General features: G+C 36.8%; 1 pseudogene; it reads left to right on the plus strand.

Annotated features, from left to right (window-relative positions):
• Positions 1 to 23008: 23008 nt before the first annotated feature.
• On the plus strand, positions 23009 to 52337 carry LOC118931438 (succinyl-CoA:3-ketoacid coenzyme A transferase 1, mitochondrial-like; annotated as a pseudogene).
• The last annotated feature ends 19752 nt before the right edge of the window (positions 52338 to 72089 follow it).

Consider the following 72089-nt stretch of genomic DNA (forward strand, 5'->3'; position numbering starts at 1 on the left):
GAAATAAGCCAGTCATAGAATGACATATACCATATGAGTTCATTTATTTGTGGAATATAACAACAAAGAAAAACAGAAGGAACAAAACAGCAGTAGACTCATAGACATTGAGAAGTGACTAGTGGCTACCAAAGGAGAGAGGTTGGAGCAGGGGGTTGGGGTATGTGAGGGGGATAAAGAAAAAAAAATCATTGAATTGTATACCTTAAATGCATGAATTGTATGGGATGTGAATTCTCTCTCAAAAAAGTTGTTATTAGAAGGATAAAGATCAACTATACAAAAACTAATCATGGGATACATAAAATGCAGATTATGACAGCTTATATACAAACTGTGGAGGAGGAATAAATTAAAAATAGTATGTTTAGAAGGTGTTCACAATTGAGTGACCATCAACTTAATATAAACAACTATATATTGAGGACACTTTCTATGAACCTATGGTAACAACAAACCTAAAGTGTAAAATGGGTATCCAAAAGAATTTTAAAAGGAATCCAAGTATAACGCTAAAACCATCAAACAAGTAAAGATTACTACAAAAGAGGAATTCCACTCCTAGGAATTTACCCTAAGAATGCAGCACTCAAATTTGAAAAAGACAGATGCACCCCTATGTTTATTGCAGCACTATTTACAATAACCAAGAATTGGAAGCAACTTAAGTGTCCATCAGTAGATGAATGCATAAAGAAGAGGTGGTACATATGCACAATGGAATATTATTCAGCCATAAAAGTAAACAAATCCTACCATTTGCAACAACATGGATGGAGCTAGAGGGTATTATGCTCAGTGAAATAAGCCAGGCGGAGAAAGAAAAATACCAAATGGTTTCACTCATCTGTGGAGTATAAGAACAAAGGAAAAACTGAAGGAACAAAACAGCAGCGGAATCACAGAACCCAAGAATGGACTAACAGGTATAAAGGGAAAGGGACTGGGGAGGATGGGTGGGTAGGGAGGGATAAGGGGGGGAAGAAGAAAGGGGGTTTTATGATTAGCATGTATAATGTGGGGGTGGGAGAAAAGGGAGGGCTGTGCCACACAGAGAAGACAAGTAGTGATTCTATAACATTTTGCTATGCTGATGGACAGTGACTGTAATGGGGTTTGTGGGGGGGACTTGGTGTAGGGGAGAGCCTAGTAAACATAATATTCTTCATGTAATTGTAGATTAATGATAACAAAAAAAGAGAAAGTAAAGGGGGATTACTCCCTGATAGGATAAAACTAACTGCAAATCAACGATTAATGCATGCTTTACATATCCTTAATTTTGATCTTTTAAAGGGTGTTAGATGACCAGCTATGGAAGTACATTTTTCTGATAATATTCCTTTCTCTTACAAAAAAAAAGCAGTTCCTGTGTGGTGATCTCCAATAGGTTCTTCACAATGGTATAAAGGTCATATCAAAGTGTGGGCAAAGGGTTTGTCTGTGTTTATACAGAGGATCAAAGCCGAATTTGGCTACCCAGAAAACGAATTAAGATATGATATAAAGAAGAACTTCCAACATCAACATCCTCTGGAAGAGTCATTCCAGAAGATGATCATTAAAAAACTTCAACAAAGATCCTGGCGCTGTTGCAGTTGTAGCTGCATTCATCCCACTGGTTCCTGGACTTGCCATTGGAATAAAGAAGGAGATATCTAAGCTGGCCTGTGCATACAGTAAAACAACAAATTTGACTGGGTCTATACTGTTGGAACTCAACCAAGAATTAGGAGAAGTGCTAATTGCAGTGCTTCAAAATCATGCGACTATGGACTATCTACTGTTAAAAGAACATATGGGATGTGAACAGTTCCCAGGAATGTGTTGTTTTAATTTGTCTGATTTTTCTCAAACTATTCAAATTCAGTTAGACAATATCCATCATATCATTGATAAGTTTTCACAAATGCCTAGGGTACCTAACTGGTTTTCTTGGTTTCACTGGATATGGCTGGTAATTGTTGGTCTGCTTTTGTTATGTAGCTGTTTCCTGTTATGTTAATGTGTGTACGCAATTTAATTAGTAGTTTGTTAAAACCTATACATGCTTATGTTACTCTACAAGAAGATATGTCAAAGAAATAATCAATCTTCCCATGTTTTCTTCCATCTGCTACTTCTATAGCTTTTCTTCTTCCTTCCTAATTACATCCCTTTAGTAGAATTCGTGCCTCATATCGAAAATTACCGAGTATCATAATTCTTCCAAGTGGCAAAGATACCTCAAGACAAATGCTGGGCATAGAAGCCACAGGGCATAAATCTGCAAAGAAGTAAAAAGCTAACCTTTTCAAACAATATTGCTTCTCTCTCACTTACCAACTTTACACTTCCCTGTATGGCCCTGGAAGATGACTGGTTAGCCAGAGACGGGTAAGATTCCTCAAGGGAGGAACAACCTAAGACAGGCACAGTCACAGGGGGGCCATCAGGTGAGAAATTGGGGATCAACAGAGGTGAGGCTTAGAACCTCACCCCTCTCCCTGTTTTGAGAGAAATCTTCTGCATCCGTGGATGTTTTGTTGCCCTTGTCTAGCTTGGATTAATATTCAGTCGATAGGCACAGATCTGATCATCTACATTTGCCCTCTTACAGCACTAAATTATGTTTTCTACCTTTACCTTGCATCTACCTACCACTTCAGCATTTTATTAAAATAATAATAATAATAATAAGGGAGAAATGTGGGATTCACATATAAATCAAGTATAAAAATCAAACAAATAATCATATCTGACTTGATTGTTTATAGTTCATGATGCGTGATCAAAACTGAAAGTTTCTGTGATATGACTGCCCTTGCACTGTTCACCATGTAAGAACTGATTCACTATGTAAGAACTTGTTCACCATGTAAGAACTTGTTCATTATACTTCAGAAGAATGGAGACTGTTGAGAATTAGGCTTGGGGTTGATTAACAATTGTGCATTGAGTCCCCTATACAGAATTTTATTGTTGTTAACCATTTGATCAATAAGTATGAGAGATTCCCTCTCAAAATAAATGAATAAATAAATAAATAAATAAATAAAGTGGGACTATATCAAACTGAAAAGCTTCTGTACAGCAAAGGTCACCATCAAGAAAACAAAAAGGCAAAATACAGTATGGAAGAATATATCTATAAATGGAGTTTTATCCAATACATGTTACAATACAATACAATAAGGAGTTAATATCCAAAACATGTAGGAAACCCATACAACTCAAAATCAAAAACAAATAACCTAATTAAAAAATGGTCAGAGGACCTGAAGAGGTATTTTTCCAAAGATGACATACAGATGGCCAATAGGCACAAGAAAAGATAGCCCACATCACTAATTATCAGGGGAATGCAAATCAAAACCATTATGAGATATCGCCTCATATGAGTCAATGGCCAATATCCAAAAGATGAGATATTACAAGTGTTGGTGAGTATAAGGAGAAAAATAACTTTCCTACACTGTTGGTGGGAATATAAATTTGTGCATCCACTGTAGAAAGCAAAGTTGAGGTTCCTCAAAAAACTAAAAGTACAAGTACTATATAACCCAGCAATTTGTCTTCTGGAATTTTCCCAAAGAAAACAAAATCTCTGATTTGTAAAGATAAATGTACTCCTATACTGATTATTCCATTATTTACAATATCCAAGAAATGGAAGTAACCCAGGTGTCTGTCAATAGATAGAGGTATGAAGCAGATGTGATACATATATACAATGGAATATTACACAGCTATAAAAAAGGACATCTTGTCATCTGTGACAACATGGATGGAGCTAGAGGATATTATGCTAAGTGAAATAAGTCAGGCAGAGAAATACAAATGAGATATGATTACACTTATATGTGGAATCTAAAGAAAACAAAGGAAAAGAAGACAAAAGGAAAAATACACCCATAAATATGTACAACAGACTGTTAGTTACCATAGGGAGCAGTGCGGGGTCATGGATGAAATAGGTAAAGGGGATTAAGAGGTATAAACTGTAAATGTTATAATAAGTTAGTCATAGGAATGGAAGTACAACATGGAAAATATAAGCAATAATACTGTAACATCTTGTTATGTTAATAGGGGACTATGCCTCATATGGAAAGCATTTAGTAATGTATATAATTTTAGCCACTATGTTGTAAATCTGAAACTAATATAATACTGTATATCAACTTTATTCCAATTAATAATACAGAAAATAAAGAAATGTAAAGTGATAGAAAAAGATGCTGCTAGAAACTATAAAAACACAATGAACTGCTATACTTTAAGCCAGAGAATGATAAGAGACAAAGAAGTCCATTATATGATGACAAATGGGTTAATTCAAGAAGATAAAACAATCATACATCTATATACATCCAACATCAACATATTTAGATATATTAAACAAGTATGAACAGATCTGAACTGAGAAACAGGCAAAAATGCAAAATGGAACTTACACACCGCATTTCAGCTACTGATGGATCATTTCTGCAGTAAATTATCAAGGAAACTTTGGACATGAACCAAACATTAGACCAAAAGAACTTAACAGACATGTATAGAACACTTCATCCAATAGCAGCAAAATATGCATTCTTCTCAAATGCACAAGGAACATTCTCCAGGATAGATTATATCATAGGATACAAACACATCAAATTTAAGAAAATTGAAATCATACCAAGTATCTTTTCTAATCACAGTGGTGTGAAATCAGAAATCAACAAGAAGAAAGCTAGAAAATCTACAATGTGGAAACTAAAGCACAGACTGGTGAACAACCAATGGGTAAATGAAGAAACTATAAAGGAAATTTTTTAAAATCTCAAAACAAATGAATATAAAGCAAAGCCAATGGGACACTGTAAAAGCTGTTCCCAAAGGGAAGTTTATAGTGACAGTCTATATATTAATGAAATAGAACTACCTCAAATCCCTTTACTTTACATCTTAAGGAATTACAAAAAGAACCAAGCCCAAAGTTAAAAGGAGGGAAAAAAACAAAAATTAGAGTTGAAATGAATGAAATAGAGACCAGAAAAACAAATAGAAAAATTTAATAAAACTAAGAGCTGGTTTTTCTAAAATATAAACATAACTGACAAACCATTAGTTAGACAAACTAGGAGAAAAAGAGAGAAGACTCGAATAAAATAAGAAATGAAAGAGGAGATATTTGAACTAATACTATGGAAATACATAGGATCTTATAAGAAAAAAGTATACCAACAAATTCAATAACCTAGAAGTGGGTAAATACCTAGAAATATACAAACTGCCCAGACTGAAGCAAGAAGAAACAGACATTCTGAACAGACCAGTAACATGTGAGGAGATTTAAGTAATAATCAAACGCCTCCAAACAGAGAAAACTCCAAGGAACCAGATAGCTTCACATGCAAATCCTATCAACCATTTAAATAAGAATTAATGCCAATGTTTCTCAAGCTCTACAAAAAAAAATTCAATCATCATTTCCAAACTCATTTTATGAAGCTAGCGTTACCCTGATACCAAAGCCAAATGAAGACACTACAAGAAAACTACAGACTAATATCTCTGATAAATAATGATGCAAAAATCTCAAGAAAGTATTAACCAATGAAATTCAGTAGTACATTAAAAGAATTATACATTATGATCAAGTGGAATTTACCCTTAATGAAAGAATGGTTCAATATATGCAAATCATAAATGTGATACACCACATTAATAGAAAGATAAAAATCATATGATCATTTCAATAAATGCAGTAAAAGTATTTAGAAAAATGTGAAATCCTTTCATGATTTTAAAAAACCTTAAAATTTGGAATAGAAGGAACATACCTCAACGCAAAAGAGCCACATTTGACAAATCCACCATTAACATCATATACAATGGTGTAAGATTGAAAGCTTTTCCTCTAATATCAGGAACATAAAAAGTGTGCCCATTCTCACCACTCACTAGCTAGAGCAATTAAGCAAAAGAAAGAAAGAAGGATGCAAATCAGAAAGGAAGTAAAATTGTCATTATTTGCAGATGATATGATCTTATATATAGAAAACTCTAAAGACTGAACCAAAAATCTGTTGGAAGTAATAAATAAATTCACTAAAGTTGCAGGATAAAATAGACAGAAATACATGGTGTTTCTATAAACTAACAGCAAAACATCTGACCAAGAAATAAATGATCTTATTCACAATAGTATCAGAAACAATAAAATACTTAGGAATAAATTTGACCAAGGAAGTGTAAAATCTGTACAATGAAAACTACAAAACATTGATGAAGGAAGTTGAAGATACAAACAAATGGAAAGCTATCCCATGTTTACGGATCAGAATAAATATTGCTAAAATCATATTACCCAAATCCATCTACAGTTTCAATGCAATCCCAGTCAAAATTTCAATATTTTTCACAGAAGTAGAAAAGTCTAAAATTTGTATGTAACCAAAAAAAAACCAAATAGCCAATGCAATCCTGAGAAAGAAAAACAAAGCTGAAGACAATATACATCCTGACTTTGGACTATATTACAAAGCTATAGTAAATAAAAAAGTATGGCACTGGCATAAAACTAGAAACATACACCAATGGAACAAAATAGCCCAGAAATAAATCGTCACTTACATGGTGAACTAATACTTGAAAAGGGAACCAAGAACACTCAATGGGGAAATAGATGTTCAACAAATGGTACTAGGAACCTGGATAAGTATATGCAGAAAATGAAACTGGGCCCATATCTTATACTACTATCAAAAATTAACACAAAATTAAAGGATTAAACAAAAGACTTCTTACTGTAAACCTAGTAGAAGAAAACAGAAGGAAAAATCTCCTTGACATTGGTCTGGGCAGTGATTTTTTTGGATATGACACCAAAAGCACTAGAAACAAAAGTAAAAATCTATGTGTGGAACAAAATCAAACTTAGAAGCTTCTGCACAGCAAAAAAAAAGAACAACAATCAACAACATGAAAAAGCAACCTAAAGAATGGGAGACAATATTTGTAACCATATATTGGATGAGGGGTTAATATCCAGAATATATAAAGAACTCATACAACTCAATAAAAAATTCTGATTAAAAAATGGGCAGACTAAATAGAAATTTTTCCAAAGAAGACATCGAAATGTGCAATAGGTACATGAAGAAATGCTAACATCATGAACAGTAGAGGAAGTGTAAATCAATACCACAAGGAGGTATCATTTCATACCCATTAGAATGACTATCATTAGAAGATAGGTAAGAGGGGGTTCTGGGAAGATGGAGGAATAGAGAGATCCTGAATCCATCTTCTCCCACCTGCACACTGAATCTACACCTATACAGAGTACTTCACCCTGGAGAAGAACAGGGACTGAAGTGGACACCTTATATATAAGGAGGGACAGAAAGATAAAAAATTTTTAAAGCCCCAAACATCAAGAGAGACAGAGACATGGGAACTATGGGAACACCAAACTCAGAACAGCCACCTGCAGATAGGAGGGACTGGGATATCACTGGGAGAGCCAGGAATGGACTTCTTGCCCTGTGAGGCAGGAAAAAAGCCTTGTGGTTTAATGTGCAGACCATAAGTGAAAGATCCTAAGTTTCAGAACTAAGCATCCACCACTTGGCAAGGAAATAGCTGGAGGCAATCCAGGATCAGAGGAGCCAACCAACACCATTGTTTATGCTACTTCCACATATCTTGTAACAGCTAAGAGCAGGATCTGGGTGCAATCCAGTAGCCCTGTTTTGTTGCCTGCTGTTATTCACCAGCCAAACTCTCATCAGCATGACTGGAAAGTTCACCAGTTCACAGGGAGGGTGCATGAATCTGTGGGCTGTTGCCACTGAGGCAACTCCCAAGAGCAATTGGGGAATCCAATTGTGTCAGGGAACCAAATGTGTCAGGCCTGACCCCAGGTCACGAATGGGACCTGGTAGGCACTGATGTGGGAATTCCGCAGAGCAGTTTAGAGTGTACAGGGGCAACAGGGAAACATGTATGCTTGGTACCTGAACCCAATCACCAGTTGGACCAGTGGGTACCAACACACAAATTCCTTAGAGCAGCCCAGAGCACACAGGGGCCATGGGTAAATTGTGTGCACATGGTGCCTGAGTCCAACTCCCAGAGGGACAGGTGAACATGGATGTGGAAATTCCTGGGAGTAGTCCAGAGCATTCAGGGGTTGAGAGGGAAAATGTACAAATCCTGAATCCAAGCCACCAACAGGAACCCAACAAATGAATTCCACAGAGTGGTCTCAAGCACCTCAGAGCATACACAGGCAAATAAGTGAGAAGACACAAGGAATTCAGCTTGTGCCAATCCAGGAGATACCTGGGGTGCATCCCTGACCTCCTGCTGGCCCACCTCCCACTAACACAGAACCCACAGATGTCCACTGAGGTACCCCTTCAGAGGGCACCTAAGACTACACCCAAAGAACCATGTCCTCGGAGCTCAAGCACCAGGAAAACCCCATCTCACACTTACTCAGACTCCAGCCTGCCAAAATCACAAGACACATGCAGTCTTCAAGGGGGACTCTCCTAAATAAGGCCAGTCTTTCAAGACTGGGAGACTGAGCCCTTTCAACTTATAGAACCAAGCACAGAAAGACTATAAAATGAGGAGACAGAGGAATAAGCACCAAATAACAGAACAAGAAAAAAAAACAGAAAAATAAGCTAAGTGAAACAGAGTTAACCAATCTACCTGATAAAGAGTTTAAAGCCAATGGTTATAAAGATACTTGCTGGACTTGAGAAAACAATAGCAGAACTCAAGGTAGACCTCAACAAAGTGATAGAAAGACTAAACACCAATCAGATTAAAAGTTCAATACATGAAATGAAAAGTATTCACTGGAGGGAATGGACAGCAGTCTAAAGATAACAGAAGAATGGATCAGTGACTTGGAAGATAATAATAATAGAAATCAGTCTAGCTAAACAGCAGAAGGAAGAAAAAATTAAAAGAAATGAGGGTAGGGTAAGAGAGTTCTGGAACATCAAACATCCAAACCTCGAATTACAGGAGTCCCAGGAGTTGAGAGAGAGAAAGGAGTAGAATGTTTACTTGAAGAGATAACAGCTGAAAACTTCCCTAAACTGAGGAAGGAAACAGTTTACTAGGTCCAGCAAGTACAGAGAGCTCCAGACATGATGAACCCAAGGAGGTCCACAAGACACATTGTAATCAAAATTTGAAAATCAAAGACAAAAAGAGAATCTTTAAAGTAGCAATAGAAAAGCAATGAATTGCATATAAGGGAAACCTCATAAGGTCATGAGCTCATTTTCTGCAGGAACTCTACAATCCACAATGGAATAACATGATATATTCAAAATGCTGAATGGAAAAATGTTCTAACCAAGAATACTCTATCCAGCAAAGTCAGGACTGAAGAAAAGATAAATAGATTCACAGATAAACATTAGTTAAAAGAGTTCAACACTACTAAATCAGACTTACAAGAAATGTTAAAGGAATTTCATTAAGAGGAAAAGAAAAGATCTTAAATAGAAGCAAGAAATTTAAGAAAGAGAAATTCTCCACTGGTAATGCAAACATAACAGCAGTAGTAGATGAATACTTGAAAACTAGTATGCAGGTCAAAAAAAGATAAAATTAACAAAAGAAATTATTTTTTATTGCAGTATTGTTGATCTACATTCTTATATTAATTTCAAGTGTGCAACACTGTGGTTCAACAGTCACCCATATTATTAAATACCCCCACACACACTAGTACAGCGACTATCTGTCAACATAAGATGTTACAGAATTATTGACTATCTTCCCCATGCTTTTCTACTATCCCCATGATCATCATACCTTATGACTGAGAATTTTTTGAGCCTTTTTACCCCACTACCCCTCCCCATACACCCACCACAAACACTCACCAATGGTAACCATCAGTCACTTCTCAATGTCTATGAGTCTAACTGCTGTTTCATTCCTTCTGTTTTGCTTTGTGTTTATATGCCACAGATAAGTGAAATCGTATGGTGTTTGTCTTTCTCTGCCTGGATTATTTCACTGAGCATGATGCCTTCTAGATCCATCCATGTTGTTGTAAATGCACGATTTCTTTTTTCATGGCTGAATAATATACCACTGTGTTTATGTACCACCTCCACATCCATTTATCTACTGATAGACACTGAGGATGTTTCCATATATTGGCTATTGTAAAAAATGCAAAAGTAACCACAGGGGTGCATATATCTTTTTGAATCAGGGATTTTGTTTTCATCAGGTCAATTCCTTGAAGTGGAATTACAGGCTTCAATGGTATTATTGTTTTTAGTTGTTGAGGAACCTCCATACTGCTATCTATAGTGGCTGCACCAATTGACATTCCCACCAACAATATAGGAGGTTTCCCATTTCTCCACATCCTTGCCAACACTTTTATTGCTTGTCTTTGGGATAGTGGCCATTTTGCTGGTATGAGGTGATATCTCATTGTGGTTTTGATTTGAATTTTCCTTGATCATTAGTGACATGGAACATCTTTTCATGTGCTTATTGGCCACCTATATTTTATCTTTGGAGAAATGTCTATTCAGGTCCTCTACCCATTTTTAAACTGGGTTATTTGTTCTTTTGCTGTTGAGGCATATGAACTCTTTATATATTTTGGATGTTAACCCATTATAAGATAATTCATTTACGAATATATTCTCCCATACTATAGGTTGTCTACTTGTTCTGCTGATAGCATTCTTTGCTGAACAGAACATTTTAGTTTGATGTAGACCCATTTGTTCATTTTTTATTTTTCTTCCTTGCCTGAAGAGATGTGTCCAGGGAAAAGTTGCTCATACTTATGTTCAAAGGAATTTTGCCTAGGTATTCTTCTAAGAGTTTTGTGGTTTCATGTCTTACATTCAGGTCTTTGATGTATTTCAAGTTTACTTTTGTGTATGGAGTCAGGCAGTAATCCCATTTCATTATCTTGCATGTGGTAGTCCAGTTGTCACAAAACCACTTATTGAAGACACTGTCTTTTTCCAATTTCTGGCACCTTTATCATATATTAATTGACCATATATGCAAAGGTATATATCTGGGCTCTCCATTCTGTTCCATTGAACTTTTGGTCTGTTCTTGTGCCAGAACAATACTGTTTTGATCACTGTTGCTTTGTAGTATAGCTTGGAGGCCCAGAGCATAATCCCCCCAGTTTTATCCTTCTTTCTCAGGATTGCTCTGGCTATTTTGGGTCTTTTGTAATTTCACATAAACTTTAGAAATATTTGTTCTAGTTAATTGAAAAATGCCGTTGGATTTTGATAGGGAATGCATTGAATGTGTAAATTGCTTTGGGCAGGATAGCCATTTGCAAAATATTAATTCTATCAGTGAGCATGGGATAGACTTCAACTTATTCATGTGTTTTGTAATTTCTCTCATGAGTGTCTTATAGTTTTCAAAGTATAGGTCTTTCACCTCATTGGTTAGGTTTATTCCTAGATATTTTATTCTTTTTGAATGGAATTATAAATGGAATTGTTTTCCTGATTTCTCTTTCTGCTAGTTCATGGTTAGTACATAGGAATGCAACAGATTTCTGTGTATTAATTTTGTATCCTGCAACTTTGTCCAATCCAGTATTACTTCTAATAGTTTTTTGGTGGAAACTTTAGGGTTTTCTATGTATAATATCAAGTCACCTGAAGATAGTGACTGTTTAACTTCTTCTTTATGAATTTTGATGCCATTTATTGGTTTTGTCTGATTGCCATGGCTAAGACCTACAGTACTATGTTGAATAAAAGTGGTGAGAATGGACATCCTAGTATTGTTCCTGGTCTTAGAGGAAAAACTTTCATCTATACTTGATTGAGTAGATGTAAACTGTCAGTTTGTTGTATATGGTATTTATTATATTGAGGTACATAGTCTCTATGCTAATTTTATTGAGAGTTTTTATCATGAATGTACATTGAATTTTGTCAAATACCTTCTCAGAACCTATTGAGATGATCATATGATTTTTATCTTTCTTTTCTTAATGTGGTGTATGATATTGATTGATTTATGAATATTGGACCTTCCTTGCATCCCTGAAATAAATTCCACATGGTCATGATTGATGACCCTTTTGATGTACTTTTTAATTTGGTTTCTGAATGTTTTGTTGAGGATTTTCACATCTGTGTTCATCAAGGATATTGGTCTATAATTTATTTTTTCAATGTCTTTGCCTGGTTTTGGTATTAGAGTGTTGCTGGCCTCATAGAATGAGTTTGAAAGCATTCCCTCCTCTTCCGCTTTTTGGAATACTTTAAGAAGGATGAGTACTAGCTCTTCTTTAAATGTTTTGTAGAATTCAGCTGTGAAACCATTTGGACCTGAGATTTTGTATTTTGGGAGTTTTTTGATTACCAACTCAATTATTTTGCTGGTGATTGATCTATTCAGATTTTCTGTTTCTTCCTGGGTCAGTCTTGGAAGGTTGCATTCTTCTAGGAATTTATCCATTTTTACTAGGTTGTCCAATTATTAGCATATAATTATTCAAAGTATTCTCTTATAATTCTCTGTATTTCTGTGATATCTGTTGCAACTATTCCATCTTCATTTCTGATTTTGTTTGTTTCTGTGCTACCTCTTATTTTCCTGATACCTTTGTTAAGGGGTTGATCTATTTTCTTCATTTTCTCAAAGAGGCAACTATTGTTTTCATTGATATTTTCTATTCTCTTAATCTTCTCTTTATTATTTATTTCTATTCCAATCTTTATTATGACCCACCTTCTACTAACTTTGGATTTCACTTGTTTTTCTTTTCTCTAGTTTCTTTAATCGTGAGTTTAGACTGTTTATTTGGGATTATTCATGTTGAGTTGTTATTTCCATTTGTCTCCATGTATTGCTTGGTTTCTGTTTTAATTTGATGAATTGATCCATTGATTATTTAGAACTGTGTTGTTTAGCCTCCTTGTATTGTAGGCTTTTATGTTTTCTTTGTGAATTCATTTCAAGTTTCATGCCACTGCCATCTGTGAAGCTGCTTGATACAATTTCAATCTTTTTTAATGTATTGAGGCTCTTTTTGTGGCCTAGTACATGATATATTCTGGAGAATGTTCCATGTACACTTGAGAAAAGTATGCATCCTGCCACTTTTGGGTGAGTGTTCTGTAGATGTCAGTTAAGTCCATTTGATCTAATGTATTGCTGAGTGCTTCTGTTTCCTTATTTATTTTCTGTCTGTATGATCTGTCTATTGATGTGAGTGGTGTGTTAAAGTCTCCTAAGATGAATGTGTTGCAATCTATTACCCCCATTTAATTCTGTTAGCAATTTTTTCACATATTTAAGTGTTCCTTTGTTGAGTGCATAGGTATTTATAATGTTTGTATCCTGTTATTGGACTGACCCCTTTATCATTATGTAATGTCCTTTTACTCTCTTGTTCCTTTCTTTGTATTGAAATATGTTTTGCCTGATTTAAGTACTGCTACTCCTGCTTTTTTCACCCTACCACTTGCATGAAATATCTTCTTCTATCCCCTCACTTTCAGTCTGTGTAAATGAGTTTGAAATGAGTCTCCTGTAGGCAGCATTTAGATGGGTCCTATTTCTTAATCCATTCTATCCTCTCTCTTTTAATTGGTGCATTCATTCCACTTACATTTAAGATAATTATTGATAGGTATATACATATTAACTGCTTTATGTTAATTTTTATAACTCCTCTGTGTTCCTTTCTTCCTCTCTCATACTCTTCTGTTGTTATTTAATGTTTTTCTTTAGTGTTGTAGTTGGATTCCTCTTTACAAATTTTTTGAATATCTATTTAAGGCTTTAGGTTTGTGGTTACCAAAGTTTCAAGGATAGCTTTCTTACTATATAATAGTCTATATTATATTGTTCATTCTTCTATTTCAAACACAATCTAAAAGTACTTTTTTCTTCCTCCTCCTCTACACTATATGTATTAGATGTCATAATATGCACTTTTTATGTATCATTTGATTGATTTTGTGTATAGTTGGTGTTGCTACTTTTAATTTCATACTTTCTTGGTAATTAATTGTTCTACTACATTTGCTGTGGGTTTATTTTCCCTGGTGAAAGCTATTTAGCCTTAGGAACATTTCCATCTATAGCAGCCCCTCTAACATATCCTGTAAGGCTGGTTTAGTTGTTATAAATTCTTTGAGCCCTTGTTCATCTGGAAATAGTTTAATACCTGCTTTAATAAATGATAATCTTGGTGGATAGGGGATTTTTCACTGAAGGTCCTTCTGTTTCAGTACAATAAGTATTCCATGCCACTCCCTTCTGGCCTGTAAAGTTACTGCTGAGAAGTCTGCTGAGAGCCTGATGGTGTTTCCCTTATATGCAATCTCTTTTCTCTCTCTGGATGCTTTCAATACTCTCTCCTTATCCTTAATCTTTGCCATTGTAATTATTACACATCTTGGTGTTGTCTTCCTGGGGTTTCTTCTGTTAGGTTCTCTCTGTGCTTCCATTGCCTAAATGTCTATTCCTTCCCCAGATTTGGGGAGTTTTCAAAAATTATTTCCTCATCGAGACTTTCTGTCCATTTGTCTCTCTTTTCAATTTCTGATACCCCTATTATGTGAATAATTTTTCAACTGGATTAGTCACACATATCTCTTATCATTATTTCATGCCTAGAAATCTTTTTCTCTATGTCCCTCAGCTTTTGTGTTCCTGTTCTCTAATTTCCATCTCACTGATTGTCTCCCCTACTTGAAACAATCTATTATTCATTCCCACCATTGTATGTTTTACTTCAGTTACTCTACTTTTCAGCTATTGTATCTTTTTGTTAAAGTCCTCTCTGAGATATTTAATACATTTCTGCAGATCAGTGAGCATATTTATGACTTATACTTTGAAATATTTATCAAGAGGATTGGTTATCTCCATTTCATTTAGCCTCTTTCTGGTGTCTTATCCTGTAGATTTACTTGGAACATATTCCTCTGTTTCCTCATTTTGTCAGGTTTTCTTTGTTTCTTCCTTTGTGTTAGATGTATCTGCTTTACTTCCTTGCCTAGAGAGTAATGGCTTAGTGAAGAAGGCATTCTGTGATGCCAAGAACTCAGGACACTTTCTTCTCTACTTCCTGGTTCTCCTTTGATGTGGAGCCCCAGTTGCAATTGGTGACAATCTCTGAGGTTGCCTTTCTTTCTGTCTGTCAGCAGTGGTTTATCTCTGTCTGCTGATGTTTACCTCAGTTTGCCTCAGCTGGCCCTTTGTGATCAGGACAGAGTCATCTGCTGAGATCACTGTGGACACAGCTGCCCTCTGCCACCCTGCAGCAGTGGCAGGGCTCCAAAGTTAGTGGGTGGGTGGGGTCATTGTGTATGTCTGGTCCAAGGCAGGATATGTAGCACCAGGTTTGGATACCCAAGGGGAGGAAGGAGCTCACTGATCTGGCTACTGAAATCACCCATGGTGTTGGGCTAAAACAGATCTGAGAAAGTTGAGGGAGCCTCCCTCTGCCTGCCAGGCAGCAAAGGCTAATGCTGCTGCTGGGCCAAGTGGATTGGCTTGCTGTTGGTGCACAGGGAAGTTCCTCATGGCTGAGTTTCCCATAAGAGAATGGAGCTCCTGGGGCTCCCAAGAGTTCTAAACCTGTAGTGCCCAGAGAGGGTTTGGGAGGTATCATCCACCTGACCTTTCTCCTGAGGAAAGAACTACATCCAACCTTCAACCGTCTGGCTTACCTGCCACAGCTGGCAAGTCTTTCAAACTGCTGCCTCTGCTTTGGGTCTCAGGTCTGGTAGAGCATGCCCATCCTCATCAAGCAGCTGGAGTGTCAGCCTCCCAGAATGGTCAAACTGTCCTTGGTTTCCAGCCCTTCTAGTCACCAGAACCTAATGCAATGCTAACTTGTGTTTATGGAGCAGATCTCCAGGGCTAGGTGATAGAGTTCCTGAGTATCTATACACTTCCTGCTCTGTTTCTCTTCCTATCACCTGTGGGCTGGGATGGAAGAAGGGCTTGGGTCCCATTTGATCATGGCTCTGCCACTTCACCATTTTCTGTGTGATATTTTCTTCTTTCCTAGATGTAGGTGGTCTGTTCTGCAGTCTTCAGATTATTTTAAGGCTTAGTTGTATTTGCTGTAGTTGCTTCCTTGGTGTCTTTGTGGCAGGAGGTACCCAGCTTACTCTGCCATCTTTTACACCCCTCAGCAAAAACAATTATATTTAAAAGATAGTTAAGGGGATCACTTAATAAAAAGGCATAATAGAAGGTATTATATACATCAGTGGGGAGGAGGAACGAATAAATACAGTGCTGTTAGAATGCGTTCAAATGTTCGTGATCATCAGCTTAGTATAGATTGTTATATTCATAGAAGGTCATATAAGAACCCCATAGTCACCACAAACCAAAGCCTTATAATAGACACACACACAAAAGAAGGGACCCAAACACAATGAAAATGAAAGACAAAAAACACAAGAGAAGAGACAAGTAGAGGAATAAAAAAAACCCAAAAACAACCAGAAAACATTTAATAAAATGACAGTAAGTACATATATATATTGATAATCACTTTAAATGTAAATGTTTTAAATGCTCCAGTCAAAAGACATAGGGTGACAGAATGGATGAAAAAACAGAACCCGTGTATTTCCTGCCTACAAGTGATTCACTTCAGGCCTAAGAAAACACACAGACTGAAACTGAAGCGAAGGGAAAAGATATACAATGCAAATATGGATGGATAAAAAGCTGGAGTTACAATATTTATATCAGACAAAATATACTTCAGAAAAAAAGAACATAAGAGGAAAAGGAAGCCATTACATAAAGATGAAGGAAGGAATTCAACAATAAGGTATAACAATAATAAGCATCTATGAACCTAGCATAGAAGCACCTAAATATAGAAACCAAATACTAACAAAAGTAAATGGAAAAATTGACAGCAACATGATAATAGTAGGGATTATAACACCCCATGCCATCAATGCATAGGTCATCCAGACAGAAAATAAAAAAGGAAATGGAGGCATTGGATGATATTAGATCAGATGGACGTAACAGGTATTTACAGAACTACCTAAAAGCAACATAAGACATATTTTTCTCAAGTGCACATATGGAATCTTCTCCAAAATAAATCACATTTAAGACAGAAAAATATCTCAACAATTTTAAGACCACAATGGTATGAAAGTAGATATCAAATACATGAAGAAAGCCAAAAAATAATAAACACATGGAGGCTAAACAACATGTTTCCAAATAATCAATGGGTCAAGGAACAGATCAAAGAGGAAATCAAACACATGGAGTGAATGAAAACAGAAACACAATGGTAAAATTATGTGGGATGTATGGGGTGGAGAAAAAGATGGTGGAGTATGAAGGCAAGGTGGAAACCACCTTCCAAAAACATAAAAGAAAATACAGCAAATACAACTAAACTTGAAAATGAACTGAAAACTACAGAACAGACCACCTGCACCTGGGGAAGGAGAAAAGACCATACAAAGAAGGGTAAAGTGACAGAATCATGATTGAGCAGGACTCGAACCCTCCCCCTATGCCAGCCCATAGGTGGGAGAAAGGAACATAGCAGGGAGGGAATAGGATCCAAGGAACTCTGCACAATTTTCCCTAGAGATCTGCTCTGGGAGTACGACTCCACATTATATTGGTTTCTGATGATTAGTGGGGCTGGAAAACAGGGAAAGCTCAAACACTCTGGGAGGCTGAAACTCTAACCATTTGAGAACTACAGGTACACTCCACCAGAGCTTAGACACAAAGTAGAGGCAGGAGTTTGAAAGACTTGACAGAAGGGGTGGGCAGGTGCCAGAGGGGTAAGGGTTGGAAGGAGCTCTCTCCTCAGGAGAAATGACAGGTAGAGGATACCTCCCCCAGACTTCATTAAGTACAAAATGTCAAAAAATCTCAGGAGCCCCATACACTCCAATCCCCTCTGTGGCAATGCAGCCCTGAGGCTCTGCCGTGCTCCCAGTACCAGCAGCTAACTGACTCTCTCCAGGAGGAGTGTCAGACTTTCCTGCCTTGTAGGCAGAGGGACTCTCCCAGCTTCCTTGGATCCATTTCAGCCGAACCAAGAAGATGCCTGCAGGAGAAAGCCCCAAGTGCTCCTTCCTCCCATTGGGTGCCCAAGGCTGGTGATGCACATATGTATCAGACCGAACCACACATCAGCCCACTCATCACATTAACCGTTCAGCTGCATCACTGCTGCAAGGCAGGCAGAGGGCAGCCACACGCACAGTGATACCAGCAGAGACTTCTGCACTGATCACAAAGGGAGCACTGAAGCAAACTCCCAGCACAGACTCAGACCACTACAGAAAGGTGGTCCTGCTGACTGCACACAGGTAGGGATCCTGCAAAGTAGAACCATGCATTGGAGAGTAAATACTGTTAGGTTTCTAAACACCATAAGAGGTGTCCTTCATAAAGCTATTATATTAGAGGCCAGAAGGCATAAGAGAGTCATCTAATACAAAGGAAGAAGCACAGAAACCATGATGACTTGAGGATGCAAAGAAATATGTTCCAAACAAAACTACAGGACAGGACACCAGAAAGAGAGTTAAATGCAACACAGATCATCAGTCTTATTGACAAAAATTTCAGAAGAAGAGTCATAAACATGCTCACAGATTTACAGAAAAATATTCAAGCTATCATGAAGGACTTCAACAAAGAGATGGACTGCCTGAAAATGAAGCACTCAGAGCTGAAGAATACAGTATCTGAATTGAAACATAGAATGGAGGGATTTAAGAGTGGATTATTGCAAATAGAGGAGACAGTAAATGAGATGGAAATTGAAGAACAGGAACACCACAAAGCTGAGGAACAAAGAGAAAAAAATATCTCTAGAAATGAAAGAATAATAAGAGAGTTGTGTGACCAATCCAAAGGATACAATATTTGCATTAGAGGGGTACCAGAAGGAGAAAAGAGAGACAAAGGGATAGAAAGTCTCCTTGAGGAAATAATTGTTGAAAACTTCCTAATCTGGGGAAGAAAATAGACACTCAGGCCATAGAAGTTCGGAGATCACCTAACAAAAGGGACCTTAGTAAGACAAAACCAAGACATATAATAATAAAAAAGGAAAAGATCAATGATAAGGAGAGAGTATTGAAAGCAGCCAGAGAGAGAATAAAGTTCATTTATAAAGGAAATCCCATTAGGCTATCAGCAGACTTCTCAGCACAAATTTTACAGGCCAGAAAAGAGTGGCATGATATATTAACATACTGAAACAGGAGGACCTTCAGTGAAGAATTCCCAACCCAGAAAGATTATCATTTAAATTTGAAGCAGGGATTAAACAATTTCCAGATTAAAAAAATTGAAGGAATTCATCACAACTAAGCCAGCCTTACAGGATATGTTAGAGGGACTGCTTCAGATGGAAATGTCCCTAAGGCTAAATAGCTTTCACCAGTGCAAATAAACCCACAGTAAAGGTAGTAGATCAATTCATTACCAAGCAAGTATAAAATTAAAATGAAACAAAAGAAGTAAAATTAGTAATACACAAAATCAGTCAAAGGATACACAAAAAGTACAGATTATATCTAATACAAAAAGTCCAGAGGAGGAAGAAGAAAAAAGTACCTTTAGATTGTACTTGAAATAGAGTAATGTAATCAGCAATTTAAGATAAACTGTTATGTAGTCAGGAAGCTACCCTTGAACCTTTGGTTACCACAAAACTGAAGCCTACAATAGATACCAAAAAAAATTTTTTTAAGGAACGGCCCAATCACAACACTAAAGAAAACCATCAAATAACAAAGAATACTATAAGCAAGGAAGAAAGAAAAACAGAGTAGAGCTATAAAAGCAAACAAAAAAAATAATGAATTAGCAGTAAGTCCATATCTACCAATAATACAGTTAAATGTATGTAGACTGAATGCATCAATCGAAAAACATAGGGTGGTAGAATGGATAAAGAAAAAGAACTATGGAAGTGCAGAGAGCACTGAACAAAAGGAAGAGACTTTTGTTTGTCTACAGGAGTTTCATTTCAGGCCCAGATATACACAGACTGAAAGGGAACATGTGGAAAAAGATATTTCATACAAATAATAGGGTGAAAAAAGCAGGAGTAGCAATACATATATCAGACAAAATAGGTTTCAAAACAAAGGAAGGAAACAAAGAATGACATCATATGATGATAAAGAAATCTGTCCAACAAGAGGATATAACCATTATAAATATGCACACAACATAGAAACACAGAAATATGTAAAACAAATGCTAACAGAATTAAAGGGGGAAATAGATTGCAGCACATTCATCATAGGAGGCCTTCACACACAACTCACATCAATAAACAGATCAACCAGACAGAAAATAAATAAGGAAACAAGCACTAAACAATTCATTAGATCTTGTGGACTTATCCGACATCTACAGAACACTCCATCCAGAAGCAGCAGGATAAACATTATTCTCAAGTATATACAGAACATTCTCCATGCTACATCACATACTAGGCCACAGAAATGCCTCAATACATTCAAAAAGATTGAAATTTTAGCAAACAACTTCTTAGACCACAATGGTGTGAAACTCAAAATTACACAAAGAAAACAAAAAAAGCCTACAAACAAATGGAGGCTACACAACATGCTTCTAAATAATCAATGATTCAATGATCAAATTAAAACAAATGAAAATAAACATTCAACAACCCAAAATCTGTTGGACATTGCAGACAGTTCTAAGAGGAAAGTACAAAGCAATAGAGATTTACCTTTAAAAACCCACAAGTAAACAGTCTAAACTTACAATTAAAGAAACTAGTAAGGAGAGAGGATTCAAGATGGTGGCATGAGGGGTGAGACAGATACCTCCTCCTAAAACTACATATAATACAAAAATATAATTAATACAAGTAATCTTGAAAGAGTAACAGAAAAGAAGGCTGTGCAAGACTGCATGCACCTGGAGAAAAGAACAGACCTAGCAGAACAGGATAATGCACCGAAGCCATGACCCTGTGAGACCCAAGCCCTTCCCCGACCCCAGCTCATTGGTGGGAGGAAGAGAAATGGAGCAGGGAGGGAGTGGAGGTCTCAGACTGCTGATCACCTAGCCCTGGAGATCTTCTCTGGGAGTATGAACGTACATTACATGGTGCTCTGGTGATTAGTGGGATTGGAAAGCTAAAACAGGAGGAATATCTGGAGAGACTGAGATTACAGATGCTTGTGGAAAACAGGGATCCACATCCGGCTGCTCTGGGTGGGCAGTCTGAGAGAATTCCTAACAGTGAGAGGGGAGGTGAATGGACAAGGATTGCACAGAGCTTTCTGTGCAGGAGGAAGTTCAGGTAGAAAAAATTGTCTAGGTACACTCTGCCGAGCACGTAGGGAACTTTCAGGATTGTAAAGGCACTCCATCCCCCTGGTTGACTACACAGCTCCAAAGACCGCCACCGTGATATGCAGCTTGCTGCACCATCCTCCAGCCAAACAGCATCTGGCTACCAAATTGGCAAGCCCTACCCTGTCATCAGGCCAGCCAGAGGGAAGCCCCATCTACCAGCAGCTAAAACACAAAGCATAGAGGCTTACACCCATGTGTTCAGCCCACTGGTTCTGCCAGTGGAAACAGGCATAGCAGCTGGGAAGCAGGAAACAGCTCTTTTCTCCCCACCAGGCACCAGCACTACTCCCCTGCAATACCTGACGTCACTCCAGGGTCTGAGAAGCTCCAGAGAGTAGAGCTACTAGGCACTAGAAGGCACCACATACAAATATGAAATGTTAAAGGAACTTGGTTCAAAGCAAAATCTCACAAACAACAGATAAAGGATTGAGTGAGAATGAACTAATCAATCTTCCTAAAAGAGATTTCAAAATAAAAATCATAAACATGCTCCTGGAGGTGCAGAAAAATATCCAAGAAAAGAGGAATTAATTTAGGACAGAGATCCAATCATTGATGAACACAATGGAGGGTTTTAAAAGCAGATTAGGGAGAGATTCTCAAGATGGCAGCATGAGTATGGTGGCAGAAATCTCTGCCCAAAACCATATATATTTTGAAAATACAACAATTACAACTATTCCTAAAAGAGTGACCAGAAGATACAGTACACAAGCTAGGCTACATCTACATCTGCGAGAACTCAACATCTCACAAAAAGGGTAAGATACAAAGCTGTGACCCAGGGGTACCCTAGCACTCCCCTGATGCCAGCTCACCAGTGGGAGGAAAAGAATCAGAGTGGGGAGGGAGTGAAAGCACAGGACTGCTAAATAACCAGCCCTAGTAATCTGCACTGGGAACACAGACACACATTGCATGGTGTACAAGATATTCGAGGAAAGGAAAATCAAAATCCAAGACTAAGACTACAAACAGGTTCCCACAGTGGGCCACCTTGGGACAAAAGAAAAGTGAGTGCTTTAAAAGTCTTAGAGGGACAAGGGTTTAACAGGTAGACAAAATCATCCTGGCACAATCAGCCCAACAGGCTGGGAACTTTAAGGAATGTCAGGCACCCTAATCCCCTGGGTGGCAACACAGCTCCAAAGCCCCTCATGGCTATAAGCAGCCTGCCATTCATTACCCTCACATTGGCACTGCAAACAAACCAGCTTACCTGCCATTGCTGCATAACAGCCGGGGAGCAGCCCTGCCCACAACAACCACACAGAGGCTTCTTCCAGTGTGCAGCTAAATAAGCCAGACCCAGAGGCTGTCCCCTGCCACAGACAGCGGAGACAGAAACAGAGTCTGGAATGCACAAAGGGGCTTTATTATCACAGAGAAAACATGCTGCTGGCCTGCAATCACTGCCAGTGCCCTAGGCCATCTTGAGGGCTTCCCAGCCCATGGCAGCTAAGCGGGTAAACCCAGAGGCTGTCCCCTGCATCCAGTTGACACTACACAGGCAGACAAAACTGGCAGAGAGTCCGAGAAGCATGTATGGGCCCTGTACTCACAGCAAACATGCACTGCTCATGAGCAACCACCACCAAGGCCCAAGGATATACCGATGGCCACACAGCCCATGGCAGCCCAGGATATCGACCCAGACGCTGCTCCCTGTGTGCGGTTGCCTGGCATGGGCAGCAGAGATCAGCGCAGAGTATGGAAAGCATGAGGGGGTGCCATTCTAATGGGAAAACACATGCAACTCACCTGTGACACCTGTCAGTGCCCTAGACCATTCCAAGGCCACCCCGCCTATGGAGGCTCAGGGGATTAACCCAGAGGCTACTCCCTGTGTGCGGTTGACTGGCACATACAGTGAAGACAGGAAAGGAGACAAGCAAGCAGGAAGGGACTCTGTTCTCCAAGCAGGCACACATGCCACATGCTGGTAATCACTTCAATCACTGTGAAAAGGCAGAAAAACCTTGTTAAATCCAATATCCATCAAACACCAGAGAGAGGGCATGGTGAGACATAAATTAACAATCTCCCTGAAACAAAAACTCAAAACAAAAGTCATAAGCATGCTGATGGAGCTGCAGAGACATATGCAAGAGCTAAGGGATGAATTCTGGAGGGAGATAACAGAAATTAAACAAACAATGGAAAGATTTAAGAGCAGACTGGATGAGGTGCAAAAGACTGTTAATGGAATATAAAACAAAGAAGAAGAATGCAGAGCTGAAGCAGAGAGAGATAAAAGGTTCTCTAGGAATGAAAGAATATTAAGAGAATTGTGTGACCAATCCAAGTGGAATAATATTTGCATTATAGGGGTACCAGAAGAAGAAGAGAGAGAAAAGGGGATAGAAAATGTCTTTGAAGAAATAATTGCTGATAATGCCCCCAATCTGGGAAAGAAATAGTCTAACAGACCATGGAAGTCCACATATCTCCCAACACATGGGACCCAGGGAGGACAACACCAAGACATGTAACAATTAAAATGGCAAAGATGAAAGAGAAAGACAGAGAATTAAAAGGAGCCAGGGAGAGAAAAAAGATCACCTACAAAGGAAAACCCATCAGGCTATCATCAGAGTTCTCAGCAGAAACATTACAGGACACAAGAGAATGGCATGATATATTTAATGCAATGAAACAGAAGGGCTACAAACAAAAAATACTGTATCCAGCAAGATTATCATTTAAATTTGAAGGAGGGATTAAAAAATTCATAGATAAGCAAAAGTTGAGGGAATTTGCTTTCCACAACCCATCTCTACAGTGTATTTTAAAAGGACTGATCGAGATGGAGGTGCTCCTAAGGCTAAATAGATGTCACTAGATAAAATAAAACCACAGCAAAGAAAGTAGACCAATCAAATACTAACAAAGTGAAAACTAAAATCAGCTATCCACAAAATAAGTCAAGGGAAACACAAAGGAGTACAGAATAAAACACTTAACATATAAAGAGTGGAGGAGGAAGTAAAATAATGGAGAGAGAAAAGAATCATCAGACTGTGTTTATAATAGTGTAATAAGTGAGTTAAGTGAGACAGTTAGATAGTAAAGAAGCTACCATTGAAACTTTGGTACCCATGAATCCAAAGATTGCAATGGCAAAAAGCATATATCCATTGATAATCGACCTAAATATAAATGGACTCAATGCACCAATCAAAAGACCCAGAGTAATAGAATGGATAAAAAAAGCAAGACCCATCTATATGCTGCCCACAAGAGACTCAGTTCAAACAAAAAGACATACACAGACTAAAAGGGAAGGGATGGAAAAAGATATTTCATGCAAAAATAGGGAGAAAAAATCAGGTGTTGCACTACTTGTATCAGATAAAATAGACTTCAAAACAAACAAAGTAACAAGAGAAGATGAAAATTACATAATGATAAAGGGATGAGTTCGAAAAGAGGATATAACCATTATAAATATCTATGCACCCAACAGAGGACCACCTACATATGTGAAACAAATACTAACAGAATTGAAGGGGAAATAGAATGCAATTCATCCATTTTAGGAGACTACAACACACTGCTCACTCCAAAGGACAGGTCAACAGACCTGAAAATAAGAAAGGACACAGAGGCGCTGAACAACACACTAAAACAGATGGACCTAACAGACATCTACAGAACTCTACACTCAAAAGCAGCATGATAAACATTTTTCTCAGGTGCACAGGGAACATTTATCAGAAAGACCACACCACACGAGGTCACAAAAAGAGCTTCAGTAAATTCAAAAAGATTGAAATTCTACCAACCAACTTCTCAGATCACAAAGGTATGAAACTAGAAATAAATTGTACAAAGAAAACAAAAAGGCTCACAAACACATGGAGGCTTAACATCATGCTCCTAAATAATCAATGGATCAATGACCAAATTAAAACAGAGATCAAGCAATATACAGAGACAAATGAAAACAATAGCACAATGCACCAACTTCTGTGGGACACAGCAAAGGTGGTTCTAAGAGGAAAGCATATAGCAATCCAGGCCTATTTAAAGAAGGAAGAAGAATCCCAAATGTATAGTCTAAAGTCATAATTATTGAAATTGGAAAAAGAAGAACAAATGAGGCCCAAAGTCAGCAGAAGAAGGGACATAATAAATATAAGAGAAGAAATAAAATTGAGAACAATAAAACAATAGAAAAATCAATGAAACCAAGAGCTGGTTCTTTCAGAAAATAAACAAAATACATAAAATGCTAGCAAGACTTACTAAAAGAAAAAGAGGGTCCACACACATAAATAGAATGAGAAATGAGAAAGGAAAAGTCACAATGGATAACACAGAAATACAAAGAAATATTAGAGAATGTTATGAAAATCTGTATGCTAACAAACTGGATAACCTAGAAGAAATGGACAACTTTCTAGATAAATACAACCTTTCAAGACAGACCAAAGAAGAAAAAGAACATCTAAACAGACTAATTACAAGCAAAAAAAACTAAACAGTAATCAAAAAACTACCCAAGAACAAAACCTCTGAAACAGATGGATTCATGACTGAATTTTATCTGACATTTAGAAAAGAGATAATACCCATTCTCCTTAAAGTTTTCCACAAAATAGAAGAGGGAGTAGTACTTCCAAACTCATTCTATGAAGCCAGAATCACCCTAATACCAAAACCAGGCAAAGACAACACAAAATAAGAAAACTACAGAAGAATACCTGTAATGAACATAGATGCAAAAGTAGTCAACAAAGTATTAGCAAAGCGAATTCAAAAATACATCAAGAGTATCATATACCACGACAAAGTGGGATGCACCAAAGGGATGCAAGGATGGTACTACATTCGAAAATCCATCAACATCATCCACTACATCAAAAAAAAGGACAAAAACCACATGATTGTCTCCATAGATGCTGAAAAAGCATTTGACAAAATTCAGAATTCATACACAATAAAAACTCTCAACAAAATGGGTATAGAGGGGAAGTACCTCAACATAATAAAGGCCATATATGACAAACCCACAGCCAATATCATACTTAACAGCAAGAAGCTGAAAGATTTTCCCATAAGATCAAGAAGAAGAAAAGGTTGCCCAGTCTCCCCACTTTTAATCAATGTAGTACTGGAGGTCCTCTCCATGGCAATCAGACAAAACAAAGAAATAAAATGCATCCAGTTTGATAAGGAAGAATCCAAACTGTCCCTGTTTGAAGATAACATGATATTTTACACAAAAAAACCTAAAGAATCCACTCCAAAACTACTATAACTAATATCTGAATGCAGCAAAGTTGCAGGATACAAAGTTAAAACACAGAAATCTGTTGCATTCCTATACACTAAAGATGAACTAGCAGAAAGAGAAATCAGGAAAACAATTCCAGTCAAAATGGCATCAAAAAGAAAAAAAATACCTAGGAATAAACCTAACCAAGGAGGTGAAAGACCTGTACCTTGATAACTACAAGACACTCTTAAAAGAAATTAAAGGGGACACTAGGAAACAGAAATTCATCCCATGCTGTTGGGTAGGAAGAATTAATATTGTCAAAATGGTTGTTCTCCCCAAAGTAATCTACACATTCAATGCAATCTCTATCAAAATACCAACAGCATTCTTCAATGAAATGGAACAAATAGTTCTAAAATTCATATGGAACTGCAAACACCCTGTATCACCAAAGCAATCCTGAGAAGGAAAAATAAAGCAGGGGCAATCTCGCTTCCCAACTACAAGCTCTACTACAAAGCCACAGTAATCAAGACAGTTTGATACTGGCCAAGAACAGACCCATAGACCAGTGGAACAGAATAGAGAGTCCAGATATTAACCCAAGCATATATGGTCAATTAATATACAATAAAGGAGCCATGGACATACAGTGGGGAAATGACAGCTTCTTCAACAACTGGTGTTGGAAAAACTGGACAGCTTCATGCAAGAGAATGAACCTGGACCATTCTCTAACCCCATACACAAAAATAAACTCAAAATGGATCAAAGACCCGAATGTAAGTCATGAAACCATAAAACTCTTAGAAAAAAAACATAGGCAAATATCTCTTTGACATAAACATGAGCAAATTCTTCATGAATATATCTCCTTGGGGAAGTGAAACAAAAGCAAAAATGAACAAATGAGACTATATCACACTAAAAAGATTCTGTACAGCAAAGGACACCATCAGTAGAATAAAAAGGCATCCTACAGTATGGGAGCATAGATTCCTAAATGACATATCCGATAAGGGGTTGACATCCAAAAAGTATAAAGAGCTCATTCACCTCAACAAACAAAAAGCAAATAATCCAAATAAAAATGGGCAGAGAAACTGAACAGACACGTCTCCAAAGAAGAAATTCAAATGGCCAACAGGCACATGAAAAGATGCTCCTCATTGCTAACCATATGAGAAATGTAAATTAAAACCACAATGAGATATCTCCTCACACCAGTTAGGATGGCCACCATCCAAAATACAAACAACAAATACTGGCAAGAATGTGGAGGCAGGGGTACCCTCCTACACTGTAGGTGAGAATGTAAATTAGTTCAACCACTGTGGAAAGCAATATGGAGGTTCCTCAAAAAACTAAAAATAGAAATACCATTTGACCCAGGAATTCCACTCCTGGGAATTTACTCTAAGAATTCAGGAGCCCAGTTTGATAAAGACATATGCACTCCTATGTTTACTGCAGCACTATTTAAAATAGCCAAGAAATGGAAGCAACCTAAATGTCCATCAGTAGATGAATGGATATAGAAGCTGTACATATATACAATGGAATATTATACAGCCATAAGAAGAAAACAAATCCTACCATTTGCAACAACATGGATGGCACTAGAGGGTATTATGCTCAGTGAAATAAGCCAGGTGGAGAAAGACAAGTATCAAATGATTTCACTCATGTGTGGAGTATAAGAACAAAGATAAAACTGAGGGAACCAAACAACAGCAGACTCACATAACACAAGAATTGACTAACAATTACCAAAAGGAATGGGAGTGGGGAGGATGGGTGGGAAGGGAGGGATAATGGGGAAATCAGGGCATTAAGATCAGCACACATAATGTAGGGGGTGTGTACGGGGAAGACAGTATAACACAGAAAAGACAACTAGTGATTCTATAGCATCTTACTACACTGATGGACAGTGACTGTAGTGGGGTATGTGGTGGATACTTGATAATGGGGGGAGTCTAGTAACCATAATGTTGCTCATATAATTGTACATTAATGATACCCAAAAAAAAGCAGATCAGATACCATGGAGAAGATGATAAATGAAATAGAAATTAGAGAAGAGGAATACAAAATAGCTAAGGCACAGAGAGATAAAGGATATCTAAGAATGAAAGAATATTGAGAGAACTGTGTGACCAATCCAAATGGCAAATATTCATATTGTAGGGGTACCAGAAGAAGAAGAGATAAAAGTGGATAGAAAGTGTCATTGAGGAAGTAATTGCTGAAAACTTCCCCAATCTGGGGAAGAAGATAGTGTCTCTGGCCTTGGAGGTGCATAGATATCCCAACACAAGGGACCCAATGAAGACAACACCAAGACAGATAATAATTAAAATGGCAAATATCACAGATAAGGACAGATTATTAAAAGGAGCCAGAGGGAGTAAAAAGATTACATACAAAGGAAAACTCATTAGGATATCATCAGATTTCTCACCAGAAACGCTATGGGCCAGAAGCGAGTGCCATGATATATTTAATGCAATGAAGCATAAGGTCCTGGAACCAAGAAAAGTCTACCCAGCAAGGATATCATTTAAATTTGAAGGAGGGATTGAACAATTTCCAGATAGGCACATGCTGGGAGAATTTAGCTCCCACAAACTCTCTCTAGAGTGTATGTTGGAGGGACTCCTTTATATGGAAGTGTTCCTAAGGACAAATAGTGGTCTCCAGAGGTAATAAAACCACTGAAAGGAAATTATAACAGTCAATTACTAAGCAAATGCAAAATTAAATCAACTACCCCCAAACTTGGTCAACGGATAGACAGAGAGTACATAATATGATAGAGAATGGAGGAGGAAGAAAAAGGAAAAGAAAAAAAAAGAATCTATAGATGGTGTTTGTAGTAGCATACTAAGCGAGTTGATTTAGACTCTTAGATAGTAAAGGACTTAACCATGAAACTTTAGCAACCATGAATCTAAAGCCTGCAATGGCAGTAAGTACATACCTATTGATAATCACCCTAAATGTAAATGGTCTACGGCACCAATCAAAATATATAGAGTCACTGAATGGGTAAAAAAAGTATACCCAACTATATGCTGCCTACAAGAGACTCACTTCAAACCCAAAGACAATCACAGACTAAAAGTGAAGGGATGGAAAACGATATTTCATGCAACTGATAGGGTGATAAAAGCAGGAGTTGCAGTCTTAGTATCAGACAAAACAGACTCTAAAACAAAGAAAGTCATGAGACAAAGAAGGACATTACATAACAATAAAGGGGTCAATCCAATAAGAGGTTATAACTATTATAAATATTTGAGCACCCAACACAGGAACACCTACATATGTGAAACAAATATTAACAGAATTAAAAGGGGAAATAGAAGGAAATGTGTTCATCCTAGGAGACTTCAACACTCTACTCACTCCAAAAGACAGATCAATCAGACAGAAAATAAGTAAGCAGACATAGGCATTGAGCAACACATTAGAATAGATGGACCTAACAGACATCTACAGAACTCTCCACCCAAAAGCAGCAAGATACACAGTCTTCCCAAGGGCACATGGAAGATTTTCAAGAATAGAACATATACTAGGCCACAAAAAGAGCTTCAATTAAATAAAAAAGATTGAAATTGTACCAACCCATTTCTCTGAACAAAAAAGAATGAAACTAGAAATAAATTATGCAAAGAAAACAAAAGAGACCACAAACACATGGAGGCTTAAAATCATGCTCCTAAATAACCAATGGATCAAGGACCAAATAAAAACAGAGATCAAGCAATATATGGAGACAAATGCCATAAATAATTCAACAACACAAAATCTGTGGGATACAGCAAAGGCCGTGCTAAGAGGGAAGTATATTGCAATAAAGGCCTGCCTCAGGAAAGAAGAAGAATCCCATATGAACAGCCTAAACTCACAATTAATGAAACTAGGAAAAGAAGAACAAATGAGGCCTAAAGTCAGTAGGAGTGACATAATAAAGATTAGAGCAGAAATTTAAAAATTGAGCAGAATAAAACAATAGAAATAATCAATGAAAACACGGGCTGGTTCCTCAAGAAAATAAAGAAAATAGATAAACCCCTAGCCAGACTTACCAAGGAAAAAAGAGAGTCTACACACATAAACATAATAAAAAAAGAGAAAGGAAAAACACTACAGACACCACAGAAATACAAAGAATTTTTAGAGAATACTATGAAAAATTATATGCTAACAAACTGGATAACCTAGAAGAAATGGACAACTTTCTAGAAAAACACAACCATCCCAGGCCAACCCAGAAAGAAACAAAGTCTGACAGATAAATTACTAACAATGAAATTGAATTGGAAATCAAAAAACTGCCTAAGAACAAAATGCCTGGAAGAGATGGCTTCACTGCTGAATTTTATCAAACATTTAGAGAAGACATAGTACCATTCTCCTTAAAGTTTTCCAAAAATTAGAAGAGGAGAGAATACTCCCAAACTCTTTCTATGAGGTCAGCATCACCCTAAAACCAAAACCAGGCAAAGACAACATAAAAATAAATAAATAAAAGACCAATATCCCTGATGAACATATATGCAAAAATACTCAAAAAAATATTCGGAAACCATATTGAAAAATACATCAAAAGATCATCCATAATGATCAAATAGGATTTAGGATTTATTCCAGGGATGCAAGGATGGTACAATATTCAAAAATTCATCATCATCCACCACATCAACAAAAAGAGGACAAAAACCACATAATCATCTCCATAGATGCCAAAAAAGCATTCAACAAAATTCAACATCCATTCATGATAAAAATTCTCAACAAAATGGGTATAGATGGCAAGTACCTCAACATAAATAAAGGCCATATATGATAAACCCACAGCCAACATAATACTTAACAGTGAGAAGTGGAAAGCCTTTCCTTTAAGATTGAGAACAAGACAAGAATGTCCACTCTCCCCACTTTTATTCAACATAGTTCTTGAGGTATTAGCCACAGCAACCACACAACACAATGAACTAAAAGGCATCCAGATTGGTAAAGAAGAAGTTAAACTGTCCCTGTTTGCAGATTACATGATACTATACATTAAAAACTCTAAAGAAACATGGCAGCATGAGAGGAGAGACAGAGGTTTCGTCCTACAATGGGATACAACTAGAAAATAAAGTTGGCGCAACTAATCCTGAGAGAGCAACAGGAAAAATGATGGTGCCAGACTGCATACACCTGGAGAAAAGAGCAGACTTCACCAAATGGGGTTACGTACCAGAGCTGTGGCTCAGCGGGACCCGAGTCCTTCCCCCACCCCAGCTCACTGGTGGGAGAAAGAGAAACTGAGCAGGGAGGGAGTGGAAGGCTTGGGACTGCTGAATACCTAGCTCCAGAGATCTGCGCTGGGAGCACAAACCTACATTTCATGGTGCTTTCATCATAACTCTTCTGATTATGGAGATGGAAAGCTGGGAGAGGCAGAGTTCCTGGGGAGACTGGAATTCCGGCCGCTTGTGGAATGCAAGGATCCATATCCAGCTGCTCTGGGACAAAAGCTTATATCTGTGTGCTCAGCCCACTGGTTCAGGCAGTGGAGACAGGCACAGTAGCCGGGACGTGGGGAACAGCTCTTTCCTCCCCCCAGGCACAAATACTGCTACCCTGTGACGCCCGACATTGGTTCAGGGGCTGAGCAGCTCCAGAATAGAGCTTCTGGACACTAGAGGGTGCCATATACAAATATGAAATGCCAAAGAAACCTGGTCCAGAGTAAAATTATTAATACAACTCCTGAGAAAGATTTAAATGATATGGACCTCCTGACTCTTCCTGAAAGGGAGTTCAAAATAAAAATCAACAACATGCTAATGGAGGTACGGCAAGACATCCAAGAACACAGGAATGAATTCAGGTTGGAGATCCAATCATTGAAGAACATGATGGAGGGTATTAAAAGCAGGTTGGATATGGTGGAGGAGAAGATAAATGAAATAGAAACTACCGAAGAGGAATAAAAAGAAGCTGAGGCACAGAGAGAAAAAAGGATCTCTAAAAATGAAAGAATATTGAGAGAACTGTGTAACCAATCCAAACATAACAATATTCACATTATAGGGATACCAGAAGAAGAAGAGAGAGAGAAAGAGATAGAAAGTGTCTCTGAAGAGGTAGTTGCTGGAAACTTCCCCAATCTGGGGGAGTAGATAGTCTCTCAGGCCATGGAGATCCACAGATTTCCCAACACAAGGGACCCAAGGAAGACAACACCAAGACATACAGTAATTAAAATGGCAAAGATCAAGGATAAGGGCAGACTGTTAAAAGCAGCCAGAGACAGAAATAAGATCACATACAAAGGAAAGCCCAACAGGCTGTCATCAGACTTCTCAGCAGAAACTTTACAGGCCAGAAGGGAGTGCCATGATGTAATTAATGCCATGAAGCAGAAGGGCCTGGAACCAAGATTACTTTATCCGGCAAGATTATCCTTTAAGTTTGAAGGAGGGATTCAACAATTTCCAGATAAGCAAAAGCTGAGAGAATTTACCTCCCACAAACCATCTCTACAGTCTATTTTGGAAGGACTTCTATAGATGGAAGTGTTCTGAAGGTTGAACAGCTGTCACCAGAGGTAATAAAACCATAGTAAAGAGTGTAGAACAGCTAATTACTAAACAAATGTAAAATTATATTCACTATTCCCAAAGTCAATCAACGATAGACAAAAAGTACCGAATATGATACCTAATATACAAAAAATGGAGGAGGAAGAAAAAGGAGGAGAAACAGAAAAGAACCTTGCAGATTGTGTTTGTAACAGTATACTAAGTGAGTTAAGTTAGACTCTTAAATAGTAAGGAAATTAACCTTGAACCTTTGGTAACCATGAATCTAAAGCCTGCAATGGCAATAAGTACATACCTATCGATAATCACCCTAAATGTAAATGGACTAAATGCACCAATCAAAAGACATAGACTTACTGAATGGATAAGAAAACAAGACCCATCTATTTTCTGCTTACAAGAGACTCGCCTCAAACCCAAAGAAATGCACAGACTAAAAGTCAAGGGGTGGATAAATATATTTCAGGCAAACAACAGGGAGAAAAAAGCAGGGGTTGCAGTACTAGTATCAGACAAAATAGTCTTCAAAACAAAGAAAGTACCAAGAGATAAAGAAGGACAATACATAGTGACAAAGGGATCAGTCCAACAAGAGGATACAACAATTACAAATATACATGCACCCAACAGAGGAGCACCAGCATATGTGAAACAAACACTAACAGAACTTAAGGAGTAAAATAGAATGCAATGCATTCATTTTAGGAGACTTCAACACACCATTCACTCCAAAGGACAGATGCACCAGACAGAAAATAAGTAAGGACACAGAGGCACTGAACAACACACTATAACATAGGGATCTAATAGATATCTATAAAACTCTACACCAAAAAGCAACAGGATACACATTCTTCTCAAGTGCACATGGAACATTCTGTAGAATCAACCACATACTAGGCCACAAAAAGAGCCTCAGTAAATTCAAAAAGATTGAAATTCTACTAACAAATTTTTCAGACCACAAAGGTATAGAACTCGAACTAAATTGTACAAAGAAAGCAAAAGGCCCACAAACTCATGGAAGCTTAACAAAATGCTCCTAAATAATCAATGGATTAACGACCAAATTAAAATAGAGATAAAGCAATATATGGAAACAAAGTTAGCAGAAGGAAGGACATAATAAAGGTCAGAGAAGAAATAAATAAAATTGAGAAAAATAAAAGAATATAAAAAATCAATGAAATTAAGTGCTAGTTCTTTGAGAAAATAAACAAAATAGATAAGCCTCTAGCCAGACTTATTAAGAGAAAAAATAATCAACACACATCAACAGAATCAGAAACGAGAAAGGAAAAACCATGATGGACCCGAGAGAATACGAAGAATTATTAGACTACTATGAAAACCTATATACTAACAAGCTGGAAAACCTAGAAGAAACGGAAAACTTTCTAGAAAAATACAAGCTTCCAAGACTGATCAAGGAAGGAACACAAAATCTAAACAAACCATTTACCACCAATGAAATGGAATCAGTAATAAAAAAAACTACCCAAGAACAAAACCCCCAGGCCAGATGGCTTTACCTCAGAATTTTATCAGACATACAGAGAAGACATAATACCCATTCTTCTCAAAGCTTTCCAAAAAATAGAAGAGGAATATTTCCAAAAAATATTCCCAAACTCATTCTATGAAGCCAACATCACCTTAATACCAAAACCAGGCAAAGACCCCACAAAAAAAGAAAATTACAGACCAATACCCCTGTTGAACGTAGATGCAAAAATACTTAACAAAATATTAGCAAACTGAATTCAAAAATACATCAAAAGGATCATACACCATGACCAAGTGGGATTCATCCCAGTGATGCAAGGATGGTACAACATTCAAAAATCCATCAACATCATCCACCACATCAACAAAAAGGACAAAAATCACACAATCATCTCCATAGATTCTGAAAAAGCATTCGACAAAATTCAACATCCATTCATGGTAAAAACTCATAGCAAAATGGGTATAGAGGGCAAGTACCTCAACATAATACAGGCCATATATGATAAATCCACAGCCAACATCATATTGAACAGTGAGAAGCTGAAAAATTTTCCTCTGAGATCAGCAACAAGACACGGATGCCCACTCTCCCCACTGTTATTCAACATAGTACTGGAGGTCCTAGCCATAGCAATTAGGCAAAACAAAGAAATACATGGAATCCAAATTGGTAAAGAAGTTAAACTGTCAATATTTGCAGATGACATGATATTGTACATTACAAACCCTAAAGACTCCACTCCAAAACTACTAGAACTGATATCGGAATACAGCAAAGATGTTGGATACAAAATTAACACACAGAAATCTGTGGCTTTCCTATACACTAACAATGAACTAGTAGAAAGAGAAATCAGGAAAACAATTCCATTCACAATTGCATCAAAAAGAATAAAATACTTAGGAATAAATATAACCAAGGAAATGAAAGGCCTATACACTGAAAACTATAAGACACTTTTAATAGAAATAGAAGAGGACACTAACAAATGGAAACTCATCCCATGCTCCTGGCTAGGAAGAATTAATATCATCAAAATTGCCATCCTCCCCAAAGCAATGTACAGATTTGATGCAATCCCTATCAAATTACCAGCAACGTTCTTCAATGAACTGGAACAAATAGTTCAAAAATTCATATGGAAACACCAAAGACCCCGAATAGCCCATGTAATCCTGAGAAAGAAGAATAAAGTGGGGGGGGGATCTCACTCCACAACTTCAAGCTCTACTACAAAGCCACAGTAATCAAGACAAGTTGGTACTGGCACAAGAACAGAGCCACAGTCCAATGGAACAGAATATAGACTCCAAACATTAACCCAAACATATATGGTCAACTAATATTCGATAAAGGAGCCATGGACATACAATGGGGGAAATGGCAGTCTCTTCAACAGATGGTGCTGGCAAAACTGGACAGTTACATGTAAGAGAATGAAACTGGATCACTGTCTAACCCCATACACAAAAGTAAATTGGAAATGGATCAAGACTTGAACGTAAGTCATGAAACCATAAAACACTTAGAAAAAAACATAGGCAAAAATCTCTTAGACATAAATATGAGTGACTTCTTCTTGAACATATCTCCCAGGGCAAGGGAAACAAAAGCAAAAATGAACAAGTGGGACAATATCAAGCTGAAAACCTTCTGTACAGCAAATGACACCATCAGTAGATCAAAAACGTATCCTACAGTATGGGAGAATATATTCATAAATCACAGATCCGAGAAAAGGTTGACATTCAAAATATATAAAGAGCTCACACACCCCAACAAACAAAAAGCAAATAATCCAATTTAAAAATGGGCAGAGGAGCTGAATAGATAGTTCTCTAAAGAAGAAATTCAGATGGCCAACAGACACATGAAAAGATGCTCCACATCACTAACCATCAGAGAAATGCAAATTAAAACCACAATGAGATATCACCTCACACCAGTAAGGATCACCACCATCCAAAAGACAAGCAACAAAAATGTCAGCGAGGTTGTGGAGAAAGGGGAACCCTCCTACACTGCTGATGGGAATGTAAACTAGTTCAACCATTGTGGAAAGCAGTATGGACGTTCCTCAAAATGCTCAAAATAGAAATACCATTTGACCCAGGAATTCCACTTCTAGGAATTTACCCTAAGAATGCAGCACTCCAGTTTGAAAAAGACAGATGCACCCCTATGTTTATCACTGCACTTTTTACAATAGCCAAGATATGGAAGCAACCTAAGTGTCCATCAGTAGACGAATGGATAAAGAAAATGTGGTACATATACACAATGGAATATTACTCAGCTATAAGAAAAAAACAGATCCTACCGTTTGCAACAACATGGATGGAGCTAGAGGGTATTATGCTCCATGAAAAAAGCCAGGTGGAGAAAGACAAGTACCAAATGATTTCACTCATATGTGGAGTATTAGAAAAAAGGAAAACTGAAAGAACAATACAGCAGCAGAATCACAGAACCCAAGAATGGACTAACAGTACCAAAGGGAAAGGGACTGGGGCAGATGGGTGGGAAGGGGGGGATAAGGGCAGGGTGAAAGAAAGGGGGCATTTCAATTAGCATGTATAATGTGGGGGAAGTCACAGGGAGGGCTGTGCAACACAGAGAAGACAAGTAGTGATTTTACAGCATCTTACCATGCTAATGGATAGTGACTGTGAAGTGGTATGTGGGGGGGACTTGGTGAAGGGGGGAGCCTAGTAAACTTAATGCCTTTCGTGTAATTGTAGATTAATGATACCAAAATAAAAATAATAAAAAATAAATAAATAAACAAATGAAACACAGTTAATAGAAGGTGGGACTAAAGGGATTAATATATAAATTAAGTAATATAGAAATCAAATGTACAAATACATATGACCTGATTGTTTCTCCTACAACTCCTGATGCATGATCAAAAACAGAATGAGTAAAGGCAAAAGAGTCCCTACAACCCGTGATCACCCTCACATGGTTTTGGTATCCTCGAGGAGCGTCACACCCTAGGGCTCGACTCAAGTTCAGATAATGGTTGTGTGTTGATCAAGTGTTGAACCACCTACTCAAAATTCTTTGGATGTTTGGGTTCATTTGCTCAATAAATATGAGGAGTGCCTTTTCGGCATTACTCTTGCACTATTATGCCTTGAGTACCCTGGCTGGTCCTTTCAGGTCTTCGATATCTCATCGCATCTCCTCCCTTATCTGTGGGTCAGAGACAGGGAGGGACCAACAAGAAAACGAGGGCCATAATAATGATCACAGCAGAAATAAATAAAACAAAGCAGAGGAAACAGTAGGAAAAAATCAGGTAAACCAGGATTGGTTCTTTGAGAAAATAATATAGATAAACACATAACCAGACTTATCAAGAAAAGAATGTACACACAAACAAAATCAGAAATGAAGAAGGAATAATCACAATGGACACCACTGAAGTCCAAACAATTATCAGAGAATACTATGAAAAAATATATGCCAATAAATTGGACAAACCTAGAAGAAATGGACAAATTCCTAGAAAAATACAACCTTCCAAAATTGACCCAGGAAGAAACAGGAAATCTGAACAGACCAATTACTAGCAATGAAATTGAACTTGTGATAAAAAGAAATCCCAAAAAACAAGTGCTTGGATCCAGATGGCTTCACAGCTTAATTCTAACAAACACTTAATGAAGAACTAAAACCCATCTTTCTTAAAGTATTCCAAAATGTAGAAGAGATTGGAATACCTCCAGACTCATTCTATGCGTCCACCATCACTCTAATCTGAAAACCAAAGACACCACAAAAAAAGTAAATTATAGACCAATGTTCCTGATGAACATAGAGGTAAAAATCCTCAACAAAATATTCACAAACTGAATTCTAAAATACATTTAAAAAATCATCCATCATGACCAAGTGAAATGTAGTCTAGGGATCCAAGGACGGTACAATATTGATAAAACAATCAGTATCACACACTGCATTTACAAAAAGAAGTATAAAAACCACCTGATGATCTTAATTCATGATAAAACCTTTCAAGAAAATGGGTATAGACGGATATTCATCAACATAATAAAGGCCATAAATGACAAACCCATAGCCAATACTGAATATGAAATACCTGAAAGCTTTCCCTCTAAGATCAGGGAACAAGACAAGGATGCCCATTCTCACCACTTTTATTCAACATAGTACTAAAGGTCCTAACCACAACAATCAGACAACACAAAGAGATAAAAGGCATCCAAATTGGTAAGGAAGAAGTTAAATTCTCACTATTTGAAGATGACATGATATTATACATAGAAAACCCTAAAGACCCCATCAATAAACCATTAGAACTGATAACTGAATTCAACAAATTTTCAGGATACAAAATTAGTACACAGAAATTTGTTGCATTCCTATGTACTAACAGCAAACTAGCAGAAAGAGAAATCAGGAAAATAATTCCATATATAATTGCACCAAAATAAAATAAAATACCTAGGAATCAACCTAATCAATGAGGTGAAAGACCTATACTCTGAAAACTATGAAATACTCATGACAGAAATTCAAGAAGACACAAATAAATGGTAATATATCCAGTTCTTGTGGATAAGAAGATTTAATATTGTCAAAATGGCCATCCAGTTCAAAGCAATTTAGAGATTCAATGTAAATCCTCTCAAAATACCAATGCCATTTTTCAATTAACTTGAATAAATAGTTCTAAAATTCTTATGGAGCCAGAGATGGGTAAGATTCCTCAAGGGAGGAACAACCTAAGACAGGCACAGTCACAGGGGGGCCATCTGGTGAGAAAATGGGGAGCAGCAGAGGTGAGGCTTAGAACCTCCCCCCTCCTGTTCTGAGAGAAATCTTCTGCATACGTGGATGTTTTATTGCCCTTGTCTAGCTTGGATTAACACATAGTCTACAGGCACACACCTGATCATCTACATTTGCTCTCTTACAACACTAAACTATGTTTTCTACCTTTATCATGTATCTACCTACCACTTCAGCATTTTATTAAAAATAATAATAATAAAGAGAGAAATGTGGTATCCACATATAAATCAAGTATAAAAATCAAATGAGTATTCATATTTGAACTGTTTATAGTTCATAATGCATGAGCAAAACCGAAAGCTTCTGTGATGACTGCCCCTGTAATGTTCACCATGTAACTTATTCACTATGTAAGAATTTGTTCTCCATGTAAGAACTTGTTCGTTATGCTTCAGAAGAATGGAGACTGAAGAAAATTAGGCTTGGGGTGGATTAATGATTGTGCATTGAGCATTGACCCCCTATACAGAATTTTATTGTTGTTAACAACCATTTGATCAATAAATATGAGAGATGCCCTCACAAAATATATATATATATATATATATATATATATATATATATATATATACACTTCCAATTGTAAAATAAATAAGTAACCGGGATGTAATGTATAGCATAAGGAATATAGTCAAAATATTGTAACAACTTTGTATGGTGATAGCTGGTACCTAGAATTATCATGTATATAAATGTTGAATCACTGTGTTGTACACCTGAAACTAATGGAAAACTGTGTGTCAACTACCCTTCAATAAAAAATAATTATCTAAAAAAAAACAACAACAGGGATTTGACCAAAAGGTTTGTAAAACTTGTTATAATCATGAAAATCTACAGGAATGCTGTGAAACCCAGGCTTGGGAAACTGATCTTGATCAGAACACAGGTTTTCAACCTCTGGGTTTTATACCAGTCACTCTGTTAATAGAAATGTAGACTTTTTTCTGGAAAAGACACATATAAAAAAAAAAAAAGAAATTCTTATGGAACCACAAAAGACCCCGAATAGCCAAAGCAATCCTGAGAAAGAGGAGCAAAGCTGTGGATATTATGTTCCAAGATGTCAAGCTTCTACAAAGCCACAGTAATCAAAACAGTTTGGTCATGCAGAAGAACAGACACATACAAGAGTGAAACAGTATAGAGAGCCCAGATATGCACCAACACATATATGGTGAATTAATCCACAATAAAGGACTCATGAATATACAATGGGAAAAGACATCTGCTTCAATAACTGGTGTTCAGAAAACTGGACAGATATATGCAAGAGTATGAGTCTAATTCCATACATAAAAGTAAACTTGAGAGATGGAGCCAAGATGGCGGCATGAGTAGAGCAGTGGAAATCTCCTCCCAAAACAACATATATCTATGAAAATATAACAAAGACAACTCTTCCTAGAATAAAGACCAGAGGACACAGGACAACATCCAGACCATATCCACACCTGCGAGAACCCAGTGCCTCGTAAAAGGGATAAGATACAAATCCCGGCCCGGCGGGACCCAAGCGCCCCTCCCCCCAGCTCACAGCGGGAGAAGAGTAGGCAGAGTGGGAGTCAGAGGGAGCCCAGGACTGCTGAACACCCAGCCCCAGCCATCCAGACCAGAGCACAGACACAGTGCATGTGCGGGGCCCTGGATACTAGGGAAAGAGGGCAGCAGGACCGGTGAGCGGGTACCGGAGGCCTGGCGCCGGAGGACATAAGAAAAGCGAGCGACCATTTTCATTTATTTTTTTGCTGTTTTGTTTTGGCGAGCCCTTTTTGGAAGTCTTAAAAGGATAGGGACCCCAATACTAGGGAAACAGGGCAGCAAGACGGGTGACCAGATGCCTGAGGCTGGTGCCACAGAATAAAGAAAAACGAGCGGCCATTTTTTATTTTTTTATTTTTTTATTTTTTAAATTTTAAAATTTTATTTTTGTGTGTGTGTGTGTGGTCATTGTTTGGTTTTGGTGGGTGCTTTTTGGAAGTCTTAAAGGGGCAGGGCAGGACAATTAATCCAGAGATAGGGAATCTGGGGATCTCTGGGCACCCTAATCCCCTGGGCTGCAGGGAGCACGGAAGCCCCTTACGGAGATAAATAGCCTCCCGAACGCTCCCCCTCCAACGCCACCCCACCACTTTGGAGCAAGAGCCCGAGCCAGGCCACGCCCACAGCAAAAGCGGAGATAAATTCCATAGCAGCCAGGCAGGAAGCAGAAGCCCTGTCTGTGCACCGCTACCCAGCACAAGCCACTAGAGGTCGCTGTTCTCCCAGGGGAGGAGGGCCACAAACCAACAAGAATGAAAGTTCTCTCAGCCGTCACTCATCCCAGCTCTGCAAACTATTTCTATCACCATGAAAAGGCAAGATTACAGGCAGACAAAGATCACAGAGACAATGCCACAGAAGAAGACCGACCTAACCAGACTTCCTGACAAAGAATTCAAAATAAAAATCATAAACATGCTGACAGAGATGCAGAGAAATATGCAAGAGATATGGGATGAAGTCCGGAGGGAGATCACAGATGCCAGAAAGGAGATTACAGAAATGAAACAAACTCTGGAAGGGTTTATAAGCAGAATGGATAGGATGCAAGAGGTCATTGATGGAATTGAAACCAGAGAACAGGAAGGCATAGAAGCTGACATAGAGAGAGATAAAAGGATCTCCAGGAATGAAACAATATTAAGAGAAATGTGTGACCAATCCAAAAGGAACAATATTCATATTATAGGGGTACCAGAAGAAGAGAGAGGAAAAGGGATGGAAAGTATCTTGGAAGAAATAATTGCTGAAAACTTCCCCAAACTGGGGGAGGAAAAAATCGAACAGACCACGGAAATACACAGAACCCCCAACAGAAAGGATCCAAAGAGGACAACACCAAGACACATAATAATTAAAATGGCAAAGATCAAGGACAAGGAAAGAGTGTTAAAGGCAGCTAGAGAGGAAAAGGTCACCTATAAAGGAAAACCCATCAGGCTAACATCAGACTTCTCGACAAAAACCCTACAGGCCAGAAGAGAATGGCATGATATATTTAATGCAATGAAACAGAAGGGCCTTGAACCAAGGATACTGTATCCAGCACGACTATCATTCAAATATGATGGTGGGATTAAACAATTCCCAGACAAACAAAAGCTGAGGGAATTTGCTTCCCACAAACCACCTCTAGATGGGAGAACTCCTAGAAAGACCACAGAACAAAACACCCAACAGATGAAGAATGGAGGAGGAGGAATAAGAATGGAGAGAAGAAAAGAATCTCCGGACAGTGTATATTACAGCTCAATAAGCGAGCTAAGTTAGGCAGTAAGATACTAAAGAGGCTAACCTTGAACCTTTGGTAATCACGAATTTAAAGCCTGCAAAGGCAATAAGTACATATCTTTCAATAGTCACCCTAAATGTAAATGGACTGAATGCACCTATCAAAAGACACAGAGTAATAGACTGGATAGAAAAGCAAGACCCATCTATATGCTGCTTACAAGAAACTCACCTCAAACCCAAAGACATGTACAGACTAAAAGTCAAGGGATGGAAAAACATATTTCAGGCAAACAACAGTGAGAAGAAAGCAAGGGTTGCAGTACTAATATCAGAAAAAATAGACTTCAAAACAAAGAAAGTAACAAGAGATAAAGAAGGACACTACATAATGATAAAAGGCTCAGTGCAACAAGAGGATATAACCATTCTAAATATATATGCACCCAACACAGGAGCACCAGCATATGTGAAACAAATACTAACAGAACTAAAGGGGGAAATAGACTGCAATGCATTCATTCTAGGGGACTTCAACACACCACTCACCCCAAAGGATAGATCCACCAGGCAGAAAATAAGTAAGGACACGGAAGCACTGAACAACACAGTAGAGCAGATGGACATAATAGACATCTATAGAACTCTACATCCAAAAGCAACAGGATATACATTCTTCTCAAGTGCACATGGAACATTCTCCAGAATAGACCACATACTAGCCCACAAAAAGAGCCTCAGCAAAATCCAAAATATTGAAATTCTTCCAACCAACTCTTCAGAGCACAAAGGTATAAAACTAGAAATAAATTCTACAAAGAAAACAAAAAAGCTCACAAACACATGGAGGCTTCACAGCATAATCCTAAATAATCAATGGATCAACGAACAAATTAAAACAGAGATCAAGGAATATATAGAAACAAATGAAAACAATAACACAAAGCCCCAACTTCTGTGGGACGCAGCGAAAGCAGTCTTAAGAGGAAAGTATATAGCGATCCAGGCACACTTGAAGAAGCAAGAACAATCCCAAATGAATAGTCGAACATCACAATTATCGAAATTAGGAAAAGAAGAACAAATGAGGCCTAAAGTCAGCAGAAGGAGGGACATAATAAAGATCAGAGAAGAAATAAAAAAAATTGAGAAGAATAAAACAATAGAAAAAAATCAATGAAACCAAGAGCTGGTTCTTTGAGAAAATAAACAAAATAGATAAGCCTCTAGCCAAACTTATTAAGAGAAAAAGAGATCCAACACTAATCAACAGAATCACAAATGAGAACAGAAAAATCACGACAGACTCCACAGAAATACAAAGAATTATTAAAAACTACTATGAAAATCTATATGCCAACAAGCTGGAAAACCTAGAAGAAATGGACAACTTCCTAGAAAACTACAACCTTCCAAGACTGACCAAGGAAGAAACACAAAAGTTAAACAAACCAATTACGAGCAAAGAAATTGAAACGGTAATCAAAAAACTACCCAAGAACAAAACACCTGGGCTGGACGGATTTAACTCGGAATGTTATCAGACACACAGAGAAGACATAATACCCATTCTTCTTAAAGTTTTCCAAAAAATAGAAGAGGAGGGAATACTCCCAAACTCATTCTATGAAGCCAACATCACCCTAATACAAAAACCAGGCAAAGACCCCACCAAAAAAGAAAATTACAGACCAATATCCCTGATGAATGTAGATGCAAAAATACTTAATAAAATAATATCAAACTGAAATACAAAAGTATATCAAAAGGATCATATACCATGAACAAGTGGGATTCATCCCAGGGATGCAAGGATGGTACAACATTCGAAAATCCATCAACATCATCCACCACATCAACAAAAAGAAAGACAAAAACCACATGATCATCTCCATAGATGCTGAAAAAGCATATGACAAAATTCAGCATCCATTCATGATAAAAACTCTCAACAAAATGTTAATAGACGGCAACTACCTGAACATAATAAAGGCCATATATCATAAACCCACAGCCAACATTATACTGAACAGCGAGAAGCTGAAGGCTTTTCCTCTGAGATCGGGAACTAGACAAGGATGCCCACTCTCCCCACTGCTATTTAACATAGTACTGGAGGTTCTAGCCACGGCAATCAGACAAAACAAAGAAATACAAGGAATCCAGATTGGTAAAGAAGAAGTTAAACTGTCACTATTTGCAGATAACATGATACTGTACATAAAAAACCCTAAAGACTCCAACCCAAAACTATTAGAACTGATATCGGAATACAGCAAAGTTGCAGGATACAAAATTAACACACAGAAATCTGTGGCTTTCCTATACACTAACAATGAACCAATAGAAAGAGAAATCAGGAAAACAATTCCATTCACAATTGCATCAAAAAGAATAAAATACCTAGGAATAAATCTAACCAAAGAAGTGAATGACCTATACTCTGAAAACTACAAGTCACTCTCAAGAGAAATTAAATAGGACACTAACAAATGGAAACTCATCCCATGCTCGTGGATAGGAAGAATTAATATCGTCAAAATGGCCATCCTGCCCAAAGCAATATACCGATTTGATGCAATCCCTATCAAATTACCAGCAACATTCTTCAATGAACTGGAACAAATAATTCAAAAATTCATATGGAAACACCAAAGACCCTGAATAGCCAAAGCAATCCTGAGAAAGAATAATAAAGTAGGGGGGATCTTGCTCCCCAATTTCAAGCTCTACTATAAAGCCATAGTAATCAAGACAATTTGGTACTGGCACAAGAACAGAGCCACAGACCAGTGGAACAGACTAGAGACTTTAGACATTAACCCAAACATATATGGTCAATTAATATTTGATAAAGGAGCCATGGACATACAGTGGCGAAATGACATTCTCTTCAACAGATGGTGCTGGCAAAACTGGACAGCTACATGTAGGAGAATGAAACTGGACCATTGTCTAACCCCATACACAAAAGTAAATGCAAAATGGATCAAAGACCTGAATGTAAGCCATGAAACCATTAAACTCATGGGAAAAAACATAGGCAAAAACCTCTTAGACATAAACATGAGTGACCACTTCTTGAACATATCTCCCCGGGCAAGGAAAACAACAGCAAAAATGAACAAGTGCGACTATATTAAGCAGAAAAGCGTCTGTACAGCAAAAGATACCATCAATAGAACAAAAAGGAACCCTACAGTATGGGAGAATATATTTGAAAATGATAGATCCGATAAAGGCTTGACGTCCAGAATATATAAAGAGCTCACACGCCTCAACAAACAAAAAACAAATAACCCAATTTAAAAATGGGCAGAGGAACTGAACAGACAATTCTCCAAAAAAGAAATTCAGATGGCCAACAGACACATGAAAAGATGTTCCACATCACTAATTATGAGAGAAATGCAAATTAAAACTACAATGAGGTATCACCTCACACCAGTAAGAATGGCTGCCATCCAAAAGACAAACAACAACAAATGTTGGTGAGGCTGTGGAGAAAGGGGAACCCTCCTACACTGTTGGTAGGAATGTAAACTAGTTCAACCATTGTGGAATGCAGTATGGAGATTCATCAAAATGCTCAAAACAGACTTACCATTTGACCCAGGAATCCCACTCCTAGGAATTTACTCTAAAGACGCAGCAATCAAGATTGAGAAAGACCAATGCACCCCTATGTTTATCGCAGCACTATTTACAATAGTCAAGAATTGGAAACAACCTAAATGTCCATTGGTAGATGAATGGATAAAGAAGATGTGGTACATATACACAGTGGAATACTACTCAGCCATAAGAAGAGGGCAAATCCTACCATTTGCAGCAACACGGATGGAGCTGGAGGGTATTATGCCCAGTGAAATAAGCCAAGCAGGGAAAGTGAAATACCAAATGATTTCACTCATCTGTGGAGTATAAGAACAAAGGAAAAACTGAAGGAACAAAACAGCAGTGGAATCACAGAACCCAAGAATGGACTAACAGGTACCGAAGGGAAAGGGACTGGGGAGGATGGGTGGGTAGGGAGGGATAAGGGGGGCGAGGAAGAAGGGGGTATTAAGATCAGCATGCATAGGGGGTTGGGAGAAAGTGGAGGGCTGTACAACACAGAGAAGACAAGTAGTGATTCTACAACATTTAGCTATGCTGATGGACAGTGACTGTAAAGGGGTTTATAGCAGAGACCTGGTATAGGGTAGAGCCTAGTAAACATAATATTCTTCATGTAAGTGTAGATTAAAGATAACAAAAAAGAAAAGAAAAGGGGGATTACTCCATGATAGGATAAAACTAACTGTAAATCAATGATTAATGCATGCTTTAAATATCCTTAACTTTGATCACTTAAAGGGTGTCAGATGATCGGCTATGGAGGTACACTTTTCTGATAATATTCCTTTCTCTTAAAAAAAAAAAAGCAGTTCCTGTGTGGTGACCTCCAATGAGTTCTACACAATGGTATAAAGGGCAGATCAAAGTGTGGGCAAATGGTCTGTTTGTGTTTATACAGAGGATCAAAGCCTAATTTGGCTACCCAGAAAATGAACTAAGATACGATATGAAGAAGAACTTCCAACATCAGCACTCTCTGGAAGACTCATGCCAGAAGATGATCATCAAAAATCCTCAACAAAGATCCAGGCGATGCTGCAGTTGTAGCTGCATTCATCCCACTGGTTCCTGTACTTGCCATTGGAATGAAGGAGATATCTATGCTGGCCTGTGCATACAGTAAAACAACAAATTTGACTGGATCTATACTGATGGAACTATACCAAGAATTAGGAGAAGTGCAAGTTGCAGCGCTCCAAAATTTTGCGACTATAGACTATCTACCGTTAAAAGAACATATGGGATGTGAACAATTCCCAGGAATGGGCTGTTTTAATTTGTCTGATTTCTCTCAGACTGTTCAAGTACAGTTGGACAATATCCATCATATCATAGACAAATTTTCACAAATGCCTAGGATGCCTAACTGGTTTTCTTGGCCTCACTGGAGATGGCTGGTAATTATAGATCTGCTTTGGTTATGTAACTGTATTCCTGTTATGTTAATGTGTGTGTGCAATTTAATTAGTAGTTTAAAACCTATACATGCTTATGTTACTCTACAAGAAGATAGGTCAAAGAAATAATCAATCTCCCCATGTTTTCTTCTGTCTGCTACCTCTATAGCTTTTCTTCTTCCTTCCTAATTACAACCCTTAAATAGAATTCGTGCCTCACATCGAATTTACTGAGTATCATAATTCCTCCAAGTGCTAAAGATACCTCAAGACAAATGCTGGGCATAGAAGCCTCAGGGCATAAATCTGCATAGAAGTAAAAAGCTAACCTTTTCCAACAATATGGCTTCTCTCTCACTTACCAACTTTACATCTCCCTGTATGGCCCCGGAAGATGACTGGTTAGCCAGAGATGGGTAATATTCCTCAAGGGAGGAACAACCTAAGACAGGAACAGTTGCAGGGGGGCCATCAGGTGAGAAATTGGGGATCAACAGAGGTGAGGCTTAGAACTTCTCCACCCCTGTTTTGAGAGAAATCTTCTGCATCCATGGATGTTTTGTTGCCCTTGTCTAGCTTGGATTAACACATAGTCTACAGGCACACACCTGATCATCTACATTTGCTCTCTTACAACACTAAACTAAGTTTTCTACCTTTATCTTACATCTACGTACCACTTCAGTATTTTATTAAAATTAATAATAATAATAATAATAAAGGTAGAAATGTGGGATCCACATATAAATCAAGTATAAAAATCAAACAAATATTCATATTTGACCTGATTGTTTATGGTTCATAATGCGTGATCAAAACTGAAAGTTTCTGTGATGACTGCCCTTGCACTGTTCACCATGTAAGAACTTATTCACTATGTAAGAATTTGTTCACCATGTAAGAACTTGTTCATTATACTTTAGAAGATTGGAGACTGTTGAGAATTAGGCTTGGGGTTGATTAATGATTGTGCATTGAGTCTCTTATACAGAATTTTATTGTTGTTAACAACCATTTGATCAATAAATATAAGATATGCCCTCTCAAAAAAAAAAGTAAACTTGAAATGGATCTAAGACCTGAATGTAAGATATGAATCCTTAAAACTCTTAGAAAATATTATAGGCAAAAATCCTTTGAACATAAATACAGGTGATTTTTTCCTGGACTTATCTCCTTATGAAAAGGAAACAAAATAAATATGAACACTAGGACTACATCAAACTACAAAGGTTATGTACAGCAAAGGACACCATCAGCAGAACAGAAAGCAACCTCCCATATTGAAGAATATATTCATAAACTCATTCAGTAAAGGACTAACATCCAAAATATACAAAGAACTCCTATGCCTCAACACCCAACAAATAACCTGGTTAAATAATGGGCCAAGGACCTGAATAGATATTTCTCCAAAGAAATACAGATTTTCAAAAGGAACATGTAAAGATGATCCATATCACTAATCATCAGGGAAATACAAATCAAAACCACAATGAGATGCCACCTCACACCAGTTACAATGGCCACTATGCAAAAGACAAGAAATAACAAAAATTGGCAAGGATGTTGAGAAAAGGGAACCCTCCTACACTATTTGTGGGAATGAAAATTGCTACAACCCACAACCACTGTGGAAAGCAGTATGGAGGTTTCTCAAAAAACTAAAAATAGAAATACCATTTGATCCAGTAATTCCACTTCTAGGAATTTTCCTGAAGAAAAAATCTCTGATTCAAAAGAAATACACACCCCTACGCTTATTCTTGCATTTTTTTACAATAGACAATATATGGAAGCAATCTAAGTGCCCATCAGTAGATGAATGGATGATGGAACATATGCACAATGGAAATTATTCAGCCATAAAAAAGAAATTCTGCTGTTTTCAACATGGATGGTTCTAGAGAGTATTATGCCCATTGAAATAAGCCAGGTGTAAAAAGACAAATACCATATGATTTCACTTATTTGTGAAATATAAAAACAAAGCAGAACAGAGTTAACAGCTGTAGACTCATAGACAGTGAGACGTGACTAGTGGTTACTGCAGTGGAAGGTTTGGGAGTATGGAGAGGTTGAGCGGGGAAAGGGGCAAAAAAATTCTCAGTCATAATATAAGTTGGTCACAGGGATAGTAATACAACATAGGCAATATAGTCAATGATTCTGTAATATCTACATATGTTGACAGTAATCGCATTAGTAGTGGTGAGGATTTAATAATACGGGTAACTGTTGAGCCACTGTGTTGCATGCAACACATAGCTATACAACACAGTGGTTCAACAGTTACCCCTATTAAAAATACTTCAATTTTTAAAAGTAGTAAAATCAATTACTTTGAAAAATTGTGAGACTCACTATATCATGTGTAAAAGAGGACATCAAATAGATAAATCATGAAATGGGGAGTTAAAAATATAGTGCTGTTAGAATGTGATTGAATTTAAATGACCATTAACTTAATATAGGCTGTTATAAATGTAAGCTAACTCTAAAGTCCTTGTTCACAAGGGAAGAAGAAAGGATCATAAAATGTATTAAAATGTATTAAATGTATTAAAAGGGTCATTCATCACAATGAAGTAGGATTTATTCCATGGGTGCAATGATGGTTCAATACCCACAAATCAATATGAGACACTACTTTAATAAAAGACAGGATAAAAACCATGTGATCATCTTAATAGATGCTGAAAAAGCATTTGACAAAAATAAACCAGCATCCTTATATGACAAAAATTCTCAGTAAAGTGGGTATAGAGGAAAGAATATACCACAACATAATAAAGGCCATATATGAAAAATCAAAGCTAACATTATACTCAATGCAGAAAAACTAAAAGCTTTTCTCTAAGATCAGGAACAAGACTAGGATGCCCACTCTTGCCACATTTATTCAACACAGTACCATAGGTTCTAGCCATAGCAATGAGACAAGAAAGAAAATAAAAGGCTTCAAAATAGGTAAGAAATAATAAAACTGTCACTATTTACCTGAAGACTACACCTAAAACTATCAGTGTTAATAAATTAATTAAGTGAAGTTGCATATTACATATACTAACAGAAAAAGAAATTAAGAAAACAGCCCCATTTACAATTGTATCAAAAAGTATGAAATACTTAGCAAGAAATTTAACCATGGACAAAAAAGACCTCTACTCTGGAAACTATAGGACACTGATAATAGAAAATGAAGACACAGGTGCCTTGCCCTAGTATTATGGTAACAAGGAGGGGTTCCTGACTGTTCCTGGAACTGCAGTTCAGGGATGTGGCCCAGCAGCTTGTTCTAAAATGGCACCTTTAAACAAAATGGCTTCATTTTAGCTGGTTTTGGAGGATCACCTATGCTACAGAGGCATCTGCATATCATATTTAAGTCTATGGGACTAGATGAGTGCCGAGGGCTGGAGTGCAGATAGAAAATTCCCTTTCTGCATTTAAAGGTAGGGAAGAGGAAAAAGAGCGGCAAAGAAGAATTGGAAAGAGTATCTACTGAATGAAGAGAAAACCCAGGTGAGGGACTTTAATGGTCATAATTTTGTTTGAAGGAAGTTATTACAGGGGAATTTGATTGGTGAAAGCTTGGAAGGTGGAAAGAGCAGGAAATGTGATTTTCAGGAAAAGTACAAGTAATTGCAATCTGCCGACATGAAAAGCTACAGCAATCACAGTGGTAGAGGTTGAAGAAATTGTGGATATTGGATCACTTGCCCCAGGAGACATCCATATTCCTAGGATTTATGTACATCACCTTATAAAGGAAGAAAAATATGAGAAAAGAATTGAGTGTTTATCAATCTGGAAAGAGGAAAATGTAAAAACCAAATCCAGTAAACCTGAAGATAATGTAAGCTCTTGAATTTGAGGATGGTATGTATGCTAATTTAGGCATAGGAATCCCACTTCTGGCCAACAATTATCAACCCAAATATCAATGCTTATCTGCAAAATGAAAATGGAGGCCTGGGTTTGGGTCCATATCCATTACAAAATGAAGTATATGTAGAGCTAATCAATGCAGGCAAGAAAATGGTTACTGTTCTACCAGGAACCTCTCATTCCTCAGGCAATGGATCATTTGTGATTATTAGAGGGGAATGTGTCAATCTCACAATGGTAAGAGCAATGCAGGTTTCCAAATACGGTGACCTGGCTAACTGAATGATACTGGGAAGATGGTGAAAAGAATGGGAGGTGCTATGGATCTGGTGTCCAGTGCTAAACCAAAGTGGTGGTCACCATGGAGCACTCTGCAAAGGGAAATGCACATAATATCATGGAGAAATATACATTTGGAAAGCAAAGTGTCCACCGCATCATTATTGAAAAGGCTGTGCTTGACATGGACAACAAGAAAGGGCTGACTCTGATTGAAATCTGGAAAAGTCTGACAGTGAATGACATAAAAAAAGAGTACTGGGTGTAATTTTGCAGTTTCACCAAAAGTCATACCAGTGTGGCAGATCTCAAGTTGAAATGTGGAATAGACATTTATGCTAGGTTATGTGTTTTTCATTTTAACCACATAGGGTTTCATTGAAAGGCCATCAATAATCATAATTGTATATTTAACAAGCAGCTTTTGACATTTTCTTCTGTCATTTTATGCTTTCTGCAGCCATATAGACTTTTTTTCTTGAGAATGATGCGACATTTTAATGAAAAACAAAAAGAAAAAATATAAGTAAATATCTTTTTTGTTTCATAAGTGTTGAGAAGTCTGTCTTTACAAATGGTGCTCACATTGGATTTATCTTCATCTTCTTTGGTATGTACACTAAATTGTGCTCAATTTGTGTCAAAATGGGTCCTTAAGAAGAGTTTCATTGATGTGTTTTCTCTCCTAACTAAATCATGACATGCAGAAAAAAAATGAATGACGGAAAAAATTACTCCACCCAGAGTATATCCAGGGTAGCTTTATACTAGTCCTGAAAGATAACATATATGTGAGTTTTGATTAGGAGAAACAATGTTTAACAATTATGTTTTTCCTTCAGCCTTCTCTGAGTTTTCCTTTGGAGTCCCCGATTTTGTGATAACATCTTGTTTCCCTAGAACATCTCTCCTCCTCCTGCACTTTTTGTAACTAAATAGAACTAAATTCCATGAAAACAAGCAGGAATATCTGTGTGAGAGGAGTAGCTGGTTTGTGGGAGAGACTGAAGGGTATAAGGTCTATAGGGGCTGACATCCTACCATGAGGTTGCCTTTATAAACCAACCATCTGCGCTTTGCCAAAGAATAAGGTTTATTGTAGGAAAGGGCTATAAGCCTAACTGATCTAGTCAGTTTTCTCATTTAAAAATAGTACTGCATGTCTATGTATGTAGAAGGTCTTTAAGATTCTTTCTCTATATTATTAAGGCCCGTTGGGCTACTTGTACAATACCTCCTCTTATCCAAGAGAGACTGTAGGATAATTTATCCATAGTCACAATGACAGTAGATTTTTTTAAAGGCTTTCTTATTTCTGCTCAGAAAAGTTTTGTAATAATGAATGCCTTTTTCTACAGAACAGTGTTCTTCTGCCTAGGCTACTTCCTTGAACAAAGTACTTTTAATTTAGCTTTATCCTATTAGGGGAAATAATGGTAAGTAAATCCAGGATTTAAAGAACAGTGAACTTTCATTGTTAGAAAACATGGTAGATTGGGTTTTGTAAGGAGTTTCTCAGTGGTATCCTCAGTACCAAACATTTCCCCAGAAGGTATACCAAGTATCTTGGATATCAAGTGGAAGAAAAGTTCAGTTACCTGAAAACAGTCCAGGCAGCTGCCCTCTACACAGAGGTAAGCATGGTACAGTGTAATATATCATACTTTGGGTACCAGGTTTAGGAAGTTACACGTTTTTACGTGATGGTTTACATTGACATTTTCTCTTTGAGTACAGCTACGTTTGTGTCATATACAGTATTAGAAGGAGGAGAGAGGCTTTTTTGTAAGTATCATACTCTATATATAAAATATTCTTTCTGTCTGGCTGCATGCTTGAAAGTGTATTCTCCTGATACTGGTAAAAAGGACTCTTAGAATTTGTGAGGACAGGAGAGTAATATATATCTATGTTAGAGGTATGATTTGGAAAAATGTATGTTATTGATGGTTACTATATTTGCAGACTTACTTGCTTATCATTACAGTCTGTTACTTTAAGGTAATGTGATTCTAAGAATGTTTCCAACTTTGAGTGGCAAAGTCAAAATATACGACTTTATAATATTCCTGATCAAAGAGTACCATGGATGTTAAGAAATGCATTAATAGATATAGTAAATATTTCAAAGTAAAAAAATGAAGACACACATAAATAGAAAGATATATTGTATTCACAGATTAGAAGAAATAATGTTAAAATACCCATGCTACCCAAAGAAATCTACAGATTCTTTGAAATCCCTATCAAAATACCAATGGTATTTTTCAATGAACTAGAGCAAATTACCCTAAAATTCATATGGAACTATGTTTAGTACACATGGTGTGGGGGATCACGGGAAGAACAGTGTATCACAGAGAAGGGACATAGTGGATCTCTGGCAAGTTGCTGCACTGATGGACAGTTACTGCATTGGGGTATGGGTGGGGACTTGATAATATGGGTAAATGTAGTAACCACATTGTTTTTTCATGTGAAACCTTCACAAGAGTGTATATCAATCATACCTTAATAAAAATTTTAAAAAATTCATATGGATCTACAAAAGACCCCCAGTAACCAAAGCAATCCAGAGAAAGAAAAAAGTTGGCAGTATTACACTCCCTAACTTCAAATTATATTACAAAGCTACAGTAATCAAAACAGTATGGTGCTGACACAAAACATACCCATAAATCAATGGAACAGAAAAGAGAGCCCAGATATAAACCCACACATGTATAGTCAATTAATGTATGATAAGGAAGCCATGAATATGCAATGTGAAAAAGACAGACTCTTCAATAACTGATGTTAGGAACACTGGACAACTTTATGCAAGGGAATGAAACTGGATTACTGTCTAATTCCATACACAAAAGTAAACTTGAAATAGATTAAAGACCTAAATGTAAGACATGAAAGCATAAAACTCAGAGAAGAAAACATAGGCAAAAATCTCTTAGACATAAGTATGAGCAATTTTTTTCTGGACACATCTCCTCAGGCAACAGAAACAAACGCTCTGTACAAAAAAGGATACCATCAGCAGAACAAAAAGCCATCCTACAGTATCAGAGAATATATTTGTAAATAACTCATCTGATAAGGAGTTAACATCCAAAAGATATACAAGAACTCACACACTTAAACACCCAAAAAACAGATAACCTGATTAAAAAATGGGTGGAGGACCTGAACAGACATTTCTTCTCCAAAGAAGAAATACAGATGGCCAACAGGAACATGAGAAGATGCTCCAGATCACTAATCATAAAAAAAAATGCAAATCAAAACCACAATGAGATATTATCCCACAACAGTTAGAATGGCCAATACCCAAAGAAATGAGAAATAACAAGTGTAGGCAAGGATGTGGAGAAAAAGAACCCCTCCTACAGTGAAGGTTGTAATGTAAATTGGTGCAGTCACTATGGAAAGCAGTATGGAGGTTCCTCAGAAAACTAAAATTAGAAATACCATACCACCCAGTAATTTCACTTCTAGGAAATTAACTGAAGAAAACAAAATCCCTGATTCAAAATGACATATGCACTCCTATGTTTATTCTACGTTTATTGCTGCATTATTTACAACAGCCAAGATATGGAAGCAACTGAAGTGTCCATCAATAGAAGAATGGATAAAGATGTGGTACTTATACACAATGGAATATTATTCAGCCATAAAAAAAGAAATTCGGCCATTTTCGACAACATGGATGGACTTAGAGGGTATTATCCTAAGTGAAACAAGCCAGGTGAAGAAGGACAAACACCATATGATTTCACTTATTTGTGGAATCAAAAACAAAACAAAACAGAATAGCAGCAGACACATAGACACTGAGAATTGACTGGTGGTTACTGCAGGGGAGAGGTTGGGGTGGATTGGTAGGGAGGGTGAGGGAGATAAAGGTACAATAAGATTCTCAATTATAATATAAGTAGGTCACTGGGATGATAGTATAGCATGGAGAATATAGTCAGTGATTCTGTAACATCTTCCTATGTTGACAGATAGTAACTGCATTAGTTAGGGTGAGGATTTAATCGTACAGATAACTATTGATGCACTGTGTTGCATATTTGGAACCAATATAAGATTGTATATCAACTATACTTCAATAAAAAATTTTAATGTCCACACTTCCCAAAGAAATCTACAGATTCAAAACAATCCCTATCAAAATACCAATGGCATTTTTCACTGAACTGTTACAAATAATCCTAAAATTCAATCACAAAAGACCGTGCAGTGTATATAAATATAAACCCTGAAAACCAAAGCAATCTTGAGAAAGAAGAACAAAGCTGAAGCTGATTTCAAGCTGTACTACAAAGATATAATATTTAAAACAGTGCTGTACTGGCACAAAAATAGACACATAGATTCATGGAACAGAATAGAGAGCACAGAAATAAATGTACACTTATATGGTCAATTAATATGTGACAAAGTAGAAAAGAATTATACAATGGGTAAAGTCTCTTCAATAAATGGTGCAGGAAAAAACTGGACAGCTACTTGCAAAATAATGAAACAACCACTTCTTATACCAAACACAAAAATAGTTAAATGTATTAAAGATGTAAATGTAATACTTGAAACCATAAAACTTCTAAATAAAACATAACCAGTAAACTCTGGTGCATCTGCCTTAAAATTTTTTTCTGGATACATCTCCCCAGGCAAGGGAAACAAAAGCAAAAATAAACAAATTGGACTTCATCAAACCTTAGCTTCTACACAGCAAAGGATGCCATCAACAATACAAAAAGGCAATATGCTGAGTAAAAGAATGTATTTACAAATCATATATCTGATGAGGAATTGACACCCAAAATATAAAAGGAAATCATACATCTCTACCCCAAAAACAAACAAATAATCCAATTAAAAAATGGACAGAGGACCTGAATAGACATGCTTCTTCCAAAGAATACATACAGATGGCCAACAAGCACATGAAAAGATGTTCAACATCATTAACCACTGGGGAATTGCCAGTAAAAAATATAACAGGTTATCACCTTACACCAGTAAGAATGGTGAATATCAAAAAGACTCGAAATAACAAGAACTATCAGGGATGTGGAGAAAACAGAACACCTGTGTACCCTTAATGGGAATGTAAACTGGCCAGCCACTATGGAAAACAGTATGGAAGTTCCTCAAAAAAATAAAAATAAAAATACAATTTAATGCAGCAACTCTGCTCCTGGATATTTACCCAAAGAAAACAAAAACACTAATTTGAAAAGATAATTGCACCCCTATGTTTTTCACAGCATTATTTACAACAGTCAAGATGTGGAAGCAACCAAAGTGTTCATTGATAGGTGAACGGATTATGAAGATATCTTTATACACAATGGAATATTTCACAGCTACAAAAATAATGAAATCTTGCCACTTGAAGCAACATGGATGGACCTAAGGATATTATGCTAAGTACATCAGAGAAGAAAAATACCATATGGTTTCATTTATATGTGTAAAATGAAAAATGAAACAAATAAACAAACAAGCAACAAAAAAGCAGAAATAGACTCATAAATACAGAGAACAAATTGGTGGTTGCCAAAGGGTGGATGATGAGCTATAGACAAAATAGGTGAAGGGGATCAAGAGGTCCAAACTTCCAGTTATAAAATAAGTCACAAGAATGAAATGTGCAGCATGGGAAACATTATCCATAATATTATAACTTGGTATGATAACAGTGCTTACACTTTCATGGTGATCATTTTGCAGTGTATATAAATGTTGAATCACTATGTTCTACACCTAAAGCTATAATGTCAAGTATACTTCAATAAAAAAAAAAACAAAAAAAATACTTAAATGTAAGACCTGAAACCATGAAAGTCCTGTAAGTTTAGAGGGGCAGTAAACTCTTGGACATCTATCCTAATGATATATTTTTTGTTTTGTCTTCTCAGGCGATATTGACAAAAGCAAAAATAAACAAATGGGGAGTACATCAAACTAAAAACGCTTTGCACAGTGAAATATACCATCAACAAAATAAAAAGGGTACTCGGAAGATGACTGGATAGCCAGAGATGTGTAAGATTCCTCAAGGGAGGAACAACCTAAGACAGGCACAGTTGCAGGGGGGCCATCAGGTGAGAAATTGGGGATCAACAGAGGTGAGACTTAGAACCTCACCCCCCCCCCACTGTTTTGAGAGAAATCTTCTGCATACGTGGATATTTTGTTGCCCTTGTCTATCTTGGATTAATACTTAGTCTATAGGCACACACCTGATCAACTACATTTGCCCTCTTACAGCACTAAACTGTTTTCTCCCTTTATCTTGCATCTACCTACCACTTCAGCATTTTATTAAAAATAATAATAATAATAATAATGGAGAAATGTGGGATTCACATATAAATCAAGTATAAAAATCAAACGAATAATCATTATTGACCTGATTGTTTATAGTTTATGATGCGTGATCAAAACCAAAAGTTTCTGTTATGACTGTCCTTGCACTGTTCACCATTTAAGAACTTATTCACTATGTAAGAACTTGTTCACCATGTAAAAACTTGTTCATTATGCTTCAGAAGATTGGAGACTGTTGAGAATTAGGCTTGGGGTTGGTTAATGATTGTGCATTGAGTCCCCTATACAGTATTTTATTGTTGTTAACAATCATATGATCAATAAATATGAGATGCCCTCTCAAAAAATAAATAAATAAATAAATAAAAAGGGTACTGACTGCATAGGAGAAGATATTCACAAATAACATCCAATAAGGAGTTAACATCCAAAATATAAAAATAACCCATACAAATCAATATTTTAAAAATCCAGTTAAAAATAGTCAGAGGGCCTGTATAGATATTTTTTCAAAGAAGACATAGAGATGGCCAATAGGCACAAGAGAAGATGCTGAACATCACTAACCATCAAGGAAATGAAAATCAAAACCATAATGAGATAGAATCGCACATCTATCAGAATGCTGTTATCAAAAAGATAAGAAATAACAAGTCTTGGCAAGGAAGTGCAGAAAGGGAATCCCTGGTGCACTGTTGGTGGGAATGTAAGTTGGGGAAGCCCCTATGGAAAATAGTATGGAGGTTACTCAAAAGATTAAAGATAGAAATACCATATGATCCAACAATTTCACTTCCAGGTGTTTATGTGAAGTTAACAAAAACACTAATGTGAAGACATATGCATCCCTATACTCATCACAGCATTATTTATAGTAGGCAAGATTTAGAAGCAATTTAAATATCCACTGATAAGCAAGTGGATAAAGATATGGTGTATATATAATGGAATATCACCCAGCCATAAAAAAGGAATGAAATCTTGCCATTTGTGATAACATGGATGGATCTAGAGGGTGGTATGCTGAGTGAAATTAAGTCAAACAGAAAAACAAGTACTATATGATTTCACTTGCATATGGAACCTAGAAAACAAACAAAACAAAACATATAAAGACTCAAAGATACAGACAACAACCTGATGGTTGCCAGAGGGGCTGAGTGTGGGTAGGCTGACAAAATAAGCAAAGGGGATTAAGAGGCAATCTTCCAGTTATAAAATAAATAAGACATGGAGATGTAACATACAAGATAGGGAATATAGTAAGTAATGCTGTAACTTTTTATGGTGACATATGGTAACTACACTTATTGTGTGGACTATTTCATAGTGTTTATAAAAAGCAAATCACTATGTTGTACATCTGAAACTAATACTGTTTGTCAATTATTCATTAATAAAACTAAAAAAAGAATCTCCAAGCAGTTGATAAGCATATGAATAGATATTAAACATCATTATTTATTAAGAAAATATACAAAACTACAATATAAAAAAACACATACAGAAGAATGGATAAAATTTGAAATAATGGGAATATAAGGTATAGGTAATACACCAACTAGAACATTACTGACAGAAGCATAAATTGGTGCAACCTTTTTGGAAATCTCCTTTGCCATCTATTAAATTTCGACATATTCCCTCAGAATGACTCAGTAATTCCATTCCTAGGTATAGTTCCAAGGGAAATGAATGAAATTATCCACCAAAAGATGTGTACAAGAATTTTCATAGCAGCTTTATTCATAATAATCAAAATCTGGGAGAAAAATCATCAAAAGAATGAATACACATTTTTATTCATACAATGGAATAATACTTACAAATAAAAAAGAGTGAATGATTCTTGTACTCAACAAGATTGATGTATCTCACAGACACTATGTTGACCAAAATGAGCCAGACATAAAGCTTATTTACCGTATAGTTCCATTTATCACATTTAAGAAAGGCAGATTGTATCTATGATGATAGAATTCACATCTGGAGTCGGTATTAACTGGGTAGGAGTATGAGGACGACTTCTGCAGTGATAGAAAATTCTATATCATTCTGTGGATGATGATTACATTGGTGTAAACCTATATAAATAATTTATTGAGCTGCACACTTAAGATTTGTGGACTTAACTGTAAATTGTATCTTGTGTTCAAAAACTGACTAGATACTAAAAGAAGGGGAAAGTAGGAGTTAGGAATGTTCTTACTAAGCTAATAAAAGGATATATTCTCTGCAGTCAAGTCTCTAATACAAGAAAAGGTGAACAAATGGTGACTGCCCATATCTCCCTAGGTGAACTGTATCCAGACAACTTTTTATCTCAAATACAATACACAGTACACAAGGTTTCAAGACATAACCACAATAGCTGCAGCTGTTTCTAGAAATCTTTTTCCCTAGGAACATATCTTTCTCAGGATCATTTTTCTAAGAATTTTGTCTTTGAAACATTCTTTCTTGGAGTGTTGATTCTGGGAACAGTATCCCTCAAAGCATTATTTCTAGAAGGTGTACCACTAGGTTGTTGCTGGGAATGTTGGTCTGGGAACATTTCCTATAGGAGTTTTATCTTTATGAGTATTTCTGCTTGGAGTGTTGACCTGGGAGAATAAGCTTGAGAGCTTTGTTTCTAGGATTGCTCCTGCCAGAATAGGATTGCCAGATAAAATAGAAAACACCTAGTTAAGTTTGGATTTTAGAAAAAGATATATGGAACCAGACTTTCCTTTGTAAAGAAATAGAAGAAATAACTTTCCCGCAATATCTCTGGTGGCTACCCTAAAGTACAGATAGAAAGAAAACTGCAGGGACATAAAGATAGCAAGATGCTGTTTGGGTTTTTTTTAAAGGCAGATATTCTGATTCACTGGGGCTGAGGTGGGGCCCAGGAATTTGTACTTTTATAAAATGTGTACATTTTATATCCAAATGCAAGTTTTAGAATCCCTAAATCCCTCATAAAATACAGCACATATAAATTTTCCAGATGGCTAAGACTCTCCTCTTTTTAAATGATTGCATGGAAGATTTTACACTGTATTTCAATGTTTACCCATGCTATTACGATAACTCTTCACATATTTAAAGATTGCTATTAATGTTCTCCACCCACATCAGTCTTCTGTTAATTCCCCCAATGAAAAGTGTTATAAAACTGAAAGAGAAATCCTGTTTTTATTCTACACGCTTCTCTCGAAACCATAGAACACCTAGTTCAGCCATCCTTGGCTTCCTTGGTGTATGTCTACAACCTGTTTGGAGATGTAAGCACATCTGCATTTCTAATACATCCATTTTTATTTATACTGGTTTCTCATTTTCTTCACAAATTTCACACCTTAATCAGAATCATAAGTTCAGAGAGTATCTAAACTGGAATGTTCCTTGAAATCCAACTTCCTAGCTAAGATGAGAACACTGTTATCTGGATGAAAATGCAATTGCCCAGATGGCAGAGTTTGGACTAGACTTTCTCCTTGGAGCACCAGGAGGAAGTTAGCAATACTGAGCCACATTCCTGACATAAATTTGGGGCTAAACAGGGGAAAGAAGGAAAAGAAACAAAAGAAAATTAATGGGAGACAGGAAAGATAATAGAGAAAGCTAAAAGAAAGGATTGTAAAGTTGAAGAATCACCAACTCCTGCATTAAATGAGGTGACCTTCCTTCTGTCACTTTGTTTCCTTTCTTCCCTCCATTTCCTAAGCCATTAATATGAGTCCCTTTCAGATTAATAAAGATACAGTAAGTAAAGTTCCAAGTCAACTAGCTGAACTCAGGGGTTTTTAGTCCCTGGGACTATAAAGTATTTATTTAGACACTGAGGGTGTTATATTTCTTCTTTAGATCCCCCACCAACCCTTTTGATGTAGGAAACACTTTTTGATTTTGAATAAAATCCCTGGTCTGTCCCCTGAATCTCCCCATTTTTAAATTCTGTATACACACCTTTTAAGTCAGACAAGCAAATTCAGAACACTACTCACAGAAACTCACTTGCACAGGTAAACATCATTAGTTTCAGCCCCTCCCCACCAAAGCACAAAGGTGGGGAGAGTTGTCAAAGTATAACAGATAACAGCATTAACCAACTCTTTTCTTCACTAATCTGAGGAACTTCCTCCCAACCAATCCACCCTCCCTCTACTCTGTGTTCCTCAGATACAATAGAGGAGAGTCCATTTCTCCTGCAAAAATTATTAGGCCTTCCTCAATTATATATCTACTTGAGGCCAGACTCAAATTGATGAGGGAAAAGAGCTGGTAAAGTTTATTCCACTATAACACCATGGGTCATAAACACCTCCCTTTTAACAGTTTTTTTTCTGAAAACAATAAAGACCAGGACAGCACTTTTTATTTGCTGTGAAAATTCTCACCTTTTCCTGTAATATAACCAAAGAAAGGAGGAGTGAGAAGGAACCCTGCTGCATATCAAAGCCATGTGAAATGCTAAAAGAATCTGTTGCTCCAATATGAAACATAAAACCTCAAATCCCCTAGACAAAGTAGTAGCTCAGAGGAAGCTATTTCTTAGACCTCATGATTCTTGGTTAAAAAGAGAAACATTAGCATTCAAAAGAATCTTAGTTTTGGGCTTGTCTCTCAGGGCTCTTTAGGGCACATGGGTAATAGTGTCAACTTCAGACTGGATAAATAAGGAGATCAGAAGTGCAAAATAATGAACATTCCAGTGGAGGATGCACCTTCTTCCCACCAGGGGGCCACACGGTGATGGGCAAAGACTCCTCCGAAGAAGGAAAATTTGACAACAGAACCATTTGGAAGCTGAAGAAGTTGAAATCCTAAGGAACAGATGTGACCTGTTGCCAAACAGTAAACATTAAGATGAACACCAAATTCTCTTGAATCCAATACTAAATTGAATTGAGAGCTCTTTGACTGGGATGCCAGCGTTGTGAGTTCAAACTTCAAATAGGCTCACTGACTTCAAACTGACCCCAAGCTTCTCTTAACTCAGAAGAGAGACCTCACAGAATCTCGGTAATAGGGGAGGTCTTAAAATGACTAATTACCCTTGTGCCTAATTTTAAGAACTGAATCCTTAGGTTTGACATTACACCATCCTGTGATCTCAGAGTATCAGTTTCTTGAAGACCACTAAACTTTTACTGACAAACTATTCCTTGCTCCATACACACCCACAACTTAAAGCACACACAAACACACACACACACACACACACACACACACACACACACACACACATGTACACTCACAGACGCATGCACACACTGCTTCCCTGGCAAACTCCTACTACTTCTAACATACCTAAAAATATAAGATAAAGCAACCAAATACCAGTACCTAATAGTTAAACTTGCAATATAGCTCTCTCCTGATTTTGAAGGTATTCCATCTCATAATCAAAGTTAAATGATCACCAGTAACATAGGGAAATCCCTTAGAGAAAGCTTTTTAAAATTCGAAGAACAAGAATATAGACCAGAACATAAGTATAGCTTCTAAATGCAATCTGTTTAGCAGTGGTAGTATTTCTATTGTTTGTGGGATTTTTAAAACACATTTCAATCATCGAAAATGTTTTCTTATTTTTGATTTTCAGAAAAGAGAAAAATAATTCCAATCCTTTGTGGTGTTGACAGATAGCAACTTCTCTGAGGTCCATTTAGTGTCCAAAAGTGCATTTCAAATTTTAGAAATTAAATTATACCTCCAAAGAGAGCCAAGCTATATCCTGAGAACTGAATAAGAAATAAGTTACATAACTGATGGTAATAGATTCAGGAGTTTAAGAGTGTTGTTCTACAGTTTAAAAAATTTAAATACCTGTGTCCCTATACACTAATTCTGATTACTAGTCCTCTTCTCAGTTTTTAACCCCCAATTTTGTTATAGTGAAAACTGCTTTTGTATTTGAAGTTAGATTTGATAACTAAATTTGTCATAAAGACTTTTGGTCAATTCTACATATTCCTATGCATGGAAAATTTTCAGTTTCCATAAACAATATTATGCAAGTAAATCAAATTAGAAATCATTATGCATTGTATTGATATATATTACTTTGACTATTTCACAATTATATTATTTGAATTTACCTAAATACTGGAAATTAAATTATAGATGATGTTTTAACAGAAAATGACCACTGTCTAGAGCATGCAGGCTTTGGTTTTCTGGCAAGCCTTCCATTCCCATATGGACTTTCAGGACTGTTGGGAAGATGTAATGAGGTGATATAGTGTTACTTTGAAAAGAATAAAGTGATATACAAATCTGAGGGGTTGTTATTATTATGATTTATTATGTCACAATAATTACTGCTTATTGTTATTGACTGCAATTTATTATTATTGATTATGATTATGGTAATGTTTTGGTTAAAATTAAGATTATTATAATGATCAAGATTATTCTGGAACATAGTTTAGGAAATCATCAGGATTTAGTTTGAAAAGTTTCACCACACTATCAAAAAAAACCCTTTCTAGAATTCCTGCCATTTGCAACAACATGAATGGACTTAGAGGATATTATGCTAAGTGAAATAAGCCAGGTGGATAAAGACAAACACCATATGATTTCACATATATGTAAATCTAAAAACAAAACAAAATGAACAAAGCAACAATAGACTCATAGATACTGGTTGTTACCATGGGGGAGGTGTTGGGGTGGGTACATGAAATAAGTGAAGGGGATAAAGTGATACAAAATCTCAGTCATAAATTAGTCATGGGGATGAAATCACAGCATAGACAATGTAGTCAGTTCTGTAACATCTTTCTATGTTGACAGTAACTACACTAGTTGGGGTGAGCATGTAATAATGTATACAACTGCTGAATCATTACGTTGTGTACTTGAAACCAATATAATATTGTATGTCAACTATCCTTCAATTTTCAAAATAAAAAATAGAAAAAATTAAAACTTAAAGATGTTAAAAAGAACTCTTTCTATTAAATGTTATTTTTAATAACATTTTACTTAAAAGGTCCATGTTCTTATAAATAAGAAAATTTCATGTCAGTCCCCCATGACCAATAATTTCCCAACTACACTCACACATAAATGCATATTTACATATACTCACACATGCAGTAAAACCAATTTTAGGCTAAACTTTTAAGGATTTCATATATGAAAAGTTATCCCGAGGAGAAATCCCCTCCCAAGCAAGAAGCATATCCAGGGTAGGAAGAGAAATTTCTTTCAGCCATCAAAAATAAGTCTGCTTTTCTGTAGTTGTGGGTGTGAGTCTATTACTATCTATTTTAAAGATATCCATCTATTTCTACTGGTAGCCTTTACCTTTTTAGTTTGGCCCTCCTTATTAGCCATCTGGCAGGTGTAAAGGGACCAATAGCAGAGATGAAGTGTTTTCTAGAGAGTAAGAAAGTCGCCAGGCTTATGCAGAGAATTTAACTATTGGAAAATAAACCGAATTCCTATGGAGAAACCACACAAGTTTGGAGAGAGAATTGACTATTGGGGCAGAGAACTCCCACCAACCAGAGAGGAGAATTCACCTGTCTGAGAGAGGAAGGATTTCCTGCAAGGGAAGAAGCCACTAGCTTGTAGTAGATAACCATCCTCCCTGGGGTAATAATGCATCAATTGGGGTAGGAAACTTCCCTAGTAGGCAAAAAACCTCACTTTCTGGGGGTGGAAGGGGGTAACCCATTGCAGTCTATGAGGACCTGATTGCTGAAAGAGAAACTCCAAAAGCTCTCGAAGAAAATCAGGCTAAAAATTTATCTCCCTACTCAAAATTAATCTGGCACCCTGAAGCCTCTTTTCTAAGAGTGATCTACTCTGAATACTCTGAAGAGTATAATTTGCAATAAATACTGTCTGATCTCACAGACTCTATTTGAACTGCAGTGAAGGGACAGAAGATTTATAAAACTGCAACTCAGATTTATCTTACTTCTCTTCTGATCCTACTCTTATAAATTATTTTTTTATCTGACACAAAAGGGCTCAAAGATTGGAGAGACAGAGTCTTCCATCTAGTTAGTCTCATCCAGCTAGGACATGTTAGAGCCCACACCTTGGTCCACAGGGTAACAGGAGGACATTTTCCTCAGATTCGCATGCATACTTAAAAAAAAAACCCAGCACCCAAAAATAGTGATCAGGCTCTTGGGACAATCTAAAAACTGAGAAAAGAAAAACTGTTTATAGTGCTTTGCTTTCCTCTGTTTCTTCATAGCTAAGGGTGTCTCTGAAATTTTACCTGGCTTGAGAGGTCCCAACAGTTGCCAGAAGACATTGATATCCAGGGGTTCAGGCTCGGTAGATTGCTTATAATGTAAGGGGATTTGATTTTCTTCACTCCCATCATTAACATCAGACCAACACAAGGAAATAGGGATGAAACAGAGAAACTCATATCCCACAAATTGTTTACAAATAGCAAGAGATAATGCATTCATTTAACTTGAATAGCACTGTGCTTCTAATGAAGTAATAGTTGCACAGTTATTGATAACTGATAAAGATCTCTGGAATAGCTATGTAAAAAACTCAACAGAACTTCTCCTTAGTGAAACAACCACTTAATTCGGGAAAATGTTTATAAAAATATTTTTTTTAAATTCTGGAAATTGTTATAAAGGCATACATCAGATGGTAAAAATTTATTCAAGAAAATCTACAAATCTCAGTTAGAACAATGAGAATCTGTGATATTGGAACCAGAAACTACTCCCAATCCTGCCCTCCTCAGCTCCCTATGATGAAAATTCTTTCTACTCCAGGAAATCTACTTAAGGTAAGTGTATTTAAAAAGATAGGGTTTTTGTCTCCCTCCAGCTCTTAGTTTAGGGCTAGTTTCACACTGGGAAGAGAGGCCAAAAAGAACTGCTTATTGCCCAAGCTGCACACTCGGAAAAATATTCTGGGTGGGCACAGTGAAAAGTACAGGTCTTTTCTTCCTCCACCTAACTCCTACTTGTGGGTCTAAAACTTTACCCCCAGTATAGCAACACAAGTACACTGGTATTTTGATTTCCTAAACCTAATTAGATCATGGAGTGGAGAATACTGGGAAGAAGAAATCAAAGAGACTAAGGGGCCAACAAATCCAAGGGCCATAATCCCTACTCAGTGTCTACTTTTAGAGAATGAGTGTCACTCTGTGAGAAGTGGGCCACTGTTTATGCCCACAGATCCAGTGTAGTGGTACAAGCTTCTTTCCAAGGGAAGGGTCTGCCTTAATGATGAACACTGAAGATCTGTCTGACTTTAGAACAGAGCAAGGGGATTTCATGCCTTAGGGATTTTTCAAAAACAGTGGAAATTTTGGAGGAGAGTGATTAAGAGGAAACTGACATCTCTGTAATACTTGTAACAATTGAAAATGGAAGAGAAACCAGAAGTTTAATGGAAACAGAAAGAGTAAGAACTTATAAAATCACTGTAGGGATTGCACTTAAATCTAGGGGTTATGAAGGCTGTGCACATGTGGTAGGCTTCACCCACACAAAAGGAATCAGAGTGGGACATAGGAAACACTTTAGAGCTTTGTCTTAGACTTAGTTTCATTAGCAAAGGATGGAAGCCAGAAGCAATACTAGCTCAAAGTGCTTAAGCACAAACTCTGACCAATCATTGGCTGAAAAATAAGCTACTATGACACAGTGTTAACTCACAGAAATCCAAACTTAAATCACACTCATTCCTGGAATACTAGAAGAGTACTTGAAAGCACACTCTCAGGTAATTGAACAGTAAGTGTCTAAGCCAGTAGCCCCTGGATAAATAATGGGCAAAAGTGCAAACTCTATGAACTATAAAAGCCGTCTTTAAGCCGCAGACATAATTAATAATAAAGGTAAATTTAACTAGCAAAGGGATCATAAACATAACATTTGAGCAAAAAAAACTGATGGAGACCCCCTAGGTACCAAGACTAAATGAAAATTACAAGGAAAAAAAGTAAGCATGGAAATAAGAAGCTGGACAATTCAGGAGGAAAAAGAATTCAGAGATTAAGTTCAGCCAAGTCTCTAACAAATAGACATATTGAAACAATAACAAGCATGGGAGTTGTTCAATCAGTATAGTAGGGTTCTCTAGAGAAAGAGAACGAATAGGATGGATATAGAGAGAGAGATGGGAGATTTGTTTTAGGAATTGGATCACATGGTATGGATGTTGAGAACTCCCATAATGTGCCATCTGCAAACTAGAGAAACAGGAAAGCTAGTAGTGTAATTCAGTCCAAGTTCAAAGGCCTGAGAATCAAGGGTCTGATGTGTAAATCAAGATCTAGGTCCAAAAACATTAAAAACAGTGATATCTGAGGACAGGAGAAGATGGATGCCTTAGCAAAAGCAGAAAGAGAGTGAATTTTCTTTTCCTCTAGCTTTTTGAACCATACATTTGTCCTCAGTATATAAGTGATACCCACCCTCACTGTAAAGGGTCATCTGCTTTATTAAGTTCACCAATTAAAATGCTAATCTCTTCTGGAAACACCCTCACAGACACACCTAGAAATAATATTTTACTAGCTATCTGTGCATCTCTTAGAGAGTCAAGTGAATTAACTATAAAAATCAGTATCAGATTAGCTAAAATGAACTGTCCAAAAAGCCAGGTATCAAAAAATAGTAGAAGACATGCAAAGAAAAAGAAAAATATGACCCATACACAAGAAAAAGGAAGACAATAGAAATTTTCTTTGATCAAACCCTTATTCTAGACTGAGTAGACAGGACTAAAAAACAACTATTATAAATATAGTCAAAGAATTGCAAGAAACCATGTTTAAAGACTTAAAGGAAGGCATCATGACAATAACTTATGAAACAGAGAAAACTAATAAAAAGATAGAAATGATTTTTAAAAAGAATCAAATAGAAATTTTGAATTTGAAAAATACAATAACCAGAATGAAAATTTACTTAAGTGGCTCAACAGTAGATTTGAGGTCAGAAGAAATAATCAGAAAACTTGAAGAGAGATCAATAGAGATAATGCAACTTTAAGAACAGAAAAAAATTATGAAAATAAACAGTCTCAGGGAAATGTGGGACACCATAAAGTGCACCAAACACATTAAGAGTATCAGAAGGAGAGGAGAGAGAAAAAGGAGCAAAAGCAGTATGTGAAAAATTAATGATTAAAAACTTCCTAAATTTGATTAAAAGCATTAATCAACACACCAAGAGGCTCTATAAACTCCAAGCAAAATAAACACTAAGAGATCCACATCTAGACACACCTAGTGAACATGTTGAATGCCAAAGACAAAGAGAAAACCTTTGAAGTAGTAAAAGAAAAATGACTCATCAAGAAAGGAATCTAAGATTAAAAGCTGCCTTATTACAAACAATTGAAAACAGTTGGTAATAAATGATATATTCAAAGTGCTGAAAGAAAATTTGTTAACTAAGAATCTCATATCTAGCATAACTATTTTTCAAAATGATGTCATCAAAAATGATGGAATAGGGAACTACAAAACTCCATTTCTCCATGAAAGCAATGATAGATTAACAAAAATCTGTCAAAATCAAGTTTTTGGCATTTTAGAAACTAACCAAAACCTTAAAATAGTTAAGGAAATTGTTAGTGAATAAAGAAGCTCTCAAATTTCAGTAAGAGAGTATTATGATACTTATAAGAAATCTACCTAGCACATCCACACCCCAGCTTGGTGGGGGCCTTGAAGATGGTGTCTTGTGTTCCTTTCCTGACTTGCTGATGCCAAAGTAGGTGATATGGAACTTGTCAAAGAATTTTGATTGCATGTTTTACTTGTCTGGTGGTTCCCTGAGGGATTAACTCAGGCTTGCCTTTGTTTTTCCCACCTCAGAAATTTCTCAGGACTAGAGTGGCCTTCTGAGTGGCATTTTCAAAATCTCTTAAAAGCAACTTTACCAGCTTCAGCCACCTGGAGAAAGGTATAATAGATAAGGCAAGCAGCAAATAGATGGAAAAAGCTAGGAAGAAAGAGGCTAGGGAAGGAGACACATAGTGGAATAAGAGTTTAAGTTCCTGCATTTACTGGGGAATCTACAAGGCCAGGTCATGCCAAGGGATGCATTATTTCTCAAAAAAGAAAAAGATATTAGATGACCCTAAGTTATCACATCCGATTGATCTTTGGGTTCCAAATAAGTAGGATTTTAAAGCAAAGGAAGAGTTTTGAATGGCCTGGCTAAATATAGGAGTACCTAGACACAGAGCCAAAATGAAATGAGCAGAGAAGGATATTTTTATAGACTCCAGTCATTTAAGTAAATCTGTCAAATCACTAGGCAACCACAAAGCAACAGAACAGGGATGTCAGTGACCACACAAAACAAAGTACAGGGTCTTATAAAAATATTTTATAATTGTCACTGTACAAACTACAAAACATGACAGACATCAGCAACAAACCTCAGGGAAGGTGGTCTCATTTTCAGATTTACAACATTAAAATCTTCAAAATGTCATTTTCAATAAAAAATTATGAGACATGCATAAAAACAAGAAAATAAGCCCCATTCACAGAGAAAATAAGCTAATAGAAATCATTGCAGACTAAATCATGGTGTTGGCTACACTAGACAAAGATGTTAAATTAAGTATGTTCAAAAAGCTAAAGAAACCATGGACAAAGAACTAAAGAATCAGGAGAATGACATCTCAAAAAATACAGAATATTAATTAAAAGATAGAAATTATTAAATAAATGAAATAGAAATTCTAGAGATAAAAAGCATAAAAACAGAAATGAAAATTTCACTGGATGTGTTCAACTTCAAATTTGACCAGAAAGGAGAGAGAATCAGGAAACTTGAAGGTAGTTCAATTGAGATTATTCACTGAGGAGAAAAAAAGATAATGAAGAAAAATGAACAGAACCTCAGAGAACTATGGGCCATTATAAAGCATACCAAAATTCTCATAATTGAAATTCCAGAAGGATAGAAGGGGTAGAAATAATATTTTATGAAATAATGGCTGAAAATTTCCCAAACTTAATGAAATAGATGAATCTCCAAGCATGATAAAATCAGAGGTGCACAGAGACATATTATAATTAAGCTACTGAAAGCCTAACACAAAGAGATCCTTGAAAGCAACAAAAAAGGAGACTTTTCACATATAAAGTATCCTCAGTTAGATAGAAGTCAATTTTTCTACAGAAACCATGGAGGGCAGAAGGAAGTGGGATGGCATAAAGTACTGAAAGGGAAAAAAAACTATCAACCAAGAATTTTATATCTACCAAAAATGTGTTTTAAAAACATAGAGGAAATAAAGATTTCCAAATAAACAAGGACTAAAGGAATTCACCTCTAGTAGAACTTTCTTACAAAAAGTGCTAAAATAAGTCTTTCAGACTGAAATGGAAGGACACTAGACAGTAACTTGAAGCCACACAAGTAAATAAAGAAGATTGGTGAAAGTAACTACATAGATAAATATAAAAGCCAGTATCAATGTACTTTGATTTGTAACTCTATCCTTCAAGAGGATATAACATAACTATATACACACCTAATAATAGTGTGCCAAAAATATACAAAAGTTAACAGAATTAAGGGAGAAATAAAAAGTCCTACAATAACAGTTGGTGACTTCAACAATATGCTTTCAATAATAGTTAGAACAACCAGTAAATAGATCATTAAGGAAACAGAGGACTTGAAAGGAACTACAAACCGATGAGACCTAACAGACATAGACAGACCACCACAAAATAGAATACACATTCTTTTCAAACATACGTAGAA

Source organism: Manis pentadactyla, chromosome X, assembly GCF_030020395.1.
Source record: "Manis pentadactyla isolate mManPen7 chromosome X, mManPen7.hap1, whole genome shotgun sequence".
Classification (NCBI taxonomy): Eukaryota; Metazoa; Chordata; class Mammalia; order Pholidota; family Manidae; genus Manis; species Manis pentadactyla.